At 35.5% G+C, this 72,089-nt stretch overlaps 1 protein-coding gene across 1 annotated transcript; it reads right to left on the reverse strand.

Moving 5' to 3' along the window:
• Positions 1-43,735: 43,735 nt before the first annotated feature.
• Positions 43,736-44,464, reverse strand: LOC145661690 (uncharacterized). Its single transcript, XM_081727019.1, has one exon. The coding sequence runs from the start codon at positions 44,462-44,464 to the stop codon at positions 43,736-43,738; it is 729 nt and encodes a 242-aa protein (XP_081583145.1).
• Positions 44,465-72,089: the final 27,625 nt, after the last annotated feature.

Here is a 72,089-nt window from a genome sequence, read left to right on the forward strand (position 1 = left end):
TTTCACATTCGCAAAATATAATCGACTAGAGCATTCTTCTATACGTTTTGACTTAGTTTATATATATATCAGGCACGTAACCAACGGGGTGTCCGGGGGTCCGGATCCCCCCCCCCCTTCGAGACCAGAAATGAAAAAATTAAGGAAGGATAAAACGATATGAGAAAAAGAAGAATCGGCGTTAAAAATTTAAAAAAAAACCTACAGAAAGCTTTTGATTACTCTTTTTTATGAGGAGATTTGTATTATTTGCAATACATGGTGGCGAGGTGAGTGGAATATCCTGCAAAAGTCAGGGAATTTGAAATTTCGGGAAGTTACGCAATTCTTAGAATTTCTGCTACTAGTCAGGGAGATTTCAAGCTTCTAAAAGCATAATGCCGGTTATGTAACAACGTGGACATTTTTTATCATAATTTTTCGTCATCGCATCCTTGCAGTATCAAACATGTTATTTCAAAAACAATTTTCTACTACTCCTTTAACCTGTCATTTGGAACAGACAGTAGTTGAAGGAATAATAATAATAAAAAATATATGGAAAGTTCTGTCAACATTTGATTCAACAGAGGAAGGAACGCAGATATCGTAAAATATTTTAGAAGACATTATTGAGTTGGTACACTCATGTCCAAAATTATTGTCACACGTCTATAAATATTTTGTTGTAGGAGTGTAATTTGATAACGAATTCGCCCCGCATTTCTTATAATGTTAGTATTTGTATAATCGGCAAAGACATGTAAGTGGCAAATTTTGTCAAAAGAGCAGTAAATAACAACAATAATACAAAAATAAAACTTTCTTGTCCATTTAGCCATATTTCGTTTTACTCACTCTAATTTTCGTATTTATAATTCTTTTCCTATGAAATTTACCACAAATAGGGTCTATACATTTCCCGATTATACACATAGTATCAGTATTAAAAGTACCCTGCAAAACCATTATCAAATTATATTTTTATAAGAAGACAGTCATACATATGCGACAATCATTTGTGACATGGGTGTAATTTTTATAATAGTGAATATGTACTTTTTATAATAGTTGAGGTCGTAATGAAAGGAAAATTGTTATATTTGAATGAACGGAGGAAGAACGTAAATATTGTAAAATCATTTTCAATACGTGTTTTTATTATTTTACTCGAGATTTCTTCGTAGTTTGTTATTAAAATACTTACCAACATGTCCTCATTTTATTGCCCTAATAAACCAATATATGTTGATATTAAAGTAGTTTAGATTGATTGGACCTTCAGTGTTTCATATCACTCCCCCCCCCCCCCCCCCGTTACGAAATCCTGGCTAAAGAAACCAGTATATGTTCCAGTAAAATAGTTTAGAATGATCGAGCCCCTGATGTGATGACCGGTCATGAACCCCCCTTCACGAAATCCTGGCTACCGTCCTTGCAGGTAGTCAATTTAGTTCCCTGTTATTTCGGTTTCTTCTCTTAATCTTACTTCTATCATTCTCTCCCAGAGTTTCGTTGCATGGCTCATAAGATTTAACTTCGTACAGTTGCCATATTCTTGCATCTCCTTTCTTTTTAAAAACCAGCACAACATAGCTGCTTTTCCAGACTTTTGGTATATTTTCTGTTCCCAAAATTCTATTAAAAAGTAAACTATTGCACACCTTCTTTACCTAAAATTTTCCATGCTTCGATAAGTATAATATCCAGTACTGGGGCTTTACTACTTTCTATCCTTTTCATACTATTTTCCACCTCTATCATAGTCTCACTTCAAACAAGTTCCTGGTTCATGGGTAGATTTCCGCAAATTTCCCTCGGATTGTTTCATTGAAAAGTTTCTGAAAATACTTCTTCCGCCTGTTGTTTATCTTGTTCTCACTTGTCAGAACCTCGTTATTTTCATCCTTGATGTAGTGCACATGTGAAATATCTTTCTTTTGCCTCTCTTTTGCCTTTTCGGAAGCTAGTAAATCTTTTCTCCCTTTTTTATTTTCAGGTTGTTTTACAACTCATCATAAGTCTTGCTATATCAACTGCCTTCTTGGTGTGCTTCTTTGCTTCCTTTGTAATCCTTCAGGTCTTGTTGTTTGCAGGAGATTTATTATTTGTGTATCGTTCCATTTTCTTCCTTCACAGCTCCTTGAACGTCTTTATTCCATTACAAAGTTTCTTTATCAATGAATCAACTTCCCTTTGTTTCTCCAAAACTTTTCTTAGGAGTTGCAGGGTCCGATTGGGGACAATTTTGCGGGGTCCTATATGTTCCCACCCAATTCGTACATGTACTGTACTGTTTCACTTCAAAGTGGTTAGTTCGAAGTTGGTTACACATCATTCTTCGTCAATTGTTGATACAAAAAGAGCAAGCTCTGGTGAGTGTAGAAGATATGGTATACAGGAAACGAAGTAGAGAGAGACTATGGCACGGTTGTTAAACATGCCTTCTGGCATGGAGGCTTCATCTGTGAATAAAATCAACTACGGCAGGAAGTGGCCTTCCACCTGATCATCGCTGATAAAAATGGAGCAAACAGTTGTTGCAATTGATGCAACAGCATATTTACAAATCTTAGAGTAGTATTATTTGAGAAATATGACTAGTTTCACGCTATATATACAAAGTATGACTCCCATAAAGGTACTGAACTCATAAGATCTGGCACTTACCACATTATTGTCTGGTTTGGTTATTACCTTCGAAATAGTCCCCTTCGGCATTCGCACTCTTTTGCATATGCTGTTGCTCTGTTGGATACAATGCTAGAAGTCATTTTCTGTGAGTTTAATTAGTAGATCTGCTGCTTCATAAACATGAAATAAAATAAATGTTGCTGGTTTTAAGTCCCACATTTATACACCCTTTAGGCTAAATAAGACGAATAATTAATAAAAACGAATGATTGAATGCGGGAGGAAATGGGATAATCCTGACGAAAGCCACGGACACGATTTCGCAGTTTTCAACTTGACTTCTTCAACTGAGGCAAAACAAGCTCCTTTGGAAGAGAGAGAAAAAAGGTCATGTATTGCGAGAGTCAGCGAGTATGGAGAATAATTTTGTTGCAGATGGACAGAAACTTATAGGCCGGTGCATTGTTCTGCTGCAGAATCCATCTGTTTTGTCACAGTGGGACCTCTTTCTCCTTTTTTGCCACGTCTGGTCAAAATCTCAGCGCTGAAGTATTGATAGACTGTTTTTCCAGTAAGAACCAACTCAAATATTACAATCAAAGAACAAAAGCAGCATTGCCCAAACTTTTGAGATTAAATGCGTGCTTCTTTCCTTCTGAAGAATCTAGGGCACTTCTAGTTCATATTGTTGCTTAATCTCTGGACCGTAGGCAAATTATATATTTTTGTCGAAGATGATTACAGATTCCAAAAAGGCTGGTTCTTTTTCGATGCATTGTAGCATAGCTGCACACAATTTTTGATGGTATTTTCTCTGTTCCTGCTAGAAATTTCTCAGCACAGATTTAATTTTTCTGTGATGATCCTCCGAACAAATTGCCTGTCCAAGTTCAATCAGTTTATCCACTGCATCGGTCAGTTTTGAAAACCTCACATATTCTGTTGATATTTGTGTCAGGAACTGAAGACCGTCGTCTGTCTGCAAGATCATATCTTGAACACTCTCCCCTTCCCTTCAGAGCAACCATTACACCACTGAAAACTTGTACCATGCACATATAAATGTAATTGCATACTTTGATCAGCATTCGGAATGTTTTAGTTGACGGCTTTTTACTTTTCACAAGAACCTTGATGAAGAACCTTTGTTTCATTTTCACACTAGCCATTTTCCTACACAGCGCGGTTACCCACGTTTACGGAATGACATCTTATTTGAAACTAGCAAGGTTGGATGAGTTTAAACTTCATGCAGATGGAGAGAAAGGATGATGCTTTAATACAACATTAACGGATTTAATGCATCTACTTCCATTTATGAAATATAAATTTAGTACTACTTCTATGTATGTCACACTCTGTATAATGTATTACCTGAAAATAGTGGAAACATGATCACAACATTGAAATCTACATTTGAGGGATTTTCGCTAAATTACTTCATCATATGGCGAAAAAATTAGGAGAAAAAGATATAAAGGGTAGATAAATAACTGACAGGCATCCAGATAGACGCCATATTGGAATGTAAGATCATATGCTAGTCTTACCAGGTTGTAGGTAGATACAGTTTGGTAGAGGAAGATAATGGGACGAGTAGGTCGATAGGAGTGCAGGAACGCAAAGGAATGATAAAGGATGATACAAAAATATATAATAAGAGGAAAATAATTCAAAGATGAAAATTATCAAAAATAATAAATAGAATTAAGAAAATATAAAATGAAATATGAAAACGAAAGGTGATATCTTTTCACTTTTTGTTTATTTTTACCTTTAATTAATGCTTGTTTCTCATATAAAAAATACGAGAGAGAAAATATGGCACTTTGTTTCATACTTACACTTCCATGTTGTAAAAATAATAGCTTGTTAGTAATCTGGAGTAGTTGATCCTTTTTAAACTTACATTTTATTTTTCATTTGCCAAAGATGAAAGAGTATTATAATTCTTGATACTACGACCAAAGAACATGTGCAAATCTTGGAAATCTGTTTAACATTTCTCTTACACTTCTTCCTCTATTATTGATGATGAGATTTAATTATGTGCTATGTGGTGAAGAGATACAGCTAATTTCTTAATTTGTACATATTGGAGCAAGTACCACTTATCATTCGAAGTTTATTATATCACTAATCTCAGGATATGGTTATGTCCAAATACAACCTTTCAAAATAACATGACACTTAAGTTACGATTTGAAATGTAGTGGGATATTTTGCATAAATTTCCAAAATACATTTTTTTTAACTCAAGTCTATTAAGTAATTTCATTTTTTTAATTTGTTACTTTTCTGAAACATTCATAAAGGAATAACAATAGTTATTTTGTCTTTCTTTGACAAGTGTTTTATTGGTTTGACTTGGAGTGTTGAACCTAGTTTGCTATAAGATTAGAATTCTATGAGCTTCCACCGAGAATCAAATCCGGATCTCTTACACCAAAGGAGAGATTGCTCTTAAGCTAAAAAAAATTTTAGTATTAATATTGTGTACAACCTACCTTCTAGTTTTGAAGCAGGTAATAGATGATCTGATTTTGAACAACTTACTTGTTAGAACTGGGGGTATAGTATAATCCTCAGGTAAACTGGTCGTTTGTAATATTGTAAGATCTTATTTAGCTAATAAGTGAAACATAGACTAAAAATTTCTATTATAGTACTCGCCATCTATTCTTTGTGTCCTCTAAATGCGATTTTCATTTTTATCTAAATAAATCAAAGAATTTCTTGATAATCTTAATCAAATGTTGAACTTCAAAATTCTTTCCTTTTTCAGCAATGATAAATAAAATTGTTTGTAATGGAATGTAATTCCAGCGCATAAAACATTCTAAATTAAATTTCTATCTCTGTCTATTATTGGGTTGGATTGATTGAAGTGTCCCACCAACAAGTGCTCCTTTCAAAGGAAGGAAAAAAAAAGAAACACATGGTTGGTTAAAATAGTCTGTAGCTACAAATACATGCTTTTGACATCGATTTTTTAACGATTAAATCTCATGACGACGAAAGTCTGGAATCGGCAATGTGAAATTGTTCTCACCCACAAGTTTCATCGTCCAGTCATCAGAGAAGTTTTACCCTGCAAGAAATTAATCAAGATGCTGGAAGAAATATGATAGTTGGTGGAAAAGACGTCAGTAGAATATAGTGGTGTGATGATGGGTTTCAAATTACAATTCATAGAGAGTTGAATTTGTCACAACATGTGAGTGTTAATTGTAATGCAATATTTTGAACACACATATTGAAATGAAATGAAATCTTTGAGTTTTACTTCTCACGTTTATGCTGGCTAGGCTAAAGGAGACGCTGATGATGAGAAATGAGTGAAATGGTGGAATGAAGAAAGTGGAAGGAAACGGGAGAACCCAGAGGAAACCCACGCATACGGAGTTTGTCCAACACAAAGTTTACTTGGCGCGAGCTGGGGGTTGAACCAGGACCCCAAGCAACAGAGGTGAAAGCTCTACCATTGAGCCACCGCGGCACCGTTAGAACACTCAAGTCTGTTGACTATTGGTGGATGTTTGCAGCACATCTCATGGACTTCAGTGTTGTAAAGATCAGTAATGATGGTTTCGTATTGACAGAGAAAACATGATGGATCAGTCCCATCATAAATTGTTATACCAGCAATACCTGCGGTCAGAGGCATGGTTATGGGAATCATCCTGAACGTTGATTATGATCCAACTACTGTCCTCACACTTTACGATTGCCATAACAGACTTCTTTTTCATCAAAAGTAACAATACGACACAGGCTGTTATTACTTACACTGAGTTATTCCTGCACACCTCCAGAATGATTTTTATTGGGTGGTGTCAACTCATGTGTTGCTCAGGAGTCCCACTTTTCAACTTACCGATTTTGCCGAGACATCAAACGATAATGGTATATCGTATGACTAATTCATCTGTAATTGCAACAATATTTTGCTGAGAGAGTCCGCTTCCACAGTGTTATTGAGAGCTTAGTAGGACACCCTGTCAACCAGTGGCCTTGGAGCTCATTTCTTAAAATGTTGTGTCACCAGTACAAAATTTCACAAACCAATGGCATTTATTCACCACCACTTGTTCAAATGCACTGTTGATGTTTCTCAAGGCCAAATGTTTAGAATGTCCAGTTTGAACTCGCAAAGGAAAACTCACTCTCAATTATGTGTTCTCCATGGTAAAGTTTTACACAACCCTGATCAACAACACAATGCCTCCTGAATGACTGAGCGCCTCAGTCTGTTTTCTGAACATGTACGGAATTTGAGATCTCGGTTCATGAATTTATTGATCGCGTTAGATAAAGTGGTTTTCTACTAGAAACATAATCATACATTTTAGTCATACCAAATAATGTTTTATTTCAATGCATTTGAAGTTTGAGAAAACTTTTTAGGATGAGTATTTCGACTCAAAATAAATCGTCTTTCTAACAACAGCTTCTTGTTTCAATAGGGTTCACATTTTCTATTCATTAAAAGTGCTTACCTGGAAAGCATCTAAAATTATTTAATTGTGTAAATTTCGAGAAAAAAAAGTGTCATAATCAGTACAGATTTTTACTGTAAATTTCTGGTTTGTTTTTCTGAAATGGAATGATTGACAACTTTTTATCTTGAATCTTTTTTTTTAATAAATTTAGTACATTTGTTTTTAAAGCAATTCAGACATTATCATATGGAACAAAACTGCAACTGAAATCATCCAAACGTCCGTTTGTATTGTTCATGGGACTTTTTCTTCGTATAAAAAAAGCATAATTTTAATAATACATTGAAAAATATATCATCATCATCATCATAGGTATTCTGCCTTTATTGGCAGGTCACTTGCCGCAGCTGAGAAGCTTCCATGCTCCACGGTCCTCCGCTAACCTTTTCGTCTTCGTGTATGATCTTTCTGTTTTAATATCATCCATTAATTGTAGTCTCCTTCGCCCCCTCCCTCTCTTTCCCGCCACCATACCCTCTAGGACGTCCCTCATGATGCAATCTCTTCTTAGGCAATGTCCCAACCAGTTTCTCTTCCTCTTCCTAATAATATCTAAAAGTGTTCTTTTCTCACCCACCATTTCTAACACTCTCTCATTCGTTTTCCGCTCGACCCAACCAACTCTTTCCATTCTTCTCCACACCCACATTTCGAAGGTTTCCAGTCGATTTTCGTCACCCTTACGCAATGTCCACGTTTCCGCCCCATACAGCACAACATTCCACACGAAGCATTTTATGAGTCTTTTTCTCAACTCTTTGTTCAAGGTCCCACAAAACAGACTTTTCTTTCTTTTAAAGGCTTCTTTCGCCATTCCTATCCTTGCTTTTTTTTTCACGTTCTCATTTCATGTCATTACTAAGAATACTACCCAGGTATCGAAAACTATTCACTTGTTCTATTTTCTCCCCTCCTACTTTTATATTTGACACAGACCCCTTTGTTCAATCACCATGGCTTTTGTCTTTCTAACATTTATTTTCATCCCATATTCTTCAAAGCCCCTTCTCATTTTTTCTAACATTTTATTGATTTTCTTTTCAGATTCTGCAACAAGGGCCATATCATCTGCAAATCTTATGCATCTAATCATTCTACCTCCTACCGAAATGCCATCATCATCATGTAGGCTCTTTTTCACTATCTCTTCTAGATAGACATTAAATAGTGTTGGCGAGAGGCAGCATCCTTGTCGAACTCCCCTTCCAATTGCACTCTCTTCCGTCAGTTCTTCCCCTATCCTAACACTTACTTGTTGGAAAAATATATAGAAGTGTATAAATGGCTTGCATATAGTGTACTTTGTTGTTCTAAATGTATACTTTTATAAAATAAATTTACATTATTCAAATTTTTCTAAATAGTTTATTACAAAAATAGAGAACAAACTCCATGGCTCTGGATAAGTAGAGTAACAAATAAAACACAGTTCTGACCAGAGCAGAATGGAATATATTAAAAACTATACTTACAATGTGTTACAGTTTCAAGGACCTAACGTTTGTGTCTGATGAAGAGGACGTTAAGTCCTTGAAACTGTAACACTTTGTAAGTATAGTTTTTAATATATTTCATTCTGCTCTAGTCAGAACTGTGTTTTATTTGTTACAAAAATAGAGAAACATGAAAACCACCACCGACCTGAGGGCTACGACTAGAATGGGTCGGTGTTCCATGACACCTTTCTCAGCAGATTTCTGCAACCGACGTACAATTTATCTCACTTCTAAGAATTTTATTTTGCAATATTTCTTGTGCACGTTTTTTCTTTTTACCTTTTTCCTTTTTTCTTTCTTTTCTTTTTTTAAAGTTCATATGATCATGCAAATCACCTTTTGGAAATATTGTCACTGTGAAAAGCTTATGCAGAAAAGTTTTATGAAAACATAATTTTATGATAGTTCGTAAAAATCTTCCTCACTTCCAACAGGTACTTTATAAAGATGTTATTATGATATTACACGTCAAATTTGAATGATTACGAGAAAAACTGATAGAAATAAAAATGTGTATAAGTATATATTTAGCCAACTTATTAGGAAGTGTCAATATAACTGCAATCTTTTCAAGAGTTTCTTATTCTGTTTGCTAGATCGACGAAAATCTTTTCTCAATTTTTTGTGTTGCGAGGTTTCTTTGTAGTTTGTTGTAGTTTTGGGAAACTAATCTTAAGGATTTTGATTTATGTTCCTAAACCTCTTTCTTGATTCTGAGGAGTGTGCTCGGCTTATGAAATGCCTAATATAGATAATTTTGTCTTTAGTTTTACATGTATGTGAATATTAAACTTCATTCGAATATTAAGCGCTGTTATTATCGATATTGAAGCCTCATTTATATTTATATTTTCTTTTGTATTTATATTATATTTACTCTTTTCACTTTCTCTGTTGAGGAAACACTGTAGTTTAGTGGTTAGAGCGTTGGACTCATATCCGTTTGGTCCCGGGTTCGACTCCCTGCCAGTGCTTCCTAATTTTTGGCGTGCACTCAGCGTCGTGAGGCAAACTGGGGAATCACGTGAAAACAAGATGTGACTACTACTAGGTCTAGAAAGCTCCTGATGCTCCTGTTCGGAACAGGACGTCGCAGCGCGCAGATCACGTGTTCTCAGTTAGGCTGGACGTAGTTCAGCCTATCGCTAGAAGACGGCGCTGGAGTAGGCTTAGGCTCACAAATGGGCCGTTACGATAAATGGTTTGTTTATTTTCTCTGTTATATTTTATTACTATTTCTTTTTTTCTATTTTCTTAGCTATTTATTACATTATGTGAGTATTTTATTTGAACATATCCCTTATTTCGAAGTAAGAAGTTTCTGGCTTAACTTGTAGTAGTTATCGTTGTGTATACAGCGTGCATGTTTTATTGATGCGATGTATGACCTAGACATTTGGTATTATATCTTTAGATATGGATAGCACGCAGAACTATGATAGACATCATACGAATATCGTTTTGAGCCTAAAAGTTAATTGAAGTGTCCACTGGAATTTTGACTTGCTTTAACTTTTGCATCTCTTAAACGCATCATCCCAATAATAAAGGATAACTTTAATTTAGAGATTATCTTGGTTTTCAGATTTAAACAGCAAATCGTTCTCTAATCTTCCAGTTTAGATGCGAACCCTGCACTTTCCAGGTTAGTATTGAATTCGTTAATTCTTCTTGTTTTATAGTTTTCTTCCTATGATTTTCCTTATTTATCACACAGAATTATATTAAAATTTTAAAAATTTATTAATAGAATGTTATTCTATTTGTTGTATGTGTATTCATTTGTTCTTGTTTTCTTTCTTTTCAGATAAACTTACTGGCTTCAATTTTAAATGCGTTCTTGCGACGGTTAATTTAAACAATTGATTTTTCACTAATAGGAAAATAAACTGCTGAATATAGTAACTAGAAATCGTAAACAAACACAAATGAAAACGAAACGAAATAATTAACTAAATTCTCATTTTAAATCGAGTTAAATTGAAATGCTTGTAACAGGCTGTTCAGCGGTTCATTACAAATTTAATGCTAGGATGAATCTAGATTAGTTCCTTTTTGTAAGTTAAATCCTGACAATTTTTATTGGTTATTAGCGTGTCATACGCAAATCGTAAGTGTCTTTTGAATTATGTTGATCTTGGTTTAGGATTTTGGTCTGGAACCGGTTTATTACTATGTTGGGCAAAAAAGGTGTAAGTAGGCTTTCCGTAGCTAACCTAAGTGCCTCAAGATTCACTCCATACTCACTGACTGACAAGAAATTGACCACCCAGAAGGAATGGAGGGAATGAAATGAAACTTGACGAGTTGCAAGGTAATACAACTTTATTATAATGATTACAATATTAGATAAATCCGACAACACGTTTTGTTGTACAAGCGTTATATGTGTTGTAAATCAGTAAGTTGTTGCAACCTCTCAGGCACAGATATATATATATATATATTGAACCAGCTTGAAAGTGAGTCATAGAATCGTCGTATAGTTGCTTGAGGCAAGTCTATCCAAAGTAGCTGTGGCTAATGTCGAGATCTTGTAGATCGGAAGTGGCGATGATTTGGCGTCCGAGCTGCTCCCAAACGTGTTCAATTGAGAAAAGATCAGTTGACTTTACTGGCCAGGGAAGCACCTTATCATGACGGAGACAGTCCATAAACACACGCGCTCAGTATGGCCGACGTTTGTCTTGTTGTAAGATTGTACCTGGCACAAGAGATAACGCATGTGAACGCAGAATCTCACCCACGTATCGCTGTGTCGTCAAGGTTCCGCGAATTACTACAAGAGATGACTGAACGTCATATGCGATAGCTCCTCATACTATGATGTCAGAAGTAACACTGGTGTGTGCTTTTCCGCAATCTTAGCTGGATGTACTCTCTCCCCGTAGCCCCACCGTAGACTTACACAATGATCATCTGTCGTTGCAGAATCACGACTCATCATTGAACACGATCCATTGTCATTCATGAGAATTCCATGCTGCCCGAATGCGACACCACTCCACACTGGTATTATTGGCAACCTACGCAGAGGACATAAGGTGTTCTGGAGAGTACTTTGTTTGGATGACAGACATAACAGGGTTACGTAATGCTTCAGACACAATGAGACGATTCTTCCGTGTTGTGATCTGTCGTGGTCGATCCGAACCTTTATATCATGCATTATTGCGTATCTACTGGTTCCAACATCGGGCCATGGTGACATCAGAATATTACACATACCTCTCAATCGCAGGAAACACTCAGCCGGCCTAGTGCAACCTCACGATGAAGCCCCTTTCGAATGCTGTCAAATACTGGTAATGCTGTCTAATGCAGCGATGAGATATTATGCACTGCACCTTCTTGCACTGTGTTGATTCTCTCTGTCACGCTTCACAACTGACTGATGCGACCAGGGCTGAATTCCTTACAGTTGACATTATTGCCTCTGGTGGTGATTCGTATTTTTCCTAATATTTTAATCTCTAGTCATTTGCACATCTTCCAAAGCGCTACACATCTACTAATTTACAGTTGAATCGGACATCTTTTTGGGGGGAAGGGGGGAGTGTAACTGCTGGTAGTAAGGCAAAGCTCCAAAACTAATTACTGTTTAAAGCAGGATTCGAACCACTGCTCGGGTTTGTATCCGAGGCAATTGAGCCCAACAGGTATCACACCCACAGTATATACGGTTATTATTTGAACATATCCTAGTCTTTGATCTGATTCCGATGCACTTTTCATCCCACAAAGAAGTAATGAGGCAAGACATTAAAAACAACTTCTATAAATTTAACAGCTTTGTTGGTGAAGATTACCCTTTGACTGAGATATAGACCTATCCTTTAACTGAGCTATTTTGCAGATTGTGTATATACTGAAGTGAATCGTCGTTTTATTTATTGCTTTGAAGAAGAACTATTTACTTGACAGCACTTAGTTTTACAGATAAATATTTTCCGACTTCTAGAAAGGAAGCATTCATATTGCAGACTTCATTCCTCCTATCAATTCATTTCACTATTTTTCTTAACAGTTTAACACCATCACTGTCCTAAGAGAAGTGATCATAGCCCCTGTAGCATGTATATTAGCGGTTTCTAGTATAACGCGAAGGAGCACTGAATCCCACGAAATTATTGAAATTGCGCCATTGTTTATTTTAATATTCACTGCATTTCACTAATGCACTTCAGAGATATATTTTCCAGCTTACCTTTTGTCTTTGAAACACATCAAATCAAGCTGCGGTCCTTTCAGTTTACATGGGAGAAAATCTTTAACGGTTGCAGAAATAATATCCGTTAATAGTGAGACATCGTCATTAATATTACCATCATTCAGTATACACCTGGATATTAAGTCTAAGGCACAATTTATACTGTCCCACTCTGCCTTCTTCCATAACCAAATATACTGTTTAGTCTCAAAGTTGTTGTTATTTGATGACGACCTTAGTAAAGGAATATCGACGTCTAAAGATTCATGATCAGATGAAAACAAATTTCTACATGGCGCTATGGCAAGATCGTTTAAAGGGGAGACCACATAATCAAGGATATTCTCGCAACTTGTAGGAAATAGGTTAAATTGACTGACCCCTAACCCCTGTATAAACATATCTAAAAGCCAGCGATCGTTTGGGCATTTACCTATCCTCGTCATAGATTAAAATCACCAAAAAGAACAATATCACTGTCGTTAAAGATTGCTAGCACAGAATCCCTACAATACTCAAGCACTTCTTTGTATATAATAGTGGCTAATCAAAAAGTTTTTTTTAGTTTCTTTTTTAACCTTTTGCAAGTTTAACCTCAACTCATATTATTTCACAGTTGGTAGCAACATCATTACGTAGTTTACACTCCCATATAACATTCACACAAATCATCACGCCTCCACAACAACTTCCTCGATCATACCTATAAATATTAAAATATGAGGAGTTCACTGTTGCCAACACTTTCATTTAACTAGGTTTCAGTAACCACCAAGCAGTTGTAACTTGTTAATTCTCCAATGTGCATTGCACAGAGCCAATTTATTTTTAACACTTTGCAAGTTCAGGTAATACGCAGTAAATAGAAAAGCACTTGATGAAGGGATTTAACTGGATATCACCACTGAGAAGAACTAAAATAAGAAGTTGAGTAAAGGGGTGTAAGGCTTTCTTTACTGTATTTGGTTTTGGGGGAAGCATTACTTCCTGACACAGGCGGGAAACCAGTTACAATGCCAGAAGTTGTAAATGCCCAAACTTCCAGTATTCAACAGAAGTTATGTTATATTCATCCATATTCTCTTTCTGATTTAATAATAGCAGCAAAAATAAATAAATAAATATCATAATCAAACTTGATGCAAACGATAAGTTCAGTCTGGTAAATTCTGGAGCATTGACCGGCAAAGCTTGCAAGTCTGGCTACATTTTACCCATACTGCACCAACAAGAGGAAACAATGGTGGTGCCCATGTTCAGTAAAAAAGAATCTCCAAAAGACACACACACACACACACACACAATAAATAAATAAATAAATAAATAAATAAAAATAATTGAATGTAAAATCTTGCAAACTACTTAGACGTAACTATGCAAACACATCAATCAAGTGGCCAAATACACACTTACGTAAACTTAAACTTTTCAGGTAGATAAAACTCATGTTCAATCACATCAAATTGAAAGTCACTTTTCGCAGGAACAAGAAACTTGCACTGTTCGTAAATACACAACGCCAAGACATTGCCAGAGTGTTCCTTCAACTCTCCAAATAATCATGAATCATTGCACAAGTTTTTTTTTTTGTTACAAACGCGTGGTTACAAATATAAACAAGAAATACTGGAGGTACTCCGTGTTGATGGTCGCTCTTTTTGATTACATCTTGAACTGCTTCTTAATTCATGTTTTTGTTATTGTGTTCTGATAAAAGGATAACTTCAGCACTTAAGCTTAAACTGAATAGTTTAGTATGTCTTTTATACCTTTTTTGAATTGAAAAATTAAAAACAGAACAATTTATGATGAGTATATGGTGTCTGTCATCTTTTTTTCTTTTTCTTTTTTTTTTTAAATAATAGTGTTTCTATACCTATAAATATCGCACTAAATGAGACGATACTGTCAAGTGTACTGACTCGAATGAAATTTCGATGCAATAATATAGGTATAAGATTTTATTGTTTACTGTAATTCATCATGTAGTTCCATTACTTGCCTTACTTAATTTACATAACCCTCTGACGCTACAGCCTGGCGGTCCGGTGTAGGCACTGGCATCCTCATCGATATGCCTCATCGATATTTTTTTTAATGATTCTCTCTTTCCATCCTCTCACTTTCATGTTCTTCACGTCTATTATATCATAGAGCCAACTCAGTTTATGTCTTCCTCTTTTCTTTCCATTATACAGCAATGTTTTTTTCTTTTATTTTTTATTTTTGCATTGATATGTCGTTCGTGGCCACCCATTCACTCAATACTCAATACTCAACACTCAACACTCAACACTCAATATCCTCTCTTTCTATTAATATATCTAACTCCTCATTGTATCATATGCGCCAGATTCCATTTTGTCTATAGTTCTATATATTTTCCTTAGCACCTTCCTCTAAAATGTTCTCAAAATCATTTCGTGTTCCCTCGTCAAAACCCATCTTTGCCCCATAGGCCACCATAAGTCTCACGAGTGTTTTGTAAATCAGGACTTTGTTTTAGAAACTAATTTACATCATGGGAGACTGAGACTTGCAGAATAAGCTTTGCTTCCGTCTTGTATTCTATATACACCGAATCTATTGCTTTTTATTCATCCCATTGAATGTATTTGCTACCTTTACCTAAATTTAATTGGAGTCTTTAGTTCTGATGAATTATTCTCTTTTATATGAACGTTTACTTGTTTCTATAAACAAAGAAGGGACACATAATTAATGAATGATTATTAAGGTTTGCCATTTTGTACTTAATTGATATTTCACTTTTAGGCATTAATCAATGAAACCAATTCAATAACATGAATAAATGATTAATGTTGTTTTATCTTAATACATTTCGCAAGATTTAGTCTACAGTTATGTACTTATAGAATAAAGAATGCATTTCAACTGCGAATCGAACATGAAAACTACATGCACCGAAAACAATTTAAGAGGCGAAACACAAACAAAGAAAAAAACGCTATGAATGAAAAATGCATGTAGATATATTTTTATATCTGTATATCTATATCTATATCTATATCTATATCTATATCTATATCTATATCTATATCTATATCTATATCTATCTATCTATCTATCTATCTATCTATCTATATATATATATTCTTTGGTAACTTCTATTTCATTTAGTGTTACGTTAATGTAACTTTATTTTTTAAGGAAAACTGCAGAGGTGGCTGCAGTACATTTTTAACGCTGGCGAAGTCGGTTCCCAGCCCAGTCGAGAAAGGAGGAAGGAAAATGTACTACCAACTTTTAAGATTCAATGCATCTGCAGTAAAATTTTATAAAAATGACTATGACTGTAAGTTTAGCCTAAATCACTAAAGGCATAACAAATGATAATCATAATACTTATTTCAGTGCCGCCAGCAGCTTGTTTGCCAAATACAGTACATTGTGTGGTATCAGAACACTACATTGTGATGCAAAAATACTACTACTAATAATAATAGTAACAATAATAATTAAGAAAAAGGTAAAAGGAGAAATACTATTAGATATATAATAAAAGTCAATTAAACATAAATAATTCCTTTTCCATGCTGTAAAAATTGCAAACTTTATCTATCTAAAACAAAAAAAAAAAAATAATATATGCATAATAAAATTGCTAATTACGTTGACTACATAGTTTTCTTTTAATACACAGCCATGTTCCGTCCTCATACCAACATGATGATATCTACAAAACAGTGTGAGAACGAAATGCAGTTGAGTATATGGAAAACTACGCATTCAAGGCAAGTGACGATTTTACTGTTTAATACTATTAAAAGTATGTTTGCTTTAAGGAATTTTTAGTTATGACTACACCATGTTTAGTGGGACTTTACACCATTTTAGCCTATATTAAAAATGTGAATCCTTCAGTCGAGAATCGAACGCAGGACATTTTAATTTATGAAATCAACTTCTATTTACTGTATAGGTACATAGATTTATATGTAAAACTTACTAACTAAAAGTATAATTACAGATAATTAAAAATAACATAATCATTTTGATGTTACGTTCTAGATGGTTGCTGTTGTTTGTATCTTAAAGCAAGGAAAGCAAAATAGCCTATTCGATAAGAAAAGTGGCTAACTTTGTGTCTTCAGGTTTATTATTTTAATTGAATATTTCCTTCCTCTCTCGGAACGTCATCAGTCATTTTTGTTGTATAATCGATCCTTACTTTTAGATCTCCTATTGTAAGTTTGGTTTCCTTAATGAACAATTAGTGAAAAGTATTCCGTGATTTGATTTTGATTTTTGATTATCCTTAATAATTGTCTATTTCACGTGAATTCCTTATTTTCAGAAAAATATTATTCACATTAATAGAAGAATTACATATTATGTTTTTAATGTATGCTCTATGTGGTTGTCCGTTAATTCATTTTTAGCTATTGTAAACGATATTCCCACTCGCAGATTTAACACTTTACAAATTTAGTGAATTGTAGGATATGGTGGTGGAACATTTATTTTGGCTTACGTAGTTTGTTAATTTGATTTATTCTGAAAGTTAGTTTAAATTCTTATTGGCCTCAAGTGTGAATTTGTGAAATAATTTTCAACTTACGATTCAGCTCCAAGTGAGGGCAATGTATCAGGGTCCAATTTTTGAAATAATGTAAATATCCTAAGAAAACATCTGTTGAGATCGTATTTAGGTTCGTTGATAAGACTGTTAATGTTAACGGTAAATTTGTGCAAATATCGTTTGGAAATGATTTATAACAAGAAAATATAAATAATGTAATAACATATAAATAATGTAATAAAATATAAATAAATAACGTCCACTAATTTTATGTTTTACTTAAGATGTTGTTACTTCATCTGTGATCTCAGTTGTCCTTATCTAAGTTGAGTTTAGACACTTTGGTCCTAATGAAAAATGATTCAAAGACATTTCTTTCTGTCTTATTGGACATGGATAAAAAACCGTGGTGCATTCTATGTTATATTCTGTATCCTGCAGATAATTCGAGAGACCAAAAGTGATAGGGAGATGCACTCCTTTAGCGTCCCTGATATGCTTTTGAGCTCTGGTTGAAATGTTGCTCTTTGTCATACCAATATAGGATTTATTACATTCGGAAGAAAAATTGAAGATCTCTGAAGAAGTTAATTCATTCTTAAAAATATTTTTTCTATGTAGATAAGAAACTTTCAGAAGTAGTACCAGATTTTGCGAGAAATTAATTCCAAATGTATTGCCTACTTTCTTTAGCCTTTCAGAAATGACCGGCGAGAGGAGAAAGAAACTCACATGCTGAAATTTTTCGTTTTTCTAGCGTGTGTGCCTCAAGGCCATTTTTCTTTCCTAAATCAAACAGTATTTCGGAGTTCTGTTTCTCTTGTAGAGTACCTGAAGGTCTGAATAGAAATTTCTCCAAATATTCACTTTGATGGGGTGAAAAAATATGACACTATTTTTATTTTATTTTTTCCCTGTAGACCGAAGTGCCAAACTAAATGTGCTTCCTGTAAAACGGATGTCCAGAAAATTATAGCCATTTTCAAACTTCTTCTGTGGTGAATTTTATACTACTGTGAATGTTGTTGAGTTCTTTGACTAGGTCCGTGAAGATATTCCTACCTCCGTAGATTCTCAAAAAATTATCAACATACCGAATGTATCATAAGGAATTTATATTTCTCATTGCTGAGTTTTTTCGAAATTATTCATAACTATATTCGCAAGGAAAGTAGATAATGGGCTTCCCATCGCAAGATCTTTCTGCTTGTGGATATGTTCCTCAAATTGGAAATAACTATTACAGAGATAACATTCAAGGAATTTGGTAGCTTCGTACATTATAAGATCTGATATCTTGCTTGTTTTATCTTACTTTGTGTGCAGGTTATGGCTAAATTGATTGGTATCGAATTGAATATATTTGCGACGTCCAGACGAAACTAGATGTAAATTAAATATTGATCTAATGTTTGGAGTGACTTCTGTATCGTTTTGCTGCAGTATTCAAAACTTGTGATGTTGTCAGAAACGGAAGATGTAATTTGTAAGTTAAAGAAGTTCAGCCTGAGATATAAAAGTAAGAATCTGGTGTTACACTAACAAAAGTGGTGATGATGCCATTCCCAGAGAGGAAGAAAATATTCAATTAAAATATCGAACATTGAGGCACAAGGTGAGTCACTTTCATTATGAATATGTGCCCTATAGCTACTATAAGTAGTTAGTCTACTTGATATTTCATAACCACAAATCCGTGGTTTCTCTTATATTTGTCCATATTGAATCTTGATATTTTTTTCAATTTTTATTTTTCAAATGAGAACTGTGGAACCCTCCATAGAGAATCTTACAAGTATACATTTCCCTTCTTCAATTGTTATTTTGTTGGAATTCAGCACCGAATGTCTTCAGCACCGAAGATGTAGGTTGCCTCTTGAAGAAGAGTCCGAACGATCCCTTGTATGGCTTAGTATTCTCACCGGGGTAAAGCCCGGGATTATATGCATTTGTTATTTGGAGACAGGGAGCAGATAAAAGCCACGTTTAAATATAGAGAGGAAACAGGTACAATATTAATCCTATATCCTTTCACTAAGTTCAAGGTCAGACAATCTTATAGGTTGGAGAGTACTAAATCATCGGAAAGGTACCACAAAACACTTGTCGAGGTTTACTGTCATCCCGGATGTAGGATGAAATTAACGATGGATAATGAGTATTTTTGGAAACAGCGACTGTAGTATAAATGGGTACGTTCTGCGATGTTGTTAATACATTTTTCGTATTGAAGTAGTTGTGACATTGGATGTAAAAGTTAGAGAGAAGTTAGAATAATTGTATAAGAGATTGAGGTTTATTATCAGAAGTGATAGCTGCCAGAAGAAATGGAAGCGTGAACAAATATAGTGGAGATAACGTGAGGCATCTTGTTGGCACTGAATTATTATGATCGAAAATTGCACTAGCAGTAGGACGTAGAATTTAAGTTATTACGATACTAGAAGAACAATCTCAATATTAACATGAGAGACTAGACCTTATGCTTCCTATATCATTTAGTAAAAAAACTATTGATAAATTTCCGATCAAAAACTTACTAACGATAAACACACCTCGGCTAGATTAGTTACATATGAAAGGTATAACAACAATAATACTGAACTATTCTAGATACTTGATTAACACCTTAACACAGAATAAAGGCATCCGCGTGAGAGAACGAAAGAAAAGCAATGTATGATGAGACTAGAGTATTAAAAGTAGAATTTAACATATTCATATTAAATATTCTAAAGATAAGAATTACATGATTTCAGAGCTATCAAAACAAATTTGCACAAAATTTCTTTGTTCATAGAAACACGTAGACGCTTATAGAAAATAAAAGAAAATTAATCAGAACCAAGAACCCACAATTAAATTTAAATAAAAGTAGTTTAGAAAAGAATTGCAATGAAAACAGGAATAGATTCGGCATATATATATTCAGTACCGGTACAAAATACAAGTCGGAAGCAAAGCTTATTCTGCAAGTCTCAGTCTCCCGTGAAGTAAATTTGTTTCTAACACAAAGTACTGATTTACAAAACACTCGTGAGACTTATGGTGGCCCACGGGGCAGGGATATGGGTTTTAACGAGGAAAGACGAAATGAGGTTGAAAAACATTTAAGAGGAAGGTGCTAAGGAAAATATATAGAACTGTAAGGCAAAATGAAATCTGGCACATAAGATACAAAGAGGAGTTAGATATACAGCGTGTCCATAAGAATAATACCATACTTTAAAGTGGTATTACGTCGCTTGGATAATCGTATTTAAATGAAATTTGTCACATCTGAAAAATGCTGCTCAAATATTTTTTACTACACCTCAAAGATATTGAATGTGGGCACCACGAGTGGCGATGCAGACATCAAATATTTCCATTCACGACACACACGCTCCAACATATCTGATGAAATGGACTGGATTTCAGCACTGATACGAAATTGCACTTCTTTCAAGTTTTGAGGCAATATTGGTGTATAGAAACAATCTTTTAGGTAACTTGATAAAAAAAGCTGCGGACCTGCAAGTCAGGTGACCTCGGCGGCCACTTATGGAAGACATTATCATCATTTCCGGCACGTCCAATCCATCTTCCAGGAAGTCGCTCATTCAGATGTTCCTGAACATGTAAATGCCAATGTGGAGGTGCTCCATCTTGTTGGAAAATAAAGTCATTGCCTTCTTATTCCAATTGTGAAAATAACCTATTAGTGAGCATGTCAATATAAGTTGGACCTGTGACAGTGACCTCTCGAAAGAAAAATGGGCCATAGACTTGGCGTTTCGATAGGCACAAAAGATTATCTTTACAGGAGCCTGTTTCAACTTCAATAATGACATGTGGATTCTCGCTCCCCCAAATTCTAACATTATGCCTGTTCACTTTTCTATTGACGTGGAATGTTGTCCCATTACTGAAAATTATTTTTCCTGACAGTTCTTCATTATTCTCCATTAGTACGATAAAATGTTCACAGAAATCCAATGGTTTTACAGTGTCATCAGGTTTCAACTTATGCACTAATTGCAGTTTGTGGGATTGAAACTTCAATCGCCTACGCAGGATCTTATATACTGATAATTTAGGGATGTTCATCTGCTGACAAGTTCTACAGATAGACTTCTTAGGACTACGTACAAATGCCTCCCGCATTTGTTCCACAATTCCCGCATTGATAGATGGTCTCCCTGAAAATCCTTTCCTTTGATGAGATATGCACCCACGATCCACAAAATCATTGTACCACTTAAAAATTGATGTGTAAGTAGGAGTCTAATGTTCAAAACTTCGCCTAAAAGCACGTTGAACCTGCACCGGACTCTGCGTGCTGTGATGTTGCAAAGCACAGCAACTTTGTTCTTGAGGATTTGCCATATCTCTTAAAAGTTATTTTTTAATAACAACATAACACAATATAAGGAAATAAATTTACGTTAGCACATTAAGGCATAACAGTACAGAAACATAAAAGCTTCCCAAGTGACCTCCAGGAGAAACAGCAACTGCTTGCTAAATATCCAACAATGAACACATATCGACTAATCACAAAGTAAACTTGAGTGTTCTTTTCTTTGTGTGTGTTTGATCCAGTCCATTATTGACATTGTTGTCCATTGTTGACATGCACAAAACATATTTGGCTTTTTCTTTCAAATATGACCAATTTTATTTAAATACGATTAACCAAAGCGACGTAATATCACTTTAAAGTACAATGGTATTTTTATGGACAAGGTGTATTACTAAAAGAGAGTATATTGTAAGGCATATCAAGATTTAGAGAACTGAGTGACTGGGTTACTTGCAAGCAGTTTTCCTTCCAGATATGTTTTTGGGCGGGGGTTACTGCCCCTGGAATCTCTGAGAAAGACCCCGGAGGAGTAAAAATAATACGTCTATAATATAATATTAAATAGAATAATACCAGCAGTGCCCTCTGGGAATACTTAAAAAAAAAGAAAATAGAAGCATTTCGATGAGGATGGCAATGCCTACTTCAGGCTGTAGTGCCTGGGAGTATGTAAATTGAACAAATAAGTCAAGCAATGGAAATACATGATGAATTACAGCAAATAATAAAATCTTATATGTACTGTTATTGCACCGAAACTTCATTGGAGTTAGTACACTTGACGAAACATCCATTTAATTCAATATTTATAGACATAGAAACACTTTTGTTTTAAGAAAAAAAGGTGATGGACCCATATGTTAACATATTCTTCTGTGTCCAGCTTTTTTTTTCCAATTCTCAGAAATGATGAAAAGGCATACTAATATAATTCATTTGACCTTAAGTACTGAAGTTATCCTTTTTCCGGAACATAATAACAAAAACATGAAATAAAAAACGGTTCAATATGTAATGTGGAGAATAAGATTACATGAATAAGCAAACAGTGTATTGGTGAAATACAGTAGAAAAACAATATTCTTGACGCGCCATACAGGTAACAATATTTGCTCTTTTATAACAGTGTCAAATCTAAACTAAACTTAAAATTCTAGAAATCAACAAAGAATATTTTCTGTTGATCGAGTTTTGAGGTAGACGTCTACTTTTTTAAATGTTACTAGATTTAACTTCGTGTACTGTAGCATTTGCTTCCAGTTAATATTAAATAAGCACGATATACAGTACGAAAATTAAAAGTGAACTTAAAAAAAAAATAAATAAAAAAAATGTAGTAAGCGTACTCTCATCCTAAGATATAAAACAGAATTCACTCAGTTCAATATAATAATCATTTCTCTTACCTTGAGAAATAAAATTGAAAATCGGTTTAATGCACTGTTGTTCTTATATAAACCGTGCTGATACTGTAGCCAGATAGTTTCATCTCTAGTCACTTCTCCATGTCAAGTCTCGATGTTCCAGAGGCAAACCGACTTCTTTCTTTGCAGAAACTGATATTGAGTGAGTTGATACTAAAATAAGAGTAGAGTACACTATGGAATGGACTCTTCAGCTTGATTTGATCTGTTTCCAAGACGAACGTTGAGCTGGAAAACATATCTCTGAGGTGCATGGGTTAGGTGCAGCGAATATTAGAATGAAAGATGGCACAATTCTAATAATTTTGTGGGATTCAGTGCTCCTTCGCGTTATAGTAGAAACTACTACTGGACATGCTACAGGTCACTGATGCTGCTTCTATTTGGTTGTAGTAATCAGTGCAATGCAGAGAATCAGTTACCTAATTGCTACTTAAAGGCAATCTTATTAAAATCCAACAATTATTCCCAAAACTGTTATTAAGAGAACATGTAGCAAAGAATGTGTAATTTTCGGAACTTTTCAAGGTCATAGTGTTTCTTGGTGGACAGGTAGTGGCTAACTCCCGCGTAATCCAAGGTCCACTTATTAGTGTGGGTACTTCCCTCAGATATGAATCCACTGAGTGATTCGATTAAATTAAGGTTCCTTCTCATATGTCCTCGACGCTGAAGAGCGACCCTAATCAACCCAATCAATCAATGGATATTTAATTGCCAAATGGTCTTTCCGCAACCACATGGCTAGAGGAATCGCAAGTGAGGCTCGTGATGATACATTCTGATTAATAAAAATGATTAATAAAAATGAAAGTGTGGTATGTTAATTTGGTAGCTGTATATAAATAAGGTTATTTCACTGGGAAACAATATCCTAATCTATCAGAACTGAGCATAAGAGGTAGGTTCTATTCTTTTCTTTGTAGAAGTCAAGTAAAAGAACCGTTTCACCTCAGAATGCTTAATTACAATTTTATTAACATAAAGAAAATTCTAATTTTTATACGAGGATATTAATAATAATACTATGTACATATTCTCTGACAAGGGACATGTTTCGGTTCGAACGCGAGGATCAACATAGAACTTGGTAGACATATACAGGACTAAGTACTGACCACTGTAGGGAGAGTCATATCCTTCGAAAAACTAGCAGTTAGATTCTGCGTTATAAGTGCTGAGTGAAGATCAGTTAGGTGCGTCAGTGTGGGGTAGTAAGCTCCAATTAGTATTAGGTGTGGTAGTCAGTATGGAAAAATGGGGCTGGCTGTTGGCATTAACTCCTTTTCTGTAGTTGAACTGTTAAAAAAGCAAGCTAAGGAGCAAAATTATGAATTAAACGTCAGTTGGAGCGGAGGATGAGTCATTTGAGATATTTTGTGCACTTTAAGTATCAGTGAGCACAAAAATGAATTAGAAATGATACACAAATCGACACTCTACACATATTATGAAGAAAATGGCAGGGCACAGGAAGACATCTATGATAACAGTTCAGAACTGGAATAAGACAGTATTCCATAGCGGGAACAAGACAGTAGTCAAAGCGAATACGACGTATCTCCTGCAAGAAAATTGAAAAGTGCAGATGTTTTTTTGCAGTTTACGGAAGAGAAAATCCGGAGTATTTACAAAAATTATCATGAAGGAGGATACAACTCATATAGGAAGCTTCTGGAACGACATAATAAACTTATTTCTTAAATAACTGCAAAAATATTTGGATTATGGATACGTGCTGTCTACGAACTTTGCTTCATTCAAAGGAAATCGGAATGAAACTCCAAACAGTGAAATGTGAAGTCACTAGAGAGCATGGTGTATCAGTACATTAGTGGCATTTACAGTGCTGGACTTTCCAAACGGCAAAAGAAGTTGGCTTATCGGAGTTCAAAATGTTTCCGACTTTCACTGAAAATATTTAGAAACAAGCAAGAATTATAGCACGAACAATTCGTAATATCTGTAGAGTGTCTATGTGTGTATCATTTCTAATTCATTTTCGTACTCACTGATAATTACATTGCACAAAAATGTCGCAAATGACCCATCTTTCACTTCAACTGATGTCTGATCCTTAAATTTGCTCCTTAGTTTGCCTTTTAATAGTTCGACTACATGAAGGCGGTTAATGCCAACAGCCCGTCCCATTTTTGCACACAGTCTACCACTCCTAACACTAATTGGAGCTTACTACCACACACTAACGCACATGACTCATCTTCACTCAGCGCCTACAACGCGGAATCTAACTGCTAGTGTTTCGAAGGATAGGTGACGCTGTCAGCGGAAACGAATTTTACACGGGAATGACTCCCCCTACAATGGTCAGTACTTAGTCCTGTATATGTCTATTAAGTTTTATATTGATCCTCACGTTCGAACCGAAACATGCCCCTTGTGAGTTACATGCCACAACCTATTTTCGCTTGGGGACCAAATCTATGAGCTCAGATTGTTTTTTTAACCAAATTTTACATATGTTAACGAATGAGACTTACATGAGCAAATGATACCCTCTCAACCCAAGTCCAAAGTTAGTTCTGTCGCACATGGCTAAAACGATGTCTGTCGATGTCTCTGTTGCCTCTGTTTCCACTCTCCCCGTTGCCAGAAGCGAATCCCCATTATATTACAAAATTTATCAGTCATTAATTTGAAATTAGGTGCTTAAAGTATGATTATTTTTGCAATTTAAAGTCCCATTAGGTTATATCATCTTTGTCCTTTAGGACAAGTTATTATCAAAAGGGAAACATATTAATAATTACTCTTGATTACACTTTCAAGGTTTTTTCTTATAACCACTCTTAAGCACCAAGACTTTGCAACAGATTAGCATATCAATTTTTATATATTTTTTTTTTCGTAAAATCTTTGTTTCCAAAACAATTCAAACTTTACTAGAGAAAAACGCTTCCGACAAAACCTCAAGTATTACTTTGGCCCTACGTTAATAAAATGTTCCAAGCTCTATAACCGATGTCTTACATAATGAGATAACATAAAACAATTCTTATTATCACTTGTCCAGTAACGTATCTTAGTATTTTATGGTCACATAAAACAAAATGAAATTAATTTATGGAATATTTATACTACGTTTACATTTTTGCTTCTGTTATTTGTTATTAATACTAACGAGATGGAGTACTCCATTCAAGGAATATTAACTTGCTCCCTCACCCAATCATATTTTGGAGAGGGAGTTCAACGCTTTACATGTAGTTGGAGACCAAAATTAAAGACTTATTAAACTTTTGGAAAGTTACTCCCTTTTATTCATTCTCGTTTCAACTTTTAATTCCTTCTTTTGTGTACCATAACTCTGCAGCTGAAGCTTTCTTGCAATACTCACAATGATGTGCTTTGGATTCAGGTATGTTTCAATATAGTTTCAACATTGGAAACTCAACTAAAATATTAGACCATACCTCAAGAGCAAAAACAGAATTCTTTGGTATGAAGTCAATATCAGAGCCTCATAAAATGTAACTCTGGTGCCTTTCTACATTAACATGCAATTTAAATTCGTATTTGAGAATTTATGAAGAATTATAATAGAGCTGGTCTATTAACGAAAATTAAATATGGATTTATCCGTGAAAATGGATTTGTCCATTTGCGTGATTTTAATTTTTAAACTCGAGTATCTGTAATATTGAATAGTACAAATATCACGTATTGAGCACTTAGGCAAGAGATAACGTTAGTTCCGTGTAACGTGGGTTCCTGTCACCACGGCATGGCGAGTCCTCAGGTTGCGGATCGAGGAGAAGGCCTCTAGATATAAAGGTTAGCTGCGAATATACTGAATAAGCAGTCGCGGGCAGATGACTAGGAGTGGTCCTCCAGCTTTGGGGTTTGGGTAAGGCTAACAACCTCATCCTGTAAGAAAAGGCACTTGTTCAGAAACATTCACAAAAGCCTCGGATAAGGACTGATAACTTGGCACGACCTCAGCAAAAGAAAATGAACATGAGATTTGGAACATGGAATATTAGAAATCTTTATAGGGCAGGCGCGTTAAAATCCGTAACGAGTGAGTTAGAGGAATACAGAATGGACCTAGTAGGAGTTCAGGAAGTTAGGTGGGGAGGAAATGGATCTGTGAATTCCGGAAATTTTACGTTCCTTTACGGGGAAGGAAATAAAAATCACCAGTTAGGAACAGGGTTTTTTGTTCATAAACGAATATTACCAGCAATTAAACGGGTTGAATTTGTTACTGACAGACTTTGTTTTATTACTCTTATGGGACGGTGGTGTGATATTATTGTTTTAAATGTACATGCCCCAACTGAAGATAAGGATGACGATATAAAAGCCAATTTTTACGAAGAAGTGGAACGGATATTTGACCAACTCATCACCCCCTAATACCCTCTCGTCCTTCATATGGTATTTTCATTTCAATACCGTATGAAAATTCTATTAGGGGATTTCAATGCGAAGGTAGGACTAGAGGGTATTTTCAAACCGATTATAGGGAACGAAATCTGCATAAGGAGAGTAATAACAACGGTGTTAGACTCGTGAACTTTGCAACATCCAAAAACCTAATCGTGAAGAGTACAAAATTCCCACATCGCGACGTTCATAAATACACTTGGACATCACAAGACGGAAAAATAAATAATCAAATTGATCACGCTTTAGTAGATAGAAGAAGGCAATCTAGCATAATTGATATCCGGTCGTTTAGAGGGGCTGATTGTGACACTGATCACTACCTGGGAGCAGCGATAATACGAGAGAGATTATCGTTGAATAAAGGTAATATTCAATGTCCGAAAACGGAGAGGTTTAATTTAAAAAAATTAGAAGAGAGCCAGGTAAGAGAGGAATACCCGATTGAAGTTGCGAATAGATTCTCGGTTTTAGAAGATCCGGAGTGCACTAGTGTTGGATTGAAATTAGAGATAGCATTAAAAGTTCAGCAAAAGGAAAATTGGAACACACGAAAATACGTAGGAAGAAACCATGGTTCGACCAGGAATGCATTAAACTAGCAGAGAAGAGAAAACAGGTATAATTACGCTGCCTACAAAATCCGAATGAAATAACTACACAAAATTTCGCAGATATCAGGCGAGAAATTTCTAAAACTTTTAGAACAAAGAAACGCAATTTTTTTAAAAGCTAAAATCAAGGAACTTGAAGATAATAGTAAAAATAAAAATATTCTTGACATGTATAAGGGGATCAGCGAATTTAAGAAAGGCTATGAACCTCGTGGTTATACATTAAAGAAAGCTGACGGAACAGTTCTCACTGATACGGAGATGGAAAGATTTATTTGACGATTTGCTGAACACGCAGCCAAAAACTAATGTGCGTGGAAAAAAGGAGATACACACCGCAGAACTGTATATTCCAGAACCCAACCGAATAGAAGTAGAAATCGCTACAAAGAAATTAAAGAAACACAGATCTCCGGGTGTAGACGAAATTCCGGCTGAGTTAATTTTAGCTGGAGGCGAAGAATTATGGAACAAGATACACAAACTCCATCTCCTTCTCTGGAACAAAGAAGAATTGCCACAACAGTGGAAAGAATCAATCATTGTTCCAATTCACAAGAAATGCGACAAAACTGACTGTAATAATTATCGAGGCATTTCTCTTCTGCCCACAAGCGCTCCGGTGCGAAATTACGGCGTTGACACATATTTTCTATTTATAAATGTGTATTTAATAACAACTTTTTATTGGTACTAAAAATCTTTAAAATTGGGTTTGAGCTTGTTCTCTCGTAACATGTCAAAAACAAGTGTGAGAACCAGACAAACTCTCAAGTTGTAGATAGTGTGGAAAAGACAAGTATCGCAATGCCTGTAATCCGATATTTTGTAATTAAAGTATTGATAGTGACAATGATGAAGCTAACCGTCCAAGTGGTATTAAGGGCTTGCCCCCTTTTCTCATTAGTGTAGTTATTACTTACAACGCCGAACAGGTTAAAGATATCAAGAAATTACGGATTGGTATTTTGTTATGGAAACGGTTTACGAGAAGCAAACAGATTAACCTCAGTGATTTAACCTCAATTGGACTAATAAATGTATCGGTGAAGCCCCATCGTCTATGGAGCATCTCTTGCGGTGTGATACTATGTTGAGACCTCCTAAATGCCACCAAGGAGGAGATTAAATCGGAACCGGCTGATCAACATATTGTACAAGTAGTCCGCCTCAAAAGTAAGAAGAAAAGTGAATTTGTTGCTACTCAATCACTAATTCTTACTTTCAGTTTACTTAGGCCTACACTTCCGTACTGCATGAAGGCTGGTTATTACCGACTTAAGATCCGTTCCTATATTCCTAGTCTCCTGCACTTGCATCAAATTTCTAACTTTTCATTAAGTTTTTTTTTTATTTGAATAATACATTAAAAATTGAAAGAATCATCTATCTCGGTAAAAGCTGTATAGCGTTTCTCACAGCCCAACGCGCGTTATCGTTTGGTCAAATGAAAAAAAAAAAAAAAAAACTGAGGTATTCCTAGTAGGGATACTTGCATACTTCTCGTAAAACTCCTTCAATGTTGATAAGAGATTGAATATGTTATTATATTACGGCCATTTCTTTTTAGTATTGCCGAAACATTACTATCGTAGTATTAACGAAGAAATACTAATACGGCAAATGAGATATTCTTGGTATAAACTGTGGTGTATAGTAGTAACTAGCAACATACGTTTGCTCTTATACTACGTAATTACATGGATATACTTTCTTCTCTTTCCACGACTATCTTGTAGTTTTAATGTAAAATGCAATCATGTACATAACAAGTATACATTCACAGTATTATTTTTCAGCTTTGAGATTTTCAATTTGCTCGAGAGACCTTGAAAATACAATACAAATTTATTTGATAAACAGATTTATAACCCTTGGTCACCAACTCATGAGTAGACATGTATTGCTAGAATTTATGGCAAGGAGTAACATTTTCACTATTCATGTTTGCTGTTAGTGTAATATAACTATTAGCAACAAAAGCAGTTAAGTATTGTCGAGAGAACTATGGTCAGAAAGGGTAGGATACCTGTAAAAGTATGACTATTATACAGATTACATAATAAGCAAGAAACAGTGTTACTTGTAAGCCATATGAAAGAATTTGGTTTATACGGGATGAGATTTTCTGAATTAATTTTGAAACTGAAAGTGGTAGTAAATTTCTATCACTTCCGGTTGTAGTAGATATACTTGAGTGGAGATGCTATACATTCTTGTAAAGCTTAATCGATTGTTCGTCTGCAATATAATAATCTGTTTGTTTGTTTTACAGATTCTCAGGCTAATCTCAGATGATGGAATTCCACGTTGGAAAGGTAATAATTATTTCTTGTTACTCTAGTAGCCGGTATTATCAGTCTTAGTCAGGGCCGTACTGGCCAGGCGGGAAACCGGGAAATTTCCCGGTGGGCCCCGGACGGTGAATTTTTTAGTGGCCCCTCCGCCACGTATCGTAAGTATCAGTATATGAACAAAAAGGCACACATCACGCACTCCTCGCATACGGGAGTAAAGGAACGAAGGACGACAACACGTCGAATATCGGCAATACAGTGAGCTAATCAAAGACCAGCGTTGCCAGCCCATGATGTTGCGTAAATAGACTTTCATATGTCTCGTAATTCAACCCTTGAAAGGTACCTGATTTCCCACTCTGCTTTATACTTTTGCTAATATTGAAGTATTATGCTAAATTGAAATCTCAAATAATGCCATAACTTGAAATTAAACAATAATTTATGTTTTACAGCACCTTGTTTTCCATATAGAAAATATACAGGGTCGGATTAAGACCATTGGGGGCCTGGAGCGGGAAATACAAGGAGGCCCCATGAAAACTTTTATGGTGGGCCCTCTCCTCAACATGTTCAAACGGGTCCATGAATTGTATAAGACTGACTCATGTCATGTTTTTTAAAACACATTTATGGCGAAAATGTTTTCAGTAATTTTTAAAATTTTGGGGCCCCCTTGGTCGCTGTGAATCAGAGCCGTAGTTAGAGATTTCGGCGCCCTGAACGAAGTAGAATTTGGCGCTCCCCTTCCCTATACTCGTATCACAAAGCTTTCTTAACATATACACATATAAGAGAAACAGCTTTTGTCATTACGCTACGATAAATTTTTATCAAGCTGCGGGACCGCGGTGGCTCAGTGGTAGAGCGTTCATCTCTGGTGCTTGGGTTCACGGGTTCGATCCCAGCCCCCGAAAAGTGAACTTTGTGGTGGACAAGCACCGTGTACGTGGGTTTCCTCGGGGTTCTCCTGTTTCTTCCCACTTTCTTCATTCCACCATTTCATTCATTACTCATCATCACCGTCTCCTTTAGACTAACCGGCATAAACGTTGGACGTAAAAGTTAACCCCTTCAGTGCGTAATTTTCAGATTTTATCGTTTTGAAGGCATTACTGTGCTGTCTGACCTCAAACAAAACACAGAATGAAAACTGTATTTGACAAAGCACAAACTCTATTTAATTTCTTTCTTTTTTCTCTTATTCTTTTAATTAAGCAACAATTGAAACCAGCTGAGCGCAAACTCGCTAAATATTGTCGGAATAACATTACTCATACTATGGGCAAGTATATTCGCCATACGCAAAACAAAATAGCCAAAGCAAAACGAAAGCGTATATATACGCTATCCGCACAGCAGGTGCGTTTTGAAGACACGAGTTAACTCGCCACCCACACTGAAGGAGTTAAAGATTTCATTTATTTTTTATCAAGCTGCTTGGACAGACCATTGCAACAGCCAAAAGCGCTTTTCTTCAAGAGGGTTATAGATATTAGATTTCTTTAACTCGACAAAACTGCCTTTTGTTGTATACAAATAAAATTGGAGAACAGTTATAGAAATTTACAAATGTTTACAACGTTTCATACTATCGATAATAAATGAAATTTCAATGCATTAGAAACTATGTGCTTTTAAAATGTTCGAAATGATGTATATGAACACAGAAATAGCATTTTAATTTCGATTGTTTTGCGGTAAAAAAAAAAAAAAAAAAATATGTTGTGAAATGTAACGGAAATTCAGAAGAAGCCATCTTTGCGAATTTCTCATGTTAATCTATATATAACTACATACATACAATCATATACACACATTATATATATATATATATATATATATATATATATATATATATATATATATATATATATGTGTGTGTGTGTGTGTGTGTGTGTGTGTGTGTATGTAGTTAGATAAAAATATCGCACAACTTGATACGTATACACAAAAAAAATCCTAGTGATATATGTAATTGAGGGTAAAATGATCCCAATAAATTTCTTTAAATTGAAAGCATTTCATGTGAATGGAATAAAAAAAAGATCACTGGTAGTGACCAGTCTTTGAAAAAGACGAAATTCGTTAGGTTAAGTTCTCACCCCTAAAGCCCCAAAGCAGTTTCAAGTTCGAAAATGTTATTATTTCCCTTGTTTACCGTCATTTTTAATATTCTAGCGCAAACAGCAGCTTGCGGCCTTCTATATCACATCGACATTAAAAAATCATATATAGTAACTTTCTTTAAGTAATAAGTAAAAGCTTGTTGTGATTTATAGAAACGTTTCGGTTGCGAGCGAAACGAGGGAGATTTCTTAAAAAAAAAAAAAAAAAAAAAAATTATTCCTTTGCAATCCCGACGCGTAGTTTATTCATTTTCAACACCTTTTTTTCTTCTTGCTATCAGCGCCCATTGCTACGGCTTCGCTCATCCATTACCTAGCTACAATTCTGCTGTTAATACAGGAGAATGAAGAAGTGTTGCATTTGAGTAAAGTATAAATTACTTCTGATACTTCATATATGTATTTATATATCCACCAGGGGCACCTATAAAAGGTTTATGGCACAAGTGCAGCATTGTTATTTTATGAGGAGGAACATATGAAGTAATCGAGCTTGTGCAGATGATTATACAGTTGCAAGAGAAGAATTGAGGATTGGACATTACGTCAGATCAGTCAGTGTCAGGGAAGAAATTACTACCTTAAAAAATTTAAATCTGCATTTTAAGACTTTTCAGCATATTTGATTCGCATGACACTCCCGGACTCCTTTTATTGTCGAGGGAGGGGGCAATACTTACATGTGAGTGAGCCCCCTGGAATGTATTTTCGCGGTGGGCCTCTGGGTTGTAGTACGGCCCTAGTTTTAGTTCTAGATAATAATGTAGTTTGCATATAGAGTTGCAGCTGTAGCACTACCTTGCTTATTTTCTATCAGGGCCGCAACTAGGGGGGGGGGCAGAGGGGGCACGTGCCCCGGGCGCGTGGTTGGAGGGGGCGCCAGAAAGAAGATAGTATATCAATTGTTTTAAAAATCGCACCCTTTCCCTTGAGGAACTTATTCTAGAGGTTAAAAGAAATCAAAAGTTTACTTGGCCTTTTCCATGGGACCTCTTTCAGAGAAGGAGAGAGAGTCTCATCTAAATAGGTGTAATGTCATACATTAAAAACCTAATATTGCATGCATTTGTTCCCTTGGGCGACCACAGAGAATCCGCCCCCCTTTCCTTTTCCTACCACAAGGAGCTGTTTGTCTGTATAATTCCATTAAGTTGAGTTGATTTTGAGTTTAACGTCCCTTTCAGCCGCAAGGTTATATGAGACGTGGACCTACTGATTAACGTGGAATCCGAACCACATGAGCTCCCGCCAGGAATCGAACCCGGGTCTCCCACACCAAAGGCGCGTACGCTAACCGCTTAGCCACGAAGAAGCTCTATAATTTCATTGAGAACAGCTCTGAAGTTTAAAACGCTGTTATCAATAGGGGCGGGGGCGAAAAGTTACCGATTTTTGTTGCTTGCTGGTGGTTGAAGAGTTAAGCTCAGACGCGCCCCCTGTAATGTTACGCAATTGCTGTAATGTTTTTAAACTAGAGGGCAGTTTTGTGGCGGAAAAGATAAGTTATACGCCTCAGTGTATTTAATTGTTTCTTGTACGCCTACCAAGAGATTTTGCGAGTGAAGGCTGTGTGAAGTTTTATCTATTAGTTTTGCTTGAGAGCTTTTCGAGGCATTTTGAATTGTTATCTATCAGTCCAACTTTTGCTTTATTATGCTTTATTGTTAATTTCAATCATTGTTTTACATTAATCGTGTATAATGTATAATATTTACTATACATTAAATAATCTAAATATCTTGATCTATTTATTAATATTTTATGAAGCAATTTCTTTCATATTTAATGAACTTTCTAGTTAATGCACTGTAAAGAGATATGCTTTGCTCGAATCAGTTTTTTCTATCACTTGTGTGCACCTTAGAGGTGCATATATACAGAAAGAGAAAGTATACAGAAAGGTGTACAAAAAGTACAGAAAGTGCTCAAGTTCGAGAGGTACACATAACAATATAGTGTGGAGTTCTTGTGTGCTTCATTGTTGATGGAAAGTTTTCTTTTCTTCTTTTCTCCACATCAAAGGATTACACCGAAAAATTTACAGAAATAAAAATAAGCTTTTCATTGTTGCATTGTTATGTTCTCAATGATTTTGCATTGTAAATATTTTTTTAAAAAATATTAATATAGTATATGTTAAACTTGCAGTTAAATAGAATTTCCAAGAATTATGCTATATATTTTAAATTATGCTTTATTTTCTAAAATTATGCTTTATTATTCTTTAAAGTTAGTTTCTTTTGGACTTTTAGACAACCACACCCATGTTCAAGGTACCAATCATTTGTCTAAATTGCTATTATGCTTTTTATGCTTTTGGGTTGCTCTATTTATAATATACCAGATATTTTCAAGTTTATTTTGTATTGTTTTTATATTTTTAAATGAAAGCTTATGTACAAAATTATTTTTGGGTTTATTAGAACTAAATGTTATTTCAATTATAACTTTATGATGTACTAGATATTTTCTAGTTTATTTTGTATTAGTTTCTTATTTTAATATGAAAGCGTATGGTTATTAAAACTAAATGTGTTATTTCAATTAATAACTGTATAATGTGGCAGATATTTTGTAGTTCATTTTGTTTTGATTTCTTCATACAACATTAAAACAAAATGTATGTACAAAATTATTCTTAAAACTTGTGAGCACATAACGAATGTAATATATTTTTGTGGTTAAAGTAAGTTTGATTAAAGTACTTAAAAATCGATATAACTGGTTTCATTAAGAATGTTATTTACAGTTGCAATCCATAAGTAAGTGATACTTTTCGACTAAACCTGGGGGTGGGGCGCCGAATTGTGTGTTTGCCCCGGGTGACAGAAACCCTAGTTGCGGGCCTGTTTTCTATAGTTTTTGCTGTAGCTTTGCTTATTCCATGCAGTTATTATAGATTATCCTGATGTAGTTCCTATTTAAATTGTTAGGTGTAGTATAGCATGTAGTGTGATATATTCTAAAAATTGCTGCTTTAGTTTCTTCTTTTATAAATACTATTATGATGTACTATATCAATCGACTAATCCATTATTCTAAAATTCATAATAATTATTGTGTTTTCAATAATCATTATATATATAATTCTTTTATTATTTAAGCATTATCATTTCATTAATTTTTTTTTTATTTGATGAAATCAATACATTATACAAATCTATCTAAAGCAGAATTACATCTTATTTCCTGTTTGCAATATGCTTAACTTCATTTAGGAACAAATTATATATATCGTTATATTATATTAAGAACTGAATACATGAAGCAGTAACTATATCCATTTCTTCCAACTTCAACTTTGCAACTTGAAGTACACAAAGAGTTGTTCTGTTGCAATTGTACTAAAAAATTAATTATTTAAAAAGTTCAGATATTATTTTATTTACAACATATTGTAAGGACGATGGACACAGAGGGAGAAAGTCCTCAGAGAAGAAAACCTGCTTCTCAGTTTTGGATCTTGGCATTCGTAACGTCTGTCATAAAGCAAGATAACATCTTTCATATGTGTATACTTAATTTACCCTGATTTAATAAGCTTTTAACATAAATTATACTTGAAATTTACCTTCCTTTGTACATATTTATTATTTATATAAATAATTGCGTTGAAACTTTTATTTTCCAATTAAATTATGAAGTTTATTTGGCTCTGAACATTTCTAAAACACAATTTTTCTGTACAAAAATTGTTATATTCAATTGACCTTCCATTTTATTTTATTTTATTTTATTTTATTTTTTTACGAGAAATGTAAAGTGTAGCCTATCGCCATGTCATCTATTGTCATCTATTGTCAATTATTTTAAGCTTCATAAAACATTAAAATCAGTTAACCTATAATATTAAACTAGAAATATAAATAATAAATACTTGAAGCAAGACCTTGTAACTACTGGTTCGTTGCAACACATTTATGCGAAGCTGCAGAATTGTGTTGAAGCAAGTATTCGTTTCAATAGTATATTCTGTACGTTCAGGGTTTCACAATTTAGTGCCTGAGAGTAAGAAGGGGCTATGCCACACAACCTGAAGTTTTGATATAGGTACAGTTTCTGTTTGTGCTGCTATCTATCGGTGTAATGCTGAACTAGTTGGACATGTGGCAGATCCCCTTCGCGTGTTACAGACAGTTGAAGATAGAGAATTGCAAGCGCCAGCTGTTCGGTGAGACAGAGAAGGAGCTATGCCACTCGGTCAGTGGTGGAGGGAGCCTCAGCTGTTTTGTTGTGTTCTGCAGTCTGCTCGTGCATGAGCTTCTGCAAGCAGTAAAATACCTTCCTTGTAACCTTGGTAAAATACTACTGTTTGCAAAACCGCAAAATAGCGGCTGTTGACGGTAATGAAAACGTTTGTGTAGTGAAATCAAAACAACATTTAAGAAACAGTGGTGATTGGAAGAGGAATATTGCGAAAAGACTAAGAAACAGTCGTGAAAGTTATGTAAGTGATAAAGCGAACAAACGTGTGGCAGCAAGAGGGGAGAATGTGACTGTGTCATAAAGAATGCACAAGCCAAACAAGGTTGATGTGAGTTTCATACATTGACAGACGTGGACAAGGATAATCTTTTCATAGCATTTTATAAGTTAGGTGACTATAACTTGCTAAATTCATTTTTGTGGGGACTTAGCAAGCAAAGTGACTGTAAACGTGCATACAGAAACAAACGCACTGTTATGATTAAGTTAAGGAGAACACAAACATTCACGCATTATCTGAAAAACGGAGATGGCAAAGATGTTAGGGTATGTTTAAACTCCTTTTGGGACACTTTTGCAATCTTGGAAGATAGGGTCGCAGTTGCCAGGGCTGGAGAGAATACTACAGAAACGGAACCTAGCCCGTTAGGCGCAAGTGATGAAGATGAGGAAGAGCACAACCTGTCACTTTAATCACGTAGGCCTATTTTGCCCCATATTGACAAACGCGGCAAACACGGTAATATGAAAAAGGTTGCAGACTCTCAAACTGATTTTGTTATCAATCACATCAAAATGTTTCCTCGTTACACAAGCCACTACAGTTGAAAAAAAAAGAACAAAAGCTTTATACGCAGTGTGTCGTCTGTTAGTGAAATGTACAGACTTTACCTAAAAGATTACGAAAAATGATCTGGTGACGATATAGGGCCGCCTGTTAAATTTGAAAAATACCTGTCTAGTTTATTTCTTATTCCGTTCGCCTTCATCAGCTTAAAGTAGAAGAAGGATATAAATTGCTTTCAGATGCTACCAGGCACTCGCCAAGTTCTATTTATGAGTATTGTGTCATAACGTATGACTTGCAACAAGCAATGCCGCTACTTAAAATTCCTATTGAAGAAGTATTTTATCTAAGGCAGTTACGGGTTTACAACTTAGGTTTTCATGTTTGCAACACTAACAAAGGATTCATGTGTATGTGGCCAGAAAATACTACTTCTCGTGGGGACCGTGAGATTGGGTCTTGTGTGTACATAGTTCTCTTGAACACGCAAATGACGGAAAACAAAAGAAAGTTGTGGTTTTTTTCAGACTCTTGCAGTGGACAAAATAAAAACATGATGGTTTTAACTTCATATTATATTTTGGCCCATATTGAAAAATTTGATGAAATCATTCATTCTTTTCTTGTTCCTGGCCACACGTTCATGCCTAGCGACAGCGACTTCGGTATGATAGAGAAAAAGGCACTGAAACAAGACTAGCTTTTTCTTTGTGACGATGGCTGGAAAAAGAGTACTCACACAATGTAGAGTGAAAGATCACTTTACAGTCATTGACATGGACCGATCAAACTTTCTAAACCAAAATATGCTGTTAAATACAGTAGCCAATAACAATACCAGTGTTAACAACAAAAACGTTGTCATCAGAGATGCCACAGCAATAAAAGTAACTAAAAGCCGCCCAGGATACTTTTATTTCAAGTATTCCTACTCAGAGCTTGAACATTGGACAAGAGTCCGTATGTTTAAAAAACAACCAGGAGATTGCAAAAAAAAAAAAAAAAAAAAAAGGAAAGAAACGAACAATTGGAAGACTCTCTGACCACACCAATGCTGAAAGATGTTTTACAAAATGTACCACAACTTTATCCAGAAGGACGAGAAATGATGATCTGAAGCGCCGGGACGTGCTCTCGCTCCTACCCTACATGCCATCGGTGTACCATGATCTGTACACCAACTTGAAATCAGCAAAGGCAAGAGGAAATGTGGGTTAACAGGCAGAGGGTGTTTAAAAGCTCTATTAGTTTGTAACAACATAATGACTGTTGCATCGTATTACACCAGACATAACTGAATAGTTCTGTTACAGTGCTTGTATAGTCAAAACAAAACCATCGTAATTGAAAACTTAATTTTGTTACAATCAACTCTTAAGCGTCAGTTAAAAGCTTATTCGCAAACAAATAACAATTTTTCCAATTACTCTGTTGACATTTGAATGCAAATAAGCCATTGCGCAATAACAATAACCATAGGTTATGTGTTTTGTACTTACTGTTAGTCTAATAAAACTTCATTTTTCTCAAAACTATGTGTTTGTGGCATAGACCCTTCTCACTCTCAGGCACTCAATTCTTTCGAGAACTTTAAAGCAGCAATGGCATTCATCCGGAAACTCTATGGAAAGAAGTGTGATGACAAGAAAGTGTCCTTCGCTACTCATCACATCTACATAGAACCATCATAACTGTGAGTACCTCTGTGCGAATAACATGGGGAATATAAGAAGGATCTACAGATAACCACGTGACATTTCTTGTGTTCAACGTTTCATCTTGACCACATTTTTTGATGAACGTTTGACTTTGTTTTATATCATTTCGTTTTCAGAGGCTGTTGTTCTTGAGTGACTGATTATATAAATTACACGTTATTCCTTCCAACACAACTAGTACAGAATAGTTCGTTTATTACATTGTAGATAGTGTAGTAAAACACATTCATATCTCTGCCAACGGATCTCGTAGACTTTTTGAGGCTCCTATCAGCAACGTTCTGTACACGATGCATGAACTATGGTGTTCTCATACTATTCACACGTTATGTATAATTTCCTTGATGCAGTTGACACGCCCTCATCGGAAGTTCCCAACGCCTTGAAGTCTTTGTACAGTATACGAATGACAAGGCGAATTTTAAAAACCATGCAATATCAAAATTGTTTTGGCGTGCATTGCAACACGTCGTTCTATTTTATTTATTTTTTTTTGTTCGCCGAAGGTCTGCCGTCAATATTCTAAAAGAATAAAACAATAGTTAACACAGATATAACTGCAAACTCACAATCACATAGCCTCAAAAACTTGGCCAATTTTATGTGAATTTCAATATAGGAAATATTATTATTATTCTGATGAGTTACTGCATTCTCTGTAATTTCTTGTCATTAGTAGCGTGGGGTTTTCTTGCAGATTATGTATAAAGTTTTTAAACATACGTAGTAGCACACTTCTACTAAACTCATAAAACTTGCTCCTAGAAACAATCCAAATATTTGTCCAATGGAAACTGAAAGAAAAAGATTTTGTTTGAAGTATACTATTAAGTAGACCATATTAGTTCACTAACTTATTTGGTATATTTGTTTGAAAATAATGAGGGTCATATCGAATTAAACGAAAGATTAGATCATCAAAATTTCTTTACTTATACAGAATGATTACTAATAAAATAATATAATTTAATAGTATTATAGTAAGTACGATACTACTTTAATAATAAGGCTAATAGTGGTACGACTATCTAATATTATCAGCTATCAACCTTAATACAATAATAATAAAATTTCTAAGAAGGCAGACTGTTGCACTAATTTTACAACACTAGAAAATTATCGTAACTTCAATTCAAGAGAAAAAACAAGTAATATGAGAAAGAGTAATAAATATACTACGATCTGAAATAGTTTTGGCGAGATGATCGATCAACATCACTACATATAACTGAGACTATCGTCAGATTGGATGTCTCAGTAATTTCCTTTTGTTACATGCACTTCCTCAAAAGAGAAATACAATTATATATCTTATGGTCAAGCTAGAAATTGCAATAGTCATCTGCCAATGCGCATTAGAATGTGATTTGTCAGAAAAATGTCGTATGTTGTTACATTATTTTTAAATGTATGTTTTTACTTCATTTCAGCTCTACATTCTTGACATCCATCTGGAAGTATTTTGGCGGATTCTTTCTTCTTGTAGCTGTATTATATATCGTTATAACGTATTTGATATTTAATAGTTTCTTTGAATTTGTCATTTAGTAAACTATTCATTTATTTATAATTAAGAATAAACTTTTCAGCACACACATATATGGTTCGGGGTGTTTGTTTACGTTTGTTTACATGAAAAGTTAAGTAAAAAATCATTTAGCATAGATACTTCCAAAAGAATAGATTTAGGGAAACGTACTTGTCAAAGCAATAGTAAATGGTATAAGGTTACACTTCATAGTTTCATGTCGTCGGCCTAATATAAACTAAATAAACAGTACACTATATTATGAAACTTCAAAGCTATGCTTAAAAAAACAAAAAACAAAAAAAAACAAAAAAAAACGGAAGTCTAATATAATGGTGGCGTGTGTACATTATTTCGTCTCTCTGTTGAGAACTATCAGAGTGAGAACGGTTAATGAATGGAGACTTGTTTCTTGCAATCAACTCAGCTTCTAGAGAAATGTTCAATATCCTCCAGTAATTTCTAATACAAACCGAAAGTGGTACAACACAACTATTTGTAGTACATTTTATTTATGTACGAAAAAAATCCTGACACGATAAATTCCGGCTTACACTGGAATATCTAACAACACAGTGTGGCAATAATATATTGATACATTAACAAAACAAGAACAGCAGCTAAAATACTTAACAACAGTGACTAATACGCGAATGGAATAATATTTACCCATGAAAAGAATGTCGTGAGGCAAATATATATGCACCTTTCGGATTAAGTAAATCGACGATTGTATGTGATATTTCGTTATGTAACTGAATAAGTCTTTAGAACAGAAACTGTTGATAAGTCTTTTTGAAGTCCTTTGAACTATTGATAATCTAGATCAACTATATGAAAATGAAATTAAATCTTTGAGTTTTACGTCCCTCGGCTAGGCTAAAAAAGACGGTGATGTTGAGAAATGAATGAAATGGTTGAATAAAAAAGTGGGAGGAAACAGGAGAACTCCGAGGAAATCCACGCACACTGTGTTTGTCCACCACAAAGCTCACTTGGCGCGAGCTGGGATCGAACCAGGGACTCCATGCACCAGAGGGGAACGCTCTACCATTAAGCCCATGAAAGAGACATGCATTATATGTTTGTCAGAAGGGATCTCGGAAGATAGTTTTGAGAATAGTGTTTTTGGACATGAGTTGGTCGTGTGTAAGTTTATAAAATATATTTATGCTGACTGATTTAATCACAAGTGTTTCTGTCTGTTGATGAATAAATGTTCACAAAAAACAACTTAATTGTGATAAATGAATAAATGTTTATTTACACTAACTACACAACAACTGAAACACTTAAACTTACTGTTATATTGTCTTCTTCACGAACTCCGGAGGATCGTGTTCTATGACTCTCATGGCTCTCAACTTGCTGACACTCACACACACAAACTGTTTTTAAAACAAAAGAGAAACGTTACGCAAATGTAATGGCAATGTTACAAACTCACTATAAAAGTCTCTACATTCTCCCCTCTCTTGATTGAACCAAGTCAATCAACTTCGCTTCAATTATCAATTTGCTGAGATGCTCTCTAGGTGGTAAGATGATCTGATGTCTGCTATCATACAGTAAGTCGTAGTTTTTAGCCGTCCTCCCACTCGTGGCAACTGTTCATTATCTATAAATTGATACAAAGATTTAAGTTCACTTTGGGATGAAACTTGTCCTGACGAAGCTAAATCTTTGAATTCTTGTGAATAACTAACCTGTTGGATTAGCTTAATGCATTGTTGTAAAGTATCACTAATTTCAGTAGTGGAAATAGTTCCTACTTTCTTCTCGTTGTGATTTTTATAATTGTAAATAAAACGACGAGACAAACAAATAACTCACAATAATTTCCACAATGATGAAAATTTCTCCAGACAGCTTATGTCACCTTCATAACTGGCTAAAAATATGTTCGTTACTTTCCTCTCTTCTGGAACATCTTCGTCTACCACTTCTGATTGTTCAGACCATGCAGATGATTCAAGTCATGCGGGTCCGTGCCACCAAATATCTGCTTCCTTCAACTGTTTCGGATCCATTTCCCGTGTAATAATGTCGGCTGGATTGTCCATTGACGACACATGATGACACTGGTTGACTGATGTGATCTCATGTATCTCTACAACCCTGTTTGTCACGAACTCCTTCCATCTGGCAGCTGGAGATGATATCCATGCAAGCACTATTTTTGAATCGGTCCAGAAGTGAGTACTATCCACTGAAATGTTTAATATCGGAACTATTTTGTGATACAACCTGCTCAAAAGTACTGCCGCACAAAGTTCAAGTCTAGGTAAAGTTACCTTTTTTAATAGGAGCTATTCTCGATTTAAAACCCAAAAGTTTAACAATAGTTTTGTCTGAAACGTCCACAGTTTTAACATAAATGCAACAGCCGTAAGCAAGTTGACTGCTGTCAGCAAACCCATGTATCTCGACATGAACATAATTCTTCAATATTACACATCTATCAATTTGTACTTCGTTAACACTTGGAAGATGATGACACATGTCTAGCCATTGCTGATGGAGCTCTGATGGTATTTGATCATCCTAATTGATCTTTTGGATCCATAATTGTTGTAAGAAAATCTTGAACAGAGTAACTACAGGGCTTATAAGTCCTAAAGGGTCAAATATTTTAGCTATGGTTGAAGTCACTTGACGTGTGGTTGGTATGTTGGTCGCGAGATATTCTTTAACTGACTTGTTGGTGATGAGAAGCTTATCTGATGCAAGATTCCAAGGTAAGCCCAATGTTGAAACACCTGACTCGGACTCAAATTCAAACGGTATGTGTATTTCCCTACGTTCTTCTGGCACTGCTGTCAACAATGCTGGCTCGTTCGAACACCATTTTCTTAAAGTACACCCACTGCTTTACAATAATTGAAGAAGTTCCTTCTGAAGCTTTAACACCTGTTAAACGTTATGGCATCCTGAGCTTACATCATCCATATAAAAGTCACGTTCCAATACTATCGCTGCTTGAGGATATCTACTTCTTTCTTCTTCCGCTAACTTTCGAATACATGCCGTCGCCAAATATGGTGATGGTGCTTCACCATATGTGACCCGCTGCAACTTATAAATCTTGACAGGTCCCACTGATGAATATCTCCACAGAATTTTTTGAAGTCCAATGTCATCTTCATAAACTTTAATTATTCGATACATTGACTGAATATCCGCAGTAAAAGCAATAGGAAAGGTCCGAAATCTCCTGACAGTTGAATGTAAATCTTGCTGGATTGTTGGTCCGGTCACAAGTATGTCGATTAATGAAACCCCCGTTGAAGTCTTTGCAGAAGCGTCGAAAACCACTCTTAACTTTGTTGTGGTACTGGATGGTTCCAATACTGCGTGATGTGGCAGATAACATTTCATAGTACTATCTTCATGTTCTTCTTTCATTGGTTTCATATGATCTAATTCTTCATATTCCCTAATAAAGTTATAGTACTGCTCGTTAATTTCTGGACACTGCTGCAACCGTCTTTCTAGCTGGTAAAATCTACGAAGAGCTAAATTATAAGATTCTTTTAATGGTTTATGGCTTGGTTTAATTGGCAGGCGTACAACGAATCGACCACTGCTATCTCTACTGTTTTCCTCAAAGTGTCGTTCACATTGCCTTTCTTCTTGAGTCATGACTGTTGAATGTATAGTTTCGAGCTCGCAAAATGTCTGTAACTGTCTATCAAGGCTACTTTCTTGCACAAAAATGACACTTGTGGTATACTAGAATCTCTTGTAGGCACTTTACCTGCCAAAATATACCCAAATTCAGTCTCTTGTACTACTGGACAATTCTCTGGTCTAGTTAGTTTATGCTACCGCAAAATGTCAAAAAACACTTCCGCGCCTAACAAAATGTCAATAATATCTGGTTGGTGAAAGTTAGGTTCTGCATACACTATGTCTGTCAGCAAGTTCCAATCAGCATGATATATTCGCATACTTGGAATGTTATCTGTTATTTTGAACAAAACTAAACAGTTTACATCAATTGCAAATTCACGAATTCTTGATTCTATATGTACATCTACACAATGCTTTGTTTCACTAATCATACTATTAATACCTTGAATTGGAATTAGTGTTTATTTTTAGGTAGACGCAATCCTTGAACTAAATCTTCAGTCATAAAATTACTTTGACTGGCGGAATCTAATAACACTCTACATGGACGTAATTTACCATTTGTATCTCGCATATTTACTATAGCAGTAGATAACATAAGAGTAACATTTGGTTTTCCCTTGAAAACGCAATAAGAACCTTGTGTCATACTTTCCCTATTCGTATTAGAAACTCGAAAAATTTCTTGATTGTGAATTAGCAACACTGGTTTCCTCATCTGCTTTTGACATTACATCATAATGCAGCAAGGTATTATGCCTTTTCGAACAGCGTTTACAGCCACCTGATCTGCACTTCTTTACTTTACATTCTTTTTTGAGACAGTTGAAACACAATAAATTATCTCGAACATACTCTTGTCTTTCTTTTGCTTCAGCGTTTAAAAACGCAGGACATTTAAACAACTGATGTATTAGGTTTTATTTACAAAAGTTACAGAAAACTAAGTTGTTGTCACGTATGATTTGGTTGTTTCTTCTTTTTTTGTCTCTTTTCGCACTGTCTATTTTTATCGCTCCTTGACCTTGACACTACTTTTTGCGATGGCGTATTTCTTATAGTTTCAAATGCTTGACACCTACGTTCCAAGAAAGCAAAGAACTCTGATAAGGGAGGGAAAGAACGATCTGTGGTTTGTAACTCCCACGCACGCCTAATGTTACTGTCTAATTGTGAAACTAAATATTGAATTAACAAAACCTCTTCTGGTGGTGTCTGCATATCTAAATAAAGCTCGTACTGCATTCAAGTTACTAGTAGCTGAAATAATAAATTATCTTAATTCTGATGTAGTTTCCTTTGTGATACATTTAATATGTAACAAATTACGGACATGAGTAGCTGCAATCAAACGCTTATTTTCATACTTGTCTTTCAATAATTGCCATGAAATTTTATAATTAGCTACTGTAACCTGCAGATCCGCTATTAAAACATACACCTCCCCTCTCAATGCACTTCTAAGGTAATGGAACTTTTGCAACACTGACACGTTATCGTTATTATGAATCATAACTTTCAAATTGTCTGCAATTTGAAAGCCAGTTTATGTATCGTGCTTCAAATGGAGGCAATTCTACACGAGATAATTTTAATTGATCATTTGACACCGATTCTCATTTTTCGAGGAATTGTTTCAATATTTCTGGTTACGCTGAATAAAAAAATCTTCTAGTTGCGCTAATACATCATGTTAACTGGTTTTAAACTTCTCCCTATATGCATCGTCCTCTGCTTGTTCGAAGTTTATTTCTAACTGTGATTGTACTTAATCGAATTTTTTATACAGCTTAATCATTGCAGTCTTACGTACTTTTACCTGACTAATTGTAGTTGTTGAATTAATATTACTTACGTAGTTTTGAATTCTTGTCAGTTGACTTTTGCAAAAACCACGTTGTTTCACTAACTTGCTTCTGTCTGAGCCCTCCATCTTGAAAAATATTGTAAGTCCCCACTAACACTAACGAACACAAGTCCACACAAAAGTCCACACAGATGAACGTGTTCTCACTTATGTCTATTCACATAGTTTCCAGAAGAATTAATAAATGTCACTGCACGCATGAACAGAACTAAACAAAGAAGAATGTAACAATTGTTCACATACATATTCACAGTTTGTATCAAATGCTAGTTCACTGTGATCCGGTCGGAGTTGACCAATGTTTCTGTCTGTTGATGAATAAATGTTCACAAAAAACAACTTAATTGTGATAAATGAATAAATGTTTATTTACACTAACTACACAACAACTGAAACACAACTTACTGTTTCATTGTATTTTTCACGAACTCCGGAGGACCGTATTGTATGGCTCTCATTTCGCTCAACTTGCTGACACTCACACACACAAACAGTTTTTAAAACAAAAGAGAATCGTTACGCAAATGTAATGGCAATGATACAAACTCACTATAAAAGTCTCTACAACAAGTGAAAAGAAGTTGAAAATTTACTGTTTACGCAAGTTTGTATTCTGTCTTCCAATGTAGACTAGGTATTTAGAAGGTATTATAAGACAAAGGTTTAGATTTGGAATTAGCCTGGATAGATTTGAGAGTGCTGAAATAGTACAGATAAGTAATGCTTAGTTATCGTTTCAATATGCTATCTAAAAGTAATATTTGTGTGAAAAATAACAACTCTGAGATCCTTATGACTATCGACTATCGGGATGGGAAGACTACTTATGTTATGTGAGCTGTATATAATATTTTCTTAAGGGAAGTATTATGGAACTACTCTTATCGGGATTTACTTTTAGAAACCATATGTTACACAATAAGTAGGAAATATCTGTGACATTTTGAGTAGTCCGAAGTCCTTTTTATTGCTGAGTTCCATGAATATTTTGCAGTTGTCTGAGAATACTAAGTTTCTGTTAAAACTTGAGTCCAAGTGTCTAGCCGTATAATCCATGTATAGTGGAAAGCAATATCTTCTCACTCCCCTGTGACTATACACTGGATATAGATAATGCATTGAATAATTACTGTTGCTCATGCCTATTACTTTTGCAACTAAACTACGCTGCAAAGACCAAAGTCACCATTTGGTAACATATTTATAAACAACATAGAAACGTCTCGCTTCAAACTTTTCTTATTTGAAACAATTGCAGCAAGTATTATTCAACGAACTTAAAAAGTTCGTTACTGAATTCTCTATGTCTGTGAGTCTGTCTGTCCGTCTGTCTGTTATTTGCGACTTTTTTTAATTTTGAACCGTGCATTCGATAGAGCATCAACAACTATCTGAGAAAGGGCATAAATTTTTTTGCGTCACTCTTACCGTTCCCGAGATATTGGCCAAAAAATGGCCAATTTCCAGAGATTTAAGGTGACATTTCTCGGAAACCGTAAGTCATAGAGAAATCATATTTATGTTAATCAATACCTAAGAGGAAAGTAAACATTTTGGTACCAAATAGAATCGGTGGCCACTGATCAACTGGATACTGGCCAACTAGCCACCGTTCCCCCAAATATTGGCCAAAAATTCGAACTTCTGGAGATTTAAAGAGCCATATATCGGAAACTCTAAGTCATAAACAGATAATATTTTGCGAATTTTTGCGAGAAACAGAACAACGTGCGGACAAAAAGATTTACATGTAGGAACAATCACAGATATCCTTCCCGCTCCATCTCTCCGTTTTTTTTAAAGTTCGTTCTGACAATGCTCTTAAAGCATTCTCAACGGTTCTTGTTGTATTTCATCTACACATAAGCATAATGAATAATCAGATTAAATACACAGAGATGAAATAGGATATAGCCGCTTCTAATTATTATATCAAAATGGAACAAAACGCTGATGATTCAGCTTGATTTCCGTCAATATTGTATTGTCATCTTACCAACTTAACTGTTATATGAAATAATATCTTACCCCCTTTATGTCAGGTACTGATTTCATTTCAGTAAGAAATACTAATCTTACGTAACGAGTATATTCTTAGTGCTTCTGATTGAAATGTAAACTGATTGTTCAATATTATTAGTGTTTAGCGTATAAAAATATCCAATGATGATACATATACAAATCGATAGAACTGTTGAACTGAACAAAATGATATGTGTGGGTACTAAGCCTCAAGCGTAGTTTTCGAGAAAACGAATTTCTTTGTAATATTGAAAATTTATGTTTTACAAGGACTACGCCACTTACTTAGTGAAACAGATACTGAAAAATAGCCTCACTAAGTTCTTTCATTATGACACTACATTGATGAAAATACATAATACGATTAATAAGATACACCCTAGAACTTAATTAACTCCTGAGTTTTAATTGTAGCTTATCTAATGTACCGTATTATCAAACAATAATGCACACATCAGTGATAGATCACGTAGAAATGAACAGGGTTGTGTAAACTCTCAATTTTAGTTTACATAAAATTCTAAAATATAACCTCAGCAGAATGTGCGGCATGTTAAATGTCTGACTAAAAATAGATTTACAATACAAAATGCCTAAGAGGCCTAAAATACTAGATTAATCACCACCTCGTTTGCTAGCTTTCGTATTATATTTTCTCCGTCCTCAGCGAAGAAACTTAAATTTTTTCTGGGGACGAGCATTTTCTAGTCCCTAGAAAAGTTGTTGTTCTAATTCTTGGGTCCCTCTTTCATCTTTCTCTTACTTTTTATGGACCCTCCCGCACGGCAAGGTCTGCGGGACCGCTAGTTATGTCCCTTGGTCCGTTCCATACATGACAAATTAATTAGGGGAACAATATTGACAAATCTCAAAGCCATACGAATGAATATTATTTCTAGGGTCACTACTAGTAGACATTTTTTACTAAAATGTGTCCACGACTCAATTTCAAATTTACATTTTGTGTTCTGCTATGTTTATGTAATGTAGTGAACCTGTTTGATGCTTCATTTATAATTTGATGTTCGTATCGTGTATGCAGTAAGAAATTTTTGTCATAAAAATGGGCCCCTTCGAACGGCGAGGAGTTTCCCTGGGGGGTGTTGCCTTCTGCTCCCCTACAAGCTACAGTCCTGTCCATCCCTATGAAGCAAATAATATCAGCGTACAAAATAATCCTTGAGTCTGTGTTACGCACAAATTTTATCATAAGAGGTGACTGTGAAACATAGTCAATTTTTTTTAATATTAAGTAAAATGTTGTGCAATGTATAAAATATTTAATGAAATCATCATACAAACTTCGTCGTAAATCCTGATAAGAAAATTTGATGATATTTAATTAGATTATGCGATCGCAAGGCTATCCTCTCTATTAGAAATACTGTAATTAAATAAAAGAAATACTACAAGATAATTGAATATAAAGATTTTCATTTAAAGATTATAAAGATCCTCAGTTAAATTATAATCCTGCAATAACGACTTTCTGCTTTCAAAGGCGCTTGTATGCATCGCAATCGACATACGCTAAAGATATAGAAATACAAGGAATATACTTTAGTGTCACTTTGAAATAAGCCGTTACATGAAGATCTGTTTGCAATATGTCAAAACGTTATATAAAATCAGGAAATTGCCAAGACTTTCTACATATCAACGTATAGATGTATGATAATCCATCCAACTTAGAAGTATTGTTATCAGAGGTGAATAGATACAAGTATGATATCCACAAAACGAACCAAGAAATTTATGATTGCTTAGCAAGAAACAATACGTCGATGGAGTGGAGATCAAAGACCCGTGCAGATTAGTATAACACGGAGTCAGACGAAATTGACAATGAGTAGAAGGGCAATAAGGTAAGATTAGTCCCTGAGATTCCTGTGTTCAAATCCAGACTCGAGTTCATCTTAAATAAACTTTCGTAAATAATAAATATTTGTTTAATTCAAATATACTACATCAAATACATTGTTACAACAAGGCAACCTTTCCGTATCGTTTTTATTCAGTTATTGTTTATTAAAAACTCATGTGCCTTGAAAGACAATTGTTCTCCAGTTTCCTTATTTGCGCTTGATAACAGGAATAAAATAATACAGACCTCAATAGTCCAATATAGCAACAATTTCAGAGTACAGAATTGGACAGAAAGGTGCTTATACTAACTGTTCGTGTTTTATTGTTCACCTATTTGCTACAAAGGTAATATTTGATATAACTAATCTTATAATTATAGAAGTGCATATAGAGTTGTGTACGAGGAAACTAGTATTAATACAAGAAATGTCAAGTACCATACCATGCATTTTCACAATCTAACCATGATAAGGCTAATGCAGCCGGTAGAATTGTTTTTCGTAGCAATCCTGGAAGGTGAGCAAGGAAGGAATGGATAAAGGAACCGAATATCTCATGAGACTAGAACAGCTGATGCTAGTTTTTTGATTCTTTGTTATTAAAAGACAACTTCTGTTTCAGGATCAGGCCATGGCAGAACATTTACACATACCCATGATGAATCCACGATTATGCAAGGCAGATCCTACTTAAAACGGTATGTGGTTAATTTATATCAGATTGTTCTGACCGATTTATATATAAAATAGATTGAATTTAGGAGGTATGGATATAATATTAGTATAAATGATGATGCTCCAATACTTAGAAAGATGTATCCTTAAGATAGTGTTGATCAGAAGTGTTTGGAAAAATTATTAGATGAAATTGTTTGGAACAAGAGATGATTCAAGTTTGAGTAGTGATTATACACTTTTTTTCAACTAAGGAGCAAAAGAAGATATAAATGCATGATTATTAATTACAAAAATGATTAAACCTTTATATCTAAATAAGTCTTAATCTTTTATCTGAACTTCGGATAAAGTTAATTTTACGATATTGATTTTAACGCCTTATTCCCGAAAATAGACTGCGTTCTTAACACATAGAGCTTCTTGTGAATTTGAGTATTTGCCTTCTGTTTTATCCACGTGTTTTTACATGAATTCGGTGTCCGTTGAAATCAGAAGATTTAGAATGGCTTTTGACGATAAAATATTATTTATTTACAATACTCATGGCCATGAGATTTTTAAAAGGAAATTCCTTATTGTTGAAACATTTATTTCCAAATCTTGAGAAGAATCCGTACATACATTTCATAAAGCAAACATTCTAATACGAGATAAGAAACGTTTAATTAAACTTTAAATAATAACAATTTGAAGTTCGAAATAATGACTAGTTAAAAATAATCTGACAGTATATCACAGTATGACTGTGATATCATTGGATTAAGGACTACTTACCTTTAAGTTTAACCAGCAAAGAAATGATCAGAATAAAGAGAATATAACACCACATTCGATAGCTTCAGAACAACAGATGAGAAAATTCGTGCAATAACGCCTTACTTCTCGATAAAAAAATTCTCAGACTTGGCAGTCACCTGAGTTACTGGGCTGCCTCGAAGGAAATCACCAGACGCGACGTATTGAAGCACGTTGGGACAATGTGATGTTTTATTTTAGTTACTTACCATATCCATCCAACTATCAAAAATTGACATACGCTGTGCCCATATATTTTACAGACATGCATTGGGTAAATATACGGTAAAGAAAACTCTTAACAATCTGCGGAATGATTAACCTCTGACGATAATACCTTTTTTATTTGGATGAGAAAATCAAAAATACTTTGAGGATCGAATCTAGACCTTTTAATTGAATATTCGTCTCGTACAAGACTTGATAAGCTGCATTTAAAAACAAAGCATCAAATAAGGATGACAATTATATGTTATTCGTTGTAGGCAAATATTAATAATAAAACTGACAACTAAATATGACGTGACAAAACAAACTCAATTTTTGTGTGACCTGTAATTGAATTATATTACTTTTACTTTTCTTTGTTTCTCTTCACCTAGTTATATACGTATTTTTTTGTTGTTTTGCTGCAGCTTATATGATGGAGATAATTCTTTTATGATATGCACATAGACTTTTGCAATTGAGCACTTTATTATCATTTAGAAAACGAATGGCTGTTTTACTTTTGCTAATACTCGTAACAATCACACTGCACTACTGCACAAAACCTTTTCGATGCACATGACTTACGAAAAGTAACTTCCTTTTATTCATTGTAGATTACGAAGATCACTTTAAAATGAATGATGAGAATCAAATGATTATTCTTCAAATTTTGCTTCCTTAGCTTCAGATGTGCTGGCAACTCACAGTTCCATAAGCTGAACAGAGTAATAACATTAAACGTGGAAGACTTACAAAAACTTACTTGCACACAAATATAGAAAACTTACGTACAGTCGTCATTCAGCTATTTCATTTATATCTGGCGGTTCAAACTATACCGTACTTTCATAACTTCAATTTCCACCATTAGGTGAATCCCTTTTTTACGAAGATTGTCATTTCTTAATCATTTGAGCGAACATCGAGCATAAGATTCACTTTTCTTTTCTTTCTTAGGCTGCTCTCTCTCTCTCTCTCACTCACATTCACTAAGCGGACTTGTAGACAAAGGAAAAGTAGTAGACATGCTTTATACGTTACGGGATTGGTTGACAAGGATGCAAGTAAAGAATCGTAGCCAATAACAACAGTGCTTACTTTTCTGCATGCTGAGAAGTGAGTATCGCCGAATGCATGCTGGGAAAAAGAAAGCATCTACATCAAATTGCTACGTAGTTTACCACTACAGTTGCAAATCTTAGCGTTCGAAGGATGATAAATGATAATCGCTAATCACAAATAAAAGCCATTGTCAGATAAAATAAAGAACGTTGAAGTCGCAAATTATTTATTGATCTAGAAAAGGCTTTTGACCGCGTGAATTGGGAATTTTTGTTGGAAGTTCTAACAAAGATAGGGTTGGAATGGAAAGATAGAAGACTCATAAGAAACTTATACATGAAACAACAAGTAAGTGTTAGGATAGGGGAAGAACTGACGGAAGAGAGTGCAATTGGAAGGGGAGTTCGACAAGGATGCTGCCTCTCGCCAACACTATTTAATGTCTATCTAAAAGAGATAGTGAAAAAGAGCCTACATGATGATGATGGCTTTTCGGTAGGAAGTAGAATGATTAGATGCATAAGATGTGTAGACGATATGGCGCTTCTTCCAGAATCTGAAAAGAAAATCAATAAAATGTTAGAAAAATGAGAAAGTGCTTTGAAGAATATGGGATGAAAATAAATGTTACAAAGACAAAAGCCACGGTGATTGGAAGGAGTCTGTGTCAAATATAAAAGTAGGAGGGGAGAAAATAGAACAAGTGAATAGTTTTCGGTACCTGGGTAGTATTCTTAGTAATGACATGAAATGCGAACGCGAAATAAAATCAAGGATAGGAATGGCAAAATAAGCCTTTAGGAGGAAGAAAAGTCTATGTTGTGGGACCTTGAATAAGGAGTTGAGAAAACGACTCATAAAATGCTTCGTGTGGAGTGTTGTACTGTATAGGGCGGAAACGTGGACATTACGTAAAGGTGACGAAAATCGACTGGAAGCCTTCGAAATGTGAGTGTGGCGAAGAATGGAAAGAATTAGTTGGGTCGAGCGGAAAACGAATGAGAGTGTGTTAGAAATGGTGGGTGAGAAAAGAACACTTTTAGATATTATTAGGAAGAGGAAGAGAAAAGGGTTGGGACATTGCCTAAGAAGAGATTTTATCATGAGGGACGTCGTAGAGGGTATGGTGGCGGGAAAGAGAGGAAGGGGGCGAAGGAGACTACAATTAATGGATGATATTAAAACAGAAAGATCATACGCGAAGGCGAAAACATTAGCGGAGGACCGTGGAGCATGGAAGCTTCTCAGCTGCGGCAAGTGACCTGCCAATAAAGGCAGAATACCTATGATGATGATGATGAAATCGCAAAATTTTCTGTCTGCTAACGGGTCGATATCAACTGAAACAATATCTCAGCAGGACATGTGATAACTACTTTATAAATTATTATTAAATTAGCTATCTGTTTTCTTAAAAGTCCCTCTGCTGTTTTTCGGTTTCATTGATGTAATTGACCTTATTTGTACAGTATGTCGTCCAGTTGTATAAATGTTGAGTGTTGTCCTTTATGTTAGAGAAGAAACACTTCATCTAGTTCCTTTGCATGTGGTAAGGTGCCATGAACAAACGACACGTTGTCACATTGGATAGCAATAGCTATGAGTTGAATTAGGAAATGTATTGAAAGAACATCTTCAGTAACGATGGAAGTGTGTCTGCTTACATCTCTAATAAAATCAAGGCTTTCAGACCCCCAAGTATCACTAGTCTCAATGATAGTTGGACTAAAAGTAAATTTATCATGGAGGGTTTAGTATTTCCTTTGCTTTTTTCCTCTCTACGACTAGCAACAACTCCTGCATTCATAACAGCTAAATTGAGTCTTGAATGGACAAATGTATCTGAACATGTAAAGTCACATACTAGTAATTTGCCTCTCATCCAAGGAACTAACGTTCTGTAAGCAAGTCATTTACCATCTGAACGACAACAGTCTGTGGGTTCACGTGTGGAAGGAATTCCAGCTGTGGTAAGGGCTCGTAAAATGATATCATTAACAGAGAAGTGTCTAGCGTGTAGGAACATGTTCTTGATGCATGAAGGACTATGCAGACCACGTTGGTTAACTTTATCTCCGCAAGATATATGGTAGAATTATATCTACAATGCTTTAAAAATAACCTTCGGATTAGGCAATAGTTAATAAAATAAAACATTCACCGATCTTCCGTATATTGAAATAATGAGAAAGGTACCAGCACATACATATCGTTTAAGTTTAGTAAGTGTGGATTTATTTCTTCAATACTACGGCAAGTATATTCAAGATTTTTATGAAGTTATGTGATCTTCAAAAATTGAGTTTGAGTGGTCTAATGGACAACAGGATGTAAGAAAATTGAGGAACTTTTGGATCGCACATATTTTCGAAATTGCTGGGTAAAACCTGCTAAATTTGTAGTGAGTTACAACAGCCCATTAAAGAGTTTTGGGAGTTTGTCCCCAACAATATTATAAACAAGATAATTTGAAACCAGTTACATGTTTCTTAGAAACTTTCGTTCTTTATATATGAATAATCCAATATTTTATTGGAACGCATATCTGCTTGAGAGACGAAAAAATACATATAATATATTTGAATTTAAACTCCAAATTAGAGTTGACTATAAAAAAATATTCGAAGGTAAAGAAATGTGGTAGCTTGTATGAGTTAATTGCATTTGGCTGTGAAGATATGAATGGTAATTTTAATATGCCTTCAAATTTAGTTTCAAAGTTAAATAACTGCGAAAATTTGGAGCAGACATTATTGGATCTCACCTATTAGAAACAGGTAAATAGCTTTGTATGATTAACCTATTTGAATATAATTCTTGTTATTGATTCAGTACAACGATATCAATGAAAGCAATATGTGTTGTTAAATATAGTTCAACATTTTTTACAAAAAGTGTCAGTGAATGGATATAAATTAGTTAAAAGAATTTTGTGAAAAAATAGGGCAAAACGTAACCATTGTGAAGTTTTCTTCCTAAAACGTTTATCAAATTCTATTATTGAATGTTATCACAGTAGTATAGTACGGATTCACATTAAGAAACGGCTAGAATAATCTATGCAATTGCGGTTCGAAATACTACCTGGGAAGGGGTAATTGAAGATATTAAGGATTGTGTCACCATATATGATTTTTGTTACAAAAATAAAAATGAGAACCAGATTCTGATACGTATTACATTTTAAAACAATAGTAAATTGCATTAGTCATTACGATATGATTGAACTTATGTTCGTGTCGAGATCGGATGTTTTACTTCTTCATTCTGGTTGAATATATTGGCAGAAATTATACATCTAAAGCCTTTCCGTACCTTCAGTATTCAATTATAAATACATTTTATAAATATCTGTACCGACATAGATTTAAGTTTTCTATTGCGCACAATAATCAAACTGTTTATTTACACTTTTATTTTAACTTTTCTTTGTATTGGTAATGCAGTAAAGATAGTATTTGCATTTCCAGAATTAACACTGTATCAAATCAGAGATATACAGTATCACAGTCGTTAAAGATGCTTTGTTTCGCTTCATAATAAGCAGAAGCAGTGGGATAATAGAATAAATGAAAGTGAATTTTTAGTTAACTGTGCCAAGCTCTCATAATTATTTGCCGGCTTATCAACAGGTTATGAACTAATATGGCAAAATCCGAAAACTAATGAAATATCGAATATGTATTTTGACCACGTTTGTATTAATAAATAAACTTATAGACTCGTGTTTCTTGTTGACTATTGAAAGTTAATTTATTTAATAACATTTTGAGAGTTGTATATGTTAAATGCTCCAATTAAATAGTTTATAAAAATAATTGTTGCTTTAATCAACTTTTTTTTATTTAACGCAAAAGTTATATTTTCGTATACCATTGTATAGTTCGATTAATTTTGAAAGACATTAATTATGCAAGACATTATGTTTACTATTGTTAACTCTATTACGCGAACTATATTTGTGAAAGGAGTTTTTAGTCGCTTTTGTGGGGCGATGATTTGTCCTTGATCAGTGACATTGTCGTGTTCAGTTGCCAATTCAGTAAGTACATTCCAAAATATAGATTTGAAAACGAAGCCAGGTAAATTTGTACTTATCAGTTAATATCTTACTAAGTAACACAGTATATACTTTTAAAAAATATGCTATTTATGTCCTATGTCAACATCTTATGTCTTGATTAATGCATTGTAATACTTCTACGGCACAATAGTATTTAATATGTAGAAATCAATTTGTGTTGCTTACCAAATTTTGAATTTAGTTCTAAGTTAAGTATGAAGTAGTTCATTAACCAACTATATTAATGATGAGTTGATTTTAAAGGTAGCAAAAACAATTTTCAGCATTAAAATATTATTATGTGATCACTGGCTACGGGTAGTCAATACTAAACAAGTTACCTAAGGGTAGAAGGTAACATTCTTTCGCAAAATCAGAGTTTAGATCAATTTTCAAAAATTTGCTATATATTGTTGCTACATGAAACAGTAAATAAATTTACTGAGTGTTTGTTTTGTTATATTTATATTTAACTGTGGTTTATTGAGTTTAAAATAGTGTTTTGATAGTAGGGGTGGACATTTAGTGTTTGCTGTATATAAGCCAGACGAGAATGATGACAATTGCAATTATAGACATAACGTAAATATCCGCCATATAGCCAAATGACGAAAGAATAGCTAAAAATGACCTATTCTAGAACCAATATTGTAAACAATATCTATCCTTCCGAACGAATTGCTTTTATTATCGACTCATTTTAGAATAGCTCATTTTATATTTACACAAGTTTATTCTTGCTATTTCTAAAAGAATTTTTCGCGAAATATATAGTGCTGGAAAGAAATGTCAATAAACAATATATATATATATATATATATATATATATATATATATATATATATATTGTTCAAATAAATCTAATGAATGAAAATTTCACAGAGAGGAAGAATTTTTGTAACTTACTAAAATTATTAAGAGCGAAAACATACTTACATACAATGTCTGATACTCCACGCACAACTTGAAGTTTACGTGCCATTTTCGAGAGGCTTATCGTAGCCTTTATAGTAATATAATCACCTACATCTTTGACACCATATCTATAATATGAAATTAAAAATAATGTAGTCAGCGCTTCTCCATTATTAGTTAGCACTTTATGATTGAAATCTAAAGTATGTTTACCCAATCTTATATTTAACCTCATACTTAAGTAAATTTATATTGAATTAGTATTTGTTTCATAATCTACGTACATTGTTTAGCTGCAGTCTAATACGGAGTGCAATATATTTGCAACGTGTTGAGAACCACTTTTGCCTAAATAAGACAGTGATCATCTACAACAGTTGCATATGGGCTAGTGAAAGTTAGTATATATTACACAACCTGCATTACATTTACAAATGATTATTGTGTGGTGAATATTTACTGAATAGTTCATAATCGTATTATACTTACTTGAGGGTGACATTCTACATAGGCCAGTCACAAGGTGAGTCATCTCTTAAATACATACGAGTATGTTCACCAATTTCTTATTCCTCAGTTGACGCAACGTCGGTGTCTTAAATCAACCATTGCCGTGCATGACGGAGCGACCCCAACTGATGTTCGTAACGTAGAGCACATATTTCACTAACACGTAACAGATAACGAGATTATTAGACATTTATTTGACTTTTGATGCCCCAATTTAACTACTGTTGACTTAAATTATGGCGAACATGAAAGACCTAGTGTATCAGAGATACGTTCCTGCTACTAACATTTTGTGTCAGAGAATTATACAGCGTTCCCAGGCTACGAGATTGCAAATAATGCTATACATCGACGGTGCTATGCATTCTGTTTCTCGAGCACCAGGAGACGATGCTCACGTTGAACAGTGTGACATAACTCATTTAGAAATAAAAAAAGTATCCATGAGCACAGTGATTTCCTTATATAAGGCTTTCACATTTACAGCTGTGTTGGTATTATTCAGTATACTGCTAATTACATATTCAGAACTTGGATTTCCTTTCCGCTGACTTTTTACTTCTTTTCCCCTATGCAAAACATGTATGGTAGCCACTAGACAACGAGGTGTTAAAAGCATTAAAACCAATGCCGCCATACCTACAGAGAAGATAATTATGAAATATCTTATAATTTCCTCAAAATATTGCCATTTTTCTTCTAAAATATACTTAATTGTCGTTATTCAGTGCTACAATTTCATCTGTTAATGAGAATTCAAACTAACTTTGTTTACCACACAATCTCTTGTGCAAGTTCCAAAATATGTTTCTATTAAGTTCGTATTCTATCTACAAGTCACATCTACAGAGTTATCTGAGCTATAACTATGATAACCGTGTCCTATATGAAACGTAACGACTGTGAAGTAAAATAAATTGAATCATAAGCTAGAGTGATATTTCTTGTCATAAAAGTATACCTTCTTGGCCACTATACATACATTATGATGAAACACAACTTAGATACTTACGCGACACTTCTGACAATTACAATACTTTGTTCAATGCAATTTCTTGGACAGTCACAATGTATTCCTCGATCCGGATTAATAACAGAGTTAATAGGTTCCAATTTGTCTGAAATTTGGATGTAAACAAATCAAAATCTAATAAATATTATTACTAAAAATATAAATAAGAAATTGTTTCAGAATAATAATACAGTAATATCGAGTTTATCGTTTATTGTTCCTGAAGAATGTTGATCCCAATGCTGAATCTATTAACAACTTTGTTGAGCAGCACTGAATTATAAAAAGAGGAATTTTTATTACCAGAGTGATACCATTGGTCATTGAGGAATGCACATTATCTCATTTCTACAAGAACGAATATTCATCAATGTGGACTGACATTCTCCATGCAAATAAGTATTTTTAAAAGCATTTAGAATGGTATTATAAAAATCACAGGAGTAGTGGAAAATGGATCGATCTGGAACAACCTAGGACAACTCACAAGCCCCTGGGAAATTGAGCACCGTACACCGTGAGCCCACGGTCTTTTATGACCTCCATTTTAGGGGTGAATTTATTCCCTTTTATGAGCACTTTAGGGGGTGTACTCGTTCTCTTTTATGACCACTTTTTAGGGGGTGAACTCGTTCCCTTTTATGAGCATATTTTCCAACCCCTACGAACACATAGAAGAGCAGATAACACATAAGACTACGTAACACACAGCAGAGCAGATAACACATAAGACTACATAACATAGCAAGGGTGTACTCGTTCTCTTTTATGAGAATATTTTAAGGGGTGAACTCGTTCCCTTTTATGAGCACTTTTTCAACCCCTATTTTAACATAACAGATAACACATAAGATTACGAACAAATAGAAGAGCAGATAACACATAAGACTACGTAACACACAACAGAGCAGATAACACATAAGAGTACGTAACATAACAAGGGTGTATTCATTCTCTTTTATGAGCATATTTTCCAACCCCTATTTTAACATAACAGAAATTACACTGAGACTACGAACACATAGAAGAGTACATAAGACTACGAACACATAGAAGAGCAGAAGACTACGTAACATAGCAAGGGTGTATTCATTCCCTTTTATGACCACTTTTCCAACCCCTATTTTAACATAGCAGAAATTACGAACACACAGCAGATACATAAGACTCGTTCCACCCCTATTTGAACATAGCACAGCTAATAAAAGAGTATGGCTCATTTTTCAACACTAATTTTATCATAACAGAAATCACACAGAGACTACAAAACATAGCGAAGATGAAAGGGTGAACTCGTTCCCTTTTATGAGCACTTTTTCAACCCCTATTTTAACATAGCAGATAATACATAAGATTACGTACTTTTTCCACCCCTTTTTTTTTACCATAGCAGAGAATACATGGAGACTACGAACACATAGTAGAGCAGATAATCTTGAAGAGGTGGACTCGTATGATCACTTTTCCATCCCTATTTTTACCATGACAAATAATACATAAAGCAGGGGTGTACTCGTTCCAACCCCTATTTTAACACAGACAATGAGCACATTATAGCAAAGATTACTGAACCGTCCACCCACGGTCTACAGATAGTCATTTTAAGGGGTGTATTCATTTTCCCACCCTTATTTGAACATAGCAAATTCATTCCACCCCTAATTGAACATAGTACATTTTTAAGGGTGTATTCATTCTCTTTTATGAGCATCGTTTCCAACCCCTAATCGAACACAGCAACAAACTAGAGAATAATGGGGATGTATTTGTTCCCTTTTTTAACCCCTATTTCCCACAGAGGCTACGAACATAGGGGATTACATAGCAAAGAATTCTTTTTACCTGAGTCTTATAGTTTATGTGGGATACGCCCTTTCTATGACAATTTTAACCGATTTGGATGAAACTCGGCATATGGGGGTTTTCGGACATGCTGATTACGAATATCATATTTATTTTTACCTGCGTCTTATAGTTTATGTGGGATACGCCCTTTGTATGACAATTTTAACCGATTTGGATGAAACTCGGTATATGGGGGTTTTCGACCATGCTGAGTACGAATATCATACTTATTTTTACCTGGGTCTTATAGTTTATGTGGGATACGCCCTTTGTATAACACTTAAAACCCAACCACTCGTAAACGAAGCAACATATTGAAGTGGTGTTTCCACATTTAGAAATAGGTCATCAACTATTACAAGTTCCAAAAATAATGTCCAAAAATAATGGTCATCGAGGTCAAAGGTCAAAATACTTAAAACCTAATAACTCGAAAATGAATTCACATGTTGAGGTGCTGTTTCCACATTTAGTAATAGGTCATCAACTACTACAAGTTCCAAAAATAATGTCCAAAAATAATGGTCATCGAGGTCAAAGGTCAAAATACTTAAAACCTAATAACTCGAAAATGAATTCACATGTTGAGGTGCTGTTTCCAAATCTAGTAATAGGTCATCAACTACTACAAGTTCCAAAAATAATGGTCATCGAGGTCAAAGGTCAAAATACTTAAAACCTAATAACTCAAAAATGAATTCACATATTGAGGTGCTGTTTCCAAATCTAGTAATAGGTCATCAACTACTACAAGTTCCAAAAATAATGGTCATTGAGGTGAAAGGTCAATATACTTAAAACCTAATAACTCGGAAGCGGAACCACATATTGAGATTGTGTTTCCATATTTAGTAATTGGTTATCAACTACTACAATATTTTTACCTGGGTCTTATAGTTTAAGTGGGATACGCCTTTGTATGACACTTAAAACCCAATCACTCGTAAACGAAGCAACATATTGAGGTGGTGTTTCCACATTTAGCAATAGGTCATCAACTACTACAAGTTCCAAAAATAATGACCATCGAGGTCAAAGGTCAAAATACTTAAAACCTAATAGTTTGTAAACGGAGCCACATATTGAGATGGTGTTTCCAAATCTAGTAATACGTCATCAACTATTACATGTTCCAAAAGTACTGACTATCGAGGTCAAAGGTCAAATATTTAAGCCTGTGTGATCTATTCAGTTTTGTACCAAGCAGAGAGAAATGAAGAATGAATAAATATGATTGGTTTACTTCGAGAAAGAAAGCAAAGATATGCCATATTAACTATTTAAACAAACGAAAGGCTAAATTTGAATGACCTATTCAATTTTGTACTATTCAAATAAACAAAAAAACCGAAAACATTATTTTAACTAACTCATACTTTTATGCCATTTTGTACTACTCCAATAAACGAAGGAATACCAGAAAAAAAGAAGTAAAGAATGAACAAAATTTAGGTGAATTATTTTCTTTTGTACCAACTGGAAAAGAGAAGAAGGGCTACTTTAACTAGCTCATTATGTACTGTTTAAACAAACGAAAATTGACCATTATGTAACTTCAGAACTACTGAAATGTTCTATTTTTGTATCAATCAGAAAAAAACGAAGAAGGATCATTTTAACAAGTTCATAATTTCAATGTTCTACTTTTTATACCAACGAGAAAAAATGAACTAGCTGAATATATGAAAGAATAAATTTAAGTGACCTATTCAATTTTGTACTACTCAAATAAACAAAAAAAACCGAAAACATTATTTTAACTAACTCATACTTTTATACCATTTTGTACATGAGTGTACCTCAGCCATACGTATTAGAAAACTACAGTTTCATGTGCATAAAGTGCTTGAACGTTTGTGAACATAAGGTCATTTGGGAATAGTTTACAATAATTTGAAAATACCTTTACCTTTTAAATTTTCGACCGACTAAAGTGACATATTTTCATACATTTTAAATAATTTCCCTACGACGTTGTGTATTCTACTAACACAGTACAGTGTTGTTATATAATGTTGCGAATATTCTACAGAACATCTTATGGTTCATTTTAAGTTAAATGACGTTGCAGGTAGAAGGAGAAACTCAAATTTTCTAGATTTGTTAAAATTTGGCATTCCCCTCTCTATTTTTCTCTTTCTACTTGATATGCCTAACCGTCTCCTTTAGCCTAACCGGCATAACCGAGGGACGTAAAACTCAAAAATTTCATTTCATTTCATTTTGATATGCCTAAACTTTACTTACCACAATATTTAGTTCTGTTCTCAGTATTTTCAAAATCTTTGTTTGAATGCATTTATTAGAACCTGGTTTACTATCTCTTAAAATTTTTCGCTCATACCTAGTGGCATATGTGCACTTATTTTGAGAAGTTGTTCTCACCAAGCGCTGTATCTTACAAGGGACACTTCCGATTTGGTGAATTCAATTGCTGAAAATGATTGGTAACACTTTAGTTCAGCACCAGAAGAAACAGAGAGAAAGAGGAATTTTTATTGGCAGATCATATACGGGTGGGAGATAAATGAGGGCAAAGTGCGAAGATATAAAGGTAACCAAGAAAGTTCTATCGCATTTACACCCACAACATTCGAACATTGATATGTCACCTAAGACGTACCCGGATGATCAAAAATATTCCCCATTAGCATCTACGACTTTCTGCCAAGAATCACGGTAGAATTTGGTTTTATGTGAAGCGAAGAAAGTATTAGGTGCATATTACACTTCTACTAGGGATATGAACTATCGTACTTTAAGATGACTGTAGAAGAGTGGAACAGGTGATAATCGGACGGTGCATTGCCCGGGAAGTATGGCGGATGGAATAATGTTTCCCACCCAAGGCGTAGAATGATGTCCCAAGTCATCCAAGTCATGTAGGGCTCGGCATTATCCTATAACAGGAGGACTCCATTGCGACTCAGAAGTGCTGGCTCCAGAGTTTTGCGTTTTTCTCGAACACGGCTCAGGTATTGACAGTACACAGTTGTATTGATACTCTGACTAGCTGGTAGCAGTTCCTGATGCACGATGCCCCAAGTAGTACACAAAACACACTGGAGGATCTTCTTCTGGTGCAGTGCTAGTTTCGGCTGTTTTGGAACCGGTTCATGGAATTCCAACCTATGATTACGACACCGTGGAGCTTCGTACAGGACCCACTTATCATCACATGTTAACAGCCTGTCCAAAAATGGCTCCTTCCTTGGTCGAGACAGCAAAGAAACAAACGCGTCTGCTCGCGTTGCCTTCTGGATTGGAGTGGAATCATGTCGGACCCATCGACCCGACTTTTAGTGCTTTCCAAGTTGATGGAGGTGCTGCCAAATGGTTTCTGCACTCACACTGAATTGTAGTCTCAGTTTCTCACATGGCTGGTCTGGCAACTGTTCGCCTCAATTGCTTCCTGAAGATCTTCATTTTGTACATGTGTTGGTCTTCCTGCACGTGGTGCTAATTCGAGTGTCTTGTCACCGTCCTTAAACTTGTTTGACCACCGCTGCACTGTCCGCGGAGTCACGACACCATCATTAACCCTTGGATGCATAAGCAGGGCCTCAGAGGCCATATGTAGTTTTGTTTCCTTAGCCTTTGAAATATTTTATTGTGTAAAAGGCTGTGGCTTTGCGTAATCTTCGGATTGAGGATGTACATTGTGTATTGTCTTTCTGTACCCATTAGCTGTCAACGCTTTTCAGTAATTTGCATTTTTTCATTTATACCCTATCAATGCATATGCAGGGCCTGCGAGGCCCTTGACCAGACTGCGTTCGCGTTGCATTATTTTCAAACTTTTTGACGTAAAATATATCTTTCTATAATATTTTCAGACCTCGCATTGAATAACTGGGTGCTTTTATACATTTTAGGATTGTCATTGGATGGCACTACGCACGTTGATAGTGATTTTCTTCTAGATTTTTTCCCCAAAGCATTTTACATTGTAAATTCGCAAAGAAATAAAATGTGTTTAGTAAATTGTATCCAAGTTATATCAATTTTTGAGAATGTAATAGATATTGATGTAATTATGAGTTTTGTTGTTTTATTTGGCACTTATAAATTACCGAAGGTTTTGCTATTTTAGGAATGTATTTGTGTTACCGTTGTGTTCATCGCACGCTACGCCTTTAATATCTTTCCTTAGATCGCAATGACTTCAACATCAGCTACTCTGCGACAGTTGCAGATGTAGTCTCACAGACATAACAAAACAATGGTAATACCCAACAAGCCACCTGCACATCTGTATATATTCTTTCTGCCATCTTACTCATGGAGTCAGGGGCTTCGGCCCGATACTCTTCACAAAAATTCAACATGACCGTGACCGTGACCGTGCCGTTGTATCATCTTCTCTAGTATCCTGCTTTCTCACTGGAGGCATTGCTTGCAGTGTCAAGTCTAGGCTAGGATTATTACGTGCTTGTGGACGCAAGCACGGCAAGTCTTAGTTACGGGCGAGAGAGTGAGAGAGACTAAGGGTTTCACCCAAGTGGAGACTACCTTACCGTGCACACCAGTGTACAAGATTTTTGGAAGCTTAGCTTCATCATTCATACATCATTTCTTTTTTTCATTTCTTCTTCTTCATCATCATCATTTTCACTTCAACTTAGTACAGGACGGAGATTATCACGAGCTCAGACGTGCCTTATGGCATCTCAACCCGTGAGTGGCCAACACTCTGGTTTACCACCAGTTGTACAGCAACCCTCCTGCTCTTCCGGGACATCGGTAAGACGGAGATGTCATTCATTGGAGCGGATTTCTGCCAGCCAGGGTTCTTCAGCTCGCTCCCGTTCCCCAGTGTCATCAACAAAACTTCCGCCTGCTAAAAGACAACATAAGATCAGTGACGCTAGTTCCGAATCTTCAATGAATATTGACATTCACGACAATAACCAATTTCCCAACTTGCCTCCACCGGGTCGATCAGCTCTTCATTCTTATTTACTTCAAAACTTTGATCCGAAATTCCTTAATACGAAACTTCTTTTTGTTCAGATCACTAAGTACATGCCTCGTGCCAATATCAATCAGATCATAAAGACCAGGAACGGGATTATAATCAAAACACCGGATCCGGAATTTCTCCGTACAATCCGGAACAAATTCAGTTTCGAAATTTTCGGAGTAAAATCTACCATAACCAAGCTGAGTGACCAACGCACCAAACAGCCACCACCACCGAAAAAATCGCCCACTCTATCTGTTGTTATTCGTGGTGTAGATCCGAGTTATACTGATGATGAGATCCTTGAAGAACTCAAGTTAGAAGGCTACACTATCATCAAATGTATCAGGATCAAAGGCAACCATGGTCCGACATACATGGTGCGCGTCCTTACTAATTCACAGCAGACTATTGATGACTTGCTTACTCGCGGTGCCTATATCTACAAACAGCGCCATCGTGTAGAACCGTCTCGCACCTCTTCCCCATTACCTCTTCGCTGTGAGCGCTGTCAGGTTTATGGTCAGCATTCTACTTCTCAGTGCAAAAACCCATTTAAATGTGGCTACTGTTCAGGTCCACACCCTACACGCAGTTGTACAAATTTAAAATCACCTCCGACGTGTTCCACATGTCAAGAAAATTCACATCCGACATATAGTTACAAATGCCGATCCAAACCAGCTCCTGAGCCATCAAAACCAGAAACAGTAGTGCAACTGCGCATACCTGGACAAATCCAACACCTACAAATCCATCACTTCAACAGCCTGTAACTATTAATCAGCTCTTAACATTTCACACTCTATCTTTACAAAATATTCATCCGTTCTTACGTAACCACATCGCTCAACAAATTCAGTATCCAGCCAAGGCAATTTTCCACGCCAACATCTGTCCTACATATTCTGGTAATAATGTCTACTATAATTCAAATGTATTGGAAACCGAAGTTTGAGAGCCATCTTATCTTTCTTCATTGCACTATGGCGCTCTCTTTCTTGTTTTTGAACATACGTTCTCTACCACAACACAAGCCACTGTTTGAAGCACTTTTGCTTGAAGAAAAGATCCATGCATTTCTTCTAAATGAGACTCATCTCACACACAAACTGACATGCCGCATACCTCAATTTCAATTGCTGCGACAGGATAGCACTATAGCAGCTAGGCGAGCTAACGGGGGAGTAGCGATTGGATTTTCACCTTCCATTCCATTTCGCAGTCATTCTCCAGCTATTCCAAATCTTCCTGAACATCTTGTCACATCTTTATACTATAAGGAACTTTACGTGACCGTTGCTACTGTGTATATCCGTCCTGGCCATGATATTCCTCTTAATTTCTTCCAATACATCTCGGATAACTTTCGCACCTATATAATCATGGCAGACGTGAATTTACATAGCCGACCAGTCAATCAGCGAGATCAGTTCCTTAATTACATTACTAGCCATACTACTGGCGTGACTCTGCCACTACCAAAACATACCAGGCCTTCTAGTCAGACTACCCCGGATATCGTTATTGTGTCGAATAACATATATCATCGTAGCAGTGTTGAGGTTCTTGATCTCATTGGTAGCGATCCTGCTCCCATCAAACTACTTATTACAACTCGCTCAGCCAATAATTCTCAGGATACACATAACCGACCTACTTACCGCTATCGCTTTGATAAAGCAAATTGGACTGCATATAGATCGCATCTCACGGACCATCTTTCTGATCTATCGCCACCTACTACTGAGTCAGAACTTTACCATTCTCTCGACTCTCTGGTTACTGTCATGCAAAACGCTACCGACAAATATGTTCCTAAATCTACTGCTTCTATATTTCGGCCATCCTTGCCTCCTCAATATCTGCCGCTGATTAGACGTTCTCGTCAGTTTTATAGGGATTTTGTTGCTACTGGCAACCTAGACTCCTTGCATGATCACCGACAACTACAACGTACCGTTCATAACTACCTTAGAGCTTACAAACTACGATGCTGGATAAAAACTTGCAACCATCTTGGTTCTCTTTCTCATCCAACGCAGTATTGAAAGCGTTTCCGGCAACTCACTGGTCAAACTACACGAACAACTTACCCTCTGATAGACAACAATACGCCTCTTCATACCGATACTGATAAGGCAATGCTTTTGCACACTATCTTCAAGGCATATTTACACCACTCACACCTGATTTGCCTCCTTGTCGTCATCCCGTCGACAAACTAAACCTTGAATCTCCTCATTTGCAACCAAATATTCAACACACTATTCCTGAGAACAATCCTCTTACTGAGCCAGTTCAAATTTCTGACATCACTACTGTCGTTTCTCATAGGCGCAACACTGCTCCAGGCATGGACTCTATCACATATAGGCACGTTCAAGAAAGTCCCTACGCCGTTTTATATTTGCTCTCTCTCATCTATACATTTATTCTTTGCACCGGCTATATCCCAGCTGACTGGAAGACGTCCAAAACCCTTATGTTTCTCAAACCAGGCAAACCGGCCCACACTGTCAGCTCTTACCGGCCTATTCAGCTAACATCAACTTTCTGTAAGATTTTGGAGCGTATCCTTGTCAAGCGTCTTCATTGCTATCTGGCACTTCACAACAGTCTTCCTCTCGCACAAGCTGGTTTCAGACCCTCCTTCAGCATCAACGACCAATTATTACGCCTTACAAATTCCATCTACAATCATTTTAATACAGGACATCCCTCTTGTTTGGTTCTGTTTGACTTAGAAAAGGCATTTGACAAGGTTTGGCATCCTGCTCTTCTATATAAACTCAAACAGCTCAGATTACCTCTTCCATATCTTCGCTTCATTTTCAATTTTCTCACCTGTCGCCTGGCTTACGTCTACATAAATTGCAGCTCCTCATTTCCAATTTTTCTATATTCTGGGGTTCCACAAGGATCGGCTTTGTCACCATTACTGTACATTCTATATGTTGCAGAATTTCCTGCTGTTCCAGCCACAGTACAGCTATTTCAGTATGCAGACGACACTGCTTTATTTGCCACTGGTAACACTATCCACCAACTCAATTTGGCTTTAGAAGAAGCAATCAATACTTTTGTCGATTGGTGCTCTCACTGGCGCTTGAAAATAAATCCGACGAAAACTCAAGCTATTGTATTCCAATCTCCAACATGCCGTTCCCGTATACACCGTAACCCCAGGCTCTTAAACCTCACTGTTCAAGATGTACCACTCAAGCCTTCTCGTACTGTTAAATATCTTGGCCTTACTTTCGATCACCGACTTAACTGGTCGGCACATCTACAAGATATTTCAAAAAAGGCGTATGGTCGTCTAAATCTGTTGAAAAGTCTTGCTGGAACAACCTGGGGACTCTCTGCGACTACTATCCTGAATACCAATAAAGTTTTTCTGCGCCCTATACTTGTCTACGGTCTAACAGCCTGGTTATCTGCACCACCATCATATTCTGAGAAACTACGCATTCTTGAACGACATGCCTTGCGTATAGCTTTTCGCATTAAGCTGCCCAGTCCAACTCGGGACCTCTATGCTCGACTCACATTTCCGCATATCTTATACCATCTGGAAACACTTCGCACCAAATATATTACCCGCCGTCTGCAATCGAATCATCCACTTCTCCAGCAAACATTTGAAGAACACGCTCGTAAGCTCTATCCTTCTGCTATTCTCATTCCTCCGCTTTCATTACTGCTTACTCTGTACCGTTACACCATTCCTCCTGACTATCCTGACAGCCGATATTACGCACCATACTCTTCAGATGCTCATCTCCCTCATATCTGGCCATCATATGCACCGTAACACCTACTGTTTTAACAGGGCACCCCTGTCTTCATTAATGCCTAGCGTCGCCCCTAGGCGAGAAGATAACACACATTCGTCTTACTAACCGAACCTGTGTGTTGTGATGTGATCTGCACTTCATTTCATCTTTCATCCAAACTTGATGCTTCTCCTCTATCTGTACCGATAGCACCTTAACAATGATTATGGTTAAAGGCCATAATGACCTATAAATTGATAATCAATAAAGTAATTCCTTTAACCACCCATATCCCATCTGTATGTTTGTTCTGACTGCCATAATATTTCAGAATCTCTTCCTCTACAAAGGGCATAACCCTCTTCGGGCAGTAGCTAGCTTTTGCTAGCGGACAAAAAAATTGCCGTTGTACATTTCTTTCCTGGTATCAAGGAGCCTAACCTCTCTTGTGTCAGTTAATGTGCTAGCTAAGACCAAGTGTTGCAATACGCATTTGTGAGCAAAGCACGTATACAGCACTTAGAGGATTGACGGAAGTTTTCACTTTCGGAGGGCAAACTTGCTTTTTGAACTTTATCTCATCTTTTCTTTCACATTCATTTTCATTTGGGCTTCGGCCCTAGGTTACCTTCTTACGACGGCGGACTCTGGCATCACTAACGGGCAATCGATTCTGGTAAACACATAGGATTACCAGCATCTGTTCCTACAAATACAAGCTCTTCGCTTGCTCAAGCTGCATCCGTTGGACCTTCCAGACGCACTAGACATTTCTCATGGGGTAGTCAGCCGGTAGCTAATTCATCTAGGGATAGACATCCATCCAGTGATTCTACCCAGTCTGCAAAAAGATTCCGCGGTGGACCACATCCTGCTAACATTCAATCAATTCATATCGACAACGCCATGGACACGGGACCACCATGTACAGAGGCATAATCAGCTTTTCTCGGCAGAACTCCAGACTCGGTTTATAACTTTCTACTTACCAATTTTGACGCTAAATATACACATCCAAATATGATCTTTCTGCAGATCATTAAATACGTCCCACGTGCTAATGTTGAGCAAATAGTTCACACTAGAAATGGCTATATCATAAAATCAAAAGACCCGAACTTTGGAACCTACTTGAGAAACAAGGCATCCTATGAAATCTTTGGAAAAAATGCCAAACTTGCTAAGAAAACGGATTCTAGGATCAAACAACCTCCACCTCCGAAGAAGATACCAATGCTGTCTGTGGTCATTCGTGGCGTCCTACCTGAATTTACCGATGAAGAAGTTATTCAAGAGGGCATCAATGTTGACAAATGCATTCGTATCAAGAATAATTCAGGACCTACTTATATGGTTCGGGTATTATCCCAAAACCAACAAGCTATTGATCACTTATTAGCCTACAGTGCACCCATTTACAAAAAGATCCATAAGGTAGAACCGTCAAAGACTCCTGGACCAATGCCTATTAGATGTGAGAAATGTCAAGTTTACAATTCTCATTTTACGAACTCGTGCCCTAATCAACCTAAATGTGGCTATTGCGGTGAACAACATAACACTAGATTGTGTAAAAACCAACAGCAACCTCCAAAATGTGCCACGTGCGGAGACTCACACCCCACTTACAGCTATCGCTGCAAGGCAAAACCTCAGGCAGAACCTACTCGTCCAGAGTTTACAGCACCCCTCCGAACTTCTGACAAGCCAACGCCACCAGCGCAATCAATTTTTCACCCTGTCAGTGTTGAGGATCTTCTCCGCTGTTTAACTATTGTGCTTCAAAACATACTGCCTTTTCAACGCGATCATATCCTTCGCACTATTAGTAACACAGCTAAATCACTCTTCAATATCAATCTCCATGCTACCTACTCCAGACAATATGCCCATTTTCAAATCGCACCACTTGAAACAACCGTATAAAACCATGGCACTCGTATTTCTCGTTATGGCAATTATGAATATTTTATTTCTTAATATTCGATCGTTTCTACAACATAAACTTCTACTGGAACAGCTACTGCTAGAGGAACACATTGATCTAT

This window comes from Thermobia domestica, chromosome 10 (assembly GCF_964235325.1).
Source record: "Thermobia domestica chromosome 10, izTheDome1.hap1.1, whole genome shotgun sequence".
Lineage (NCBI taxonomy): Eukaryota > Metazoa > Arthropoda > Insecta > Zygentoma > Lepismatidae > Thermobia > Thermobia domestica.

Excerpts from the sequence above, each read along its gene's own strand:
- LOC145661690 (XM_081727019.1), bottom strand. The coding sequence starts at position 44,464 with ATGACTCAAGAAGAAAGGCAATGTGAACGACACTTTGAGGAAAACAGT.